We start from the raw sequence: 72,089 nt of genomic DNA, 5'->3' as shown, positions 1-72,089 counted from the left end.
ATTACGAGCGTTTCTGCTCCGGAATCGCTCGCTTACCTCACCTCGTCGCAAGATATACCGGCGATCTTTGGAGACACGCTGCGCTTTCTCGTCCTTCTAGCCGGCTCGTTTGCCTGGTGCACGGATTCGGGACATTGGGCGCGCACGATCCGCGGTTTCACACACCGATACTTGGAAGAAATCGCCTTCTTTCAGAGACACGCGACACACGTTACACTAGCTTCGTGATGAGAGATACATTGTCGTCCGCGAGTTTCGCCTCGATATCCTAGATCGGATCCTTTCTCTCCAGGATGATTTATGTGAGATTCTTTAGATAACTGAGCTGGGTACACGTGTTTAGCTGCACGGCAAATTGTCATGGAAAGAATTCGCTGGTAACTCTTTCAAATGTTATTTTCGATGTGTACAAGAAATTTTTCGATCTTTATAAAAAGTGTTTATAACTAATCGATTTAGTTTGTATATTTAAAAGATGCAATAGCGTGTGTGTGTGTGTGTGTGAAAGAATGTCACTGCACAAGTAAATTAGGTTCTATTTGTTTAGCGTGGCCATTGGAACATAAATTTGCGTGAACACAGACAATACACGGGGTCGTCGCAGTAAATTTCTTATTAAGATGGTTAAATCTACGTTACGAAGGTGCATGGAAATCCAAAGGCGATTCCTTTGAGAAAGTATAACTGCAATTTAAGTTGTGTAATATATACCGTGCAAAGCGAGTGCATAAATTCAAGCAACCAGACGACATTTGATTCAAAATTTACGAACGGTCTCGAGCAGCGCGGAACGATCCTCGCCCGAGCACTCGATCGCCATTGAACGCGTCAATCCGACCAAGCGCGAGATCTTTAAATTGCTCGCGCCGCGTAGAAAGTTGCCAATTAACTCTGACAAATAAGCGATCGCCGTTTTACATAAGGTATATATCGGGTGCGTGCTCTCCTTAACCGCAAATGGTACGTTTAAACGTTCCCTTTCACGTCCGTCGTCGATCCTTCTCTAAGAGATCAAAATAGTGGGCCCGCAGCTAACTTCAGCTGCGAAATTAATTCCGACAAATGAATGATCGCCGTTACGCGCAAGGAGGCCACGCATAATCCCGCGCGATCGAAAAATATTTCAACATTTCCTTCCACTAACTCGATCATTAGGCTCGTTATGCCGAACGTGTAATTACGTGTTCGGTATGCGGAAGAAATTGCGCGTTAATTTAATTTACGAAACGCGATTGCTCGTTTTTTTTTCCTTTCTTTCTCGCGACGCGAAAGGAAGCGTTGCGCGCGTCGATTTATTAATTTACATAATTCATGAACGCCTCGCGCCAGCCGGATTGCCAATCCGAATGTTCTGCCATAAATAAATGTTCGCGCGCGGCATAACTGGAATTCCGACAGCGAAAGATCGCGATTAAACATCACCCTAGCCGCGAATCGTTAATCTTGTGCCCGTTCCCCTGGCGAAACAAAAGCGAATCCCAACACCCAAACGAATTCTACCGTGAATTTCGCGCTACCTCGCGTTACCCCGTCGAATCGTAACGGGACGCAATTTGCTTCGCGTTGTCGCAAGACGCCCCGGCGCCTTCTTACACCAGGTCAGACACGACGATCGATTAATCGATCACGATCGCGAGCTTTCTCGACGTCGAGCAGCCACAATGGCTCACCCGCGCCACGTCGATGGATCTCGTGGCGATCGAAAGCCGCCAGCGCGGTCTACGACGATCCTTTTTAAATGTCGCGCGGAGTCGCGCGTCTCGTTCGCGCGCGTTGCGCAACACCGCCGTGCCACGACGACCTGAATAATTACAAAGGCCCGTCTAAGTACAATCGGCATTCCTAGCGACGCCTATGAGGAACACCTACGCCGCGAGTATGGCTGCGGGCCAGCGGGCCCTCGGCCCAGCACGATCTCGCGATTCGTTTCGTCCCCCGCTTTTGCTCTCGATAGGCCGTGCCGTGTGACCCAGATTCACTCGAGCGACCGCGGAGAAGCTCGAGGGAATTCCCCGCCATTAGAGCGCGGGCTCGAGCCCGATCTAACCGACAATAGAGATCCGCGAGAACGATAGCGCCGCGCACACCCTTCGCCAGCGAACGATAGTAAAACCCGCCCTTTATTTTATTTCTCGAACGGACTTTCGAAAGCCGCCGAGGCCCCCATTCTATGGAGATATACAAACGGGTACGGGGTACCCACCGGCCCCTGGTCTTCGACGGTACGGTTTCCTGGCCGCGCGTACGCGCGCGATTCAATGGCCTCTAAATCTTGCCGCTCTATGAATAATTTACGCGCGTCGCACTTTCTAATTGACAATTAGCCGCGACAAATAGCGTCATAAAGAGCGAACGCGAGCAAATGCTTTTTTTTGGGGGGAGGAGAGTGTGAGGGAGGCCGAGGCGGACGTCTGCGCGGACACAGTGCTGCGTTTCATTCGGGATGCTACCATAAATCGTTGCCTGGTGCGAAGGCGAACTTGAAAAATTGCTGATTACCACGTGCTGGTAGAAATTGTTTGGATTTACCGTGATAGATGTATCGCGGTGCTGATTTGATCGGTATGCTTGTTATACGTGAGAGAGAGAAATTCTCTCGCGCGAAAGCGACGGTTTTTTAATCTTTCAATTTTTCACTTCCATGCGTTGCAATAAGGAAATCAATAACACGGTCGCACAGATATCCTAAACTGTCCCTGGGTCAACAATAACGCGCTTAAATGCACCATTGTTCCTTAATGCGACGGGAGACGATAATTCGTCGCTCTCTCCCTCGACTGTCAAATCTACAAACTCACAAATTTGAGTCACCCCAAACGGCAACAGAGAAATCAATAACCCACTCGTGCAATCCCCTAAAACTTCCGTCCCGCCGTTCGCCCGACCATTCATCCGACGACAGACACGTCGAGAGGGAGAAAGAAAGAGATCTCATCGACATCCCCGCGTATCGAATCGCGATCTCGTGAACCAGCTAGCTCGCTGGCCGTTAGTTCTCAATCGGGCAGCCGGAGCGTGATATCATTGCGGCGTTAAGGAGTGAGTCATTTCCTATTGACATTAAGAACGGCGCGACAATCAAGCGGCGCGTTCCTTCCCGCGGAGGCAGCTCGCCTCTGCGCCCCTTTCGCCATTTTCGACGCTCCAACGTCGTTCGGTGGCCAACGACTCGACCTCGTTGCGCAATCCTTTCTAATCAAGCCGGGAGACGCTTGATGCGCGACGTTCACGCGTCGCGCACGCTCGTCTCGCCTCGTTTCAGTGGGAATCTGCAGACGGGCTGGCGTTCCGGGAACGTGGAAAGTACCCGTCCACGTCTGCGCTGCGTTTTCCTGAAACGGTGCACACGTGCGCTACGACCACGCGCGAGAGGGATGGAGACGCGCGCGAAAAGAGGAAGCCAGAGGAGGTGGAGGCTTTTTGCCGTCGATGCATAAATTCCGTCGACTCCGCGTGCACACCGTCTCATGAACCCCGGGAATCTGGGGTAAAAACGGTCGAACAGGTTTACCAAGGTTCTTCTTTGTCCGCCACCTTGTTATCATTGTGTGCTCTTCTCTCGTCTTACGCTCCACCCGAAGAGCGTGTCAACGCGCCAGCTAATTTATTGATTGCCGTTCTAGCTGGTCTCGCCTCTCCGTGAGAATTGCAGAATTTCGTTCTCATATCTCAGCCCATTGTTCGATCTCTTTAAGCGTACTGTCAATTTTCTGACGAACGTACGTTTATCTATTAAGTCGTCTACGGCGGATTCTAGCGCGTGCACAGTGTTTTATTGATACGTCGAACCACTTCATACACAGATTGTACGTGTTCGAGGTCTCTGATTACGGCATATCTGGACGGTCGATCGCGATTCGGACGAAAAGGGGATTCTCGAAACTCTAACGAGCGGTCACGCCTTGGGATTTACGCAATCGCAGAGAAATCTCGCGATTATGTAAAAATTATTTGCTTACCGAGGGATTGTCGCGCGCGGTCGAGGAACTCGGACCACTTTCGCCACGGGACGCCGAAAAGAAAAGAATATTTTCGTAGCTACGTGATCCGCGATCCGTAACCAGGCTGGATCCGTCTCACTTGGTTCGATTCCACGGAAAGAGGGAACCGTGAGCGGCCGCTTTCGCCCTCTGGTTCGCCACGGGTATCCACGAGTCGCGTCCTCCGTCCGTGTTCCGCGACGGACGCGCGGAGAATCGCGATTTTTACAGCGAAAACGAATCGGAATCCGGCAGCCGTGGCCCCGTGTCCCTCGCGATCGTTCTTGGGGGCCCCCTCGTCGAAACGCGCGCGGCCCTGACCGTGGCCCAACACCTCTTTCTTACCTCAGCGACGATTGTTTCGTACGTGACGCGAGACCAATCGTTTCTCGTCGCAGCTGCTGATACGCACCCACACCAGTCGACACCCTGGCGTGCCCGCTCGTTTTTAAGCACCGTTTAAGTCCCTTTAGACGGGCTTGTTGGTAACGTCTACATTGTCCGGCCGTTGAATGATAATTGGCGTTCACGCTGAATGTAAATTTTCAATTGGTGACGGTTATATACGTGAACCTGTTAGCGCTGTACGTACCGGGAATACTGTATCTGCGGTTTATTGTTGGAGGATCGTGCTACCAGTTTTTGTCGTGCCGTCGCTTCTTGCGGCGTAACTCGACAACGGAACTTTACCGTAACTAAATTCAAGTGCATTAAACGAGTTATCGCCGTCCCTTCTGCGCAGAAACAAGGATAATCTTTTCTTCGAGCACATCCGTTTATTGACAATTTGCAGATATTATGATACAGATAAGTTAAGACATAAATAAACTGTCTCAAGTGCGCGTCGGTTTCTAGTGTTCCTTGTAATCCACCGATATGAAGTAACGCTGTATCAATTTCGAAAGCGAACGCTCGCGCCGATTGCAGATTATTATATAACGCATAATATTTCAACGATTTGCATAGAGAGGCGTAGAGAGAGGGGGGAGCACGTAGATGATTCGCGGCTACGCGATCGGCGTAGCGAGTCTCGCGGATCCCGTGAGAAACCGTCTCGTAGCGGCACCGCGATCGTTAAAAGAACTCGGTCGGCTTTTCGTCGCGCGAATCAGACGATGAAATACAGCCGAATATCGCGAGCGCGCGATCGTGGCACCGTGAAACAACGACTCACTTTACGGCGTATCGCCTATTTATCTCGCGAATTTATCTCCTCCACTTTCCGTCAGCGTAATAACGCCGGTAATTTATGCGTCGCGAGGTGTAAGTTATATAAGAAACCGAGCCAGGGCGGTATATTTCAATTCCGGCGTTTATTTTCGCGGCCCCCGGCCGTTCGATGCGCGATTTCACGAGGCGCGTGTTTCAGCCGGGAAAACGAGCGGCTCGGGACGCGTCCGGGCGGACCGATCGTCGCCTCTTAAAGCGTTACCCACCTGCGAAACGATTCGCGTTATTTTATCATAAACGATCCGGAGCCGACGAAATCAGCTCGCGCGCCCGGTAGCAACCGGTTCAGCGCGTTGCACGCTCCTCGTCCGCGTCGTAAACGTCCGGTGGATACAGCCGAAACGCGGCCGAACTTTTAACGCCGCTGAAAGGGAGAGAGGCGCGAGGATCGTTTCGCGCGCGACGATCCTCGAACGCGTGCAACGCGCCGCGGGACGACCGAATTTTACTCCCTTTTATGAACAGAACCGGCGACCACTTATCGCCATCGCGTAAAACTGTCGGCACAGCGACACGTATAGAGAGAACTGGATCTACGGGCGTTTTGCTCGGTTTTGCTTTGGGAATCGATGGACCACGGACCTCGCGATCATTTTCTTATTTCCGCTGAACGGTTTTCTGCGGATTTTTGTTTCATTCGAGACCTTTATCTTTATCAATGCCCTCGACGATTCGTTGAGAGCCGATTCGACGGTTCCTAATGAAGTAATTGGGGAAGTCAATCGTATCTGTTCTTTCGAACGAATATTCTTCTCGGAGCAGGGGGGTGGAATATTCGATTCGAGAGGAACGAATTGGCTGGTGATTCATTATCCGTCGATACGTACACATGCGCGCGCGCCATACATTTCCCGAACTCATTTAATTCTCCATAAAGCATCTTAAACTGTATATTGGGAATCGTGCAGCGCGAAATTGATAGCAGTATCGGTTATTTATTGCTTCCTCGGTTTCGCGTCGACCACCTGCGATCTTTCCTCCCAGATGACACGTCGTAACGACTCGTTTTCGGTTTCGATCCCGCATAGGCGGATTGTCCTCCCAGGCGACAATAATGAGTCTGGCTGATTGCTTTCTAATTCATCAACCGTGCATATGCTCCACGCAGCTGCCGCGGCTCGATAAAATTCATAATGACACGGTTCTTTGGCTCAATTCGCCGGCATCGAAACAATTCCATCGGATCCGTTTTATTGGCCGCACTCCCGCGAGCCACCCCTATCCGTGACTGTACAAATATTTTCGAACGGTTGCGAGTCGCGTGACACCGCGAAACCGTGTATCCTCGTTGAGGTTCACCCCGAACGCTGATGCAATTAATTAAACGCTATCACGACGATTGAATATTGCCGTTATTACAGATTCTATTATGGTGATTTTAGGGTGGTGGAACAATGTAATCTGGCTCCGTATCGACACGTTAATTTGTACACGGATAACTGCGTTATTCATAGTACCGACTGGCCACGATTTTCGGTAATTTATTTATTTACGATCGGCTCGTTCAGGAATTCTACTCATCGTAACAGTAATTAGAAACACCGTAATTAATGTAATTTGCGGCTAGCGGTAATTTGAATCCAATTAATGAAATTCCATCGGTGACTTTTCAGCTATGAAATTTCATTCGTTACGAGAGCATACGCTCGCGCTAAAAATCGATATATCTAGAGTACCGCTGCGTTGACAGAACGTTAGAAAAATCGATCGATAGCCACGAAGAAAAAGAAACTGGTATCTTATCGATGTGCAGATACTGACAATAGTTGTAAAAAAACAGTGGCAGACTGTCGCGTTCGTTTCGATATTGACGTACCATTTAAATTCAGGTATGTTATCGTCTAATTGTATTTTCATGTACTTAATTATAAAAACTCGATACCGCGTGAAAAGTGAACTGTGGAATATAATTAAACAGAGTCGCGTTCGAAAACGTAGCAACCGCGCGAGGGCGCGCGAGATGCGAATAAAACCGATCTCATTCAGCAGTTTATTTATTCCGCGAATATTTATTTAACGCGCGCGGAATAAAAATCGTTCGTTACCCGACGCAAGATCTGCTATAAAACGCACGCGGGATCGAGCAGCGCGACCATGGTAGTTCGGTGCAATCGATTTGCGTACGCGGCGGAATGGTTAAAAGGCGCGTGTTCTCAGGCGGGGACGAGAGAGCGCCGACTCGAAGCGGAAGAAGATAAATATCGGCGTCCAACGTAGCCAGCCATTATGAATCAAACGGACAGAGGGAAGAGAAAAAGTCGGCATACCGAGGCGATGTAGTTTCTAGCTTTATCGATCAACTTTATAGCCGAAAGAAGGCATAAACCTTACTTATTACCACGCCCACGCTTTTATACGGGCTATTAACGTGCGAAGCTAATTCACATTGCGCCGTGAGCGCGCGCGCGCGAGCGCTCCGCTACGAGACCAGACCCCGAGAACGAAGAATCTGGGCCACCGGCTAAACACCGGCCAATACATAAATCGCGGCATTATCGATACCCGGAGAAAGTGTTCGATACGTACAACACGTATATTCCCTGGCGTCGATCGAGCATTACGCCATTAAAGCGACACACCGCGCCGCGACTGCTCGACCGACCCTATGCTTACGCGTCTACGTTCGTATCCGGGGAGACAAAGCCCGTGGAATCTCGGTGTGCATTAAAGCCTGGACCTAACGTAAGCTAATTAAGGCTAAATCAGTTGCTGGTGCGCGCGGGTACAAAGGCCGCGCTCTCTAAAGGGAGCAAAGTCGGTCATGGTGCACAGAGATATTAACCCCTAATTGTAGCCGATGAAATCATAATAGTAACTCGAACAGAATTTCTGGTTTTTTCTTTTGGTCGTACAGGAGGATCTTAAAATTGTTGAATACGTATCAACGATATGAGTCATCGAATGTAATTGCGAAATTACAAGGCTCGCAATCAGTACAATTAAAGGTTAATTAGACCGGACAAACGTTGATTAGTCGAGAGCAGAGTTATGATTCCGTTTGATACCGTCTTAAAGAGTCGGTTAAGAGTCAAGATACTTGCACGTATGAACGCATACACGCGCTTCCGTTGCCCTTTATTGGGATTCTTAATTATACAAGAAGGATCCAGTGCGAATTCCCGATCACCCTCTGTCCGCGAGTCAACCGCGCGCCGTATCCAGGCGACGAAATGGAAGCCCGTGAAGCACCCTGCCTAAAAAGGGGCAGATGTCGCGAGTGGATCTCGCGGAAAAGGGAAAGAGCGATTCGACTGGTAAACGGTACACTTTTCGTTTCCGATCGCGGCTAATTGCTTCGAGGGTGATTAATTTAATTGTTTTTAACTACCTGCGATAAACGTCGGCGCGGTTGAGATGGTATCGATTGTAAATCTTACCAGTGAATCGTCCGTTTGTATAGTAGCCAGGAAGCGTGAGTAATTGTTGGTCAATATCTTTTTTCACCCTGTACACGATTACTTTCTTTCATACAGTAATGCATTTTTAAACACGCGTGCAACGTTTCTAAGAATTTCGCACGCGACGCTGAGGAGGATCTCGAGGATCGACCAACAGATTCGCGTTTCTGTACGTGTCCGAGGGACAACTGGCAGAGTCTGTGGCAGGTGAAATTGCGCTTAGACTCGCCGTCTGCGAGAAAGCTACCGAACTCTTGCGTTCAACGCGTTGCACACCTGTCGCGTGCATGGAATGATACCCGTTCGATGTAATAGATTCGAAAGGGCCAAGCCATCGCTAAAACGATCTTGCTCGAGTTAAAACGCTTCAGCTGTTCGACCAGCATCGTCGATCGCTATTATTTTGCGAACGATGATGCGGCAGCATGGCGTGTCGAACCATTACAATTCGTTCCAATCTTTGTCAAGCAAATTTATCGAAGAAAATACTGTCGAATTGAAGTTTTATTTTGGTTTGAGGGGGATGAAAATGTTTCCAAGGTAATTTGGGACGTTTGGCTGATGGTATCTGGATTGTGAAAAGCTTAAAGTAGAAAGAAAATAGAAGGAAAATTCTCGTCTTAAAAAAGAATGAGATATTGGAAGCATGAATCGATCCGAAATCTGTTCCGGCGCAAGTTACGAGCGGCGTTGCTCTCCCTGCTCCATTCCGGGTCCTGGGGTTAATCCTCGAATGCCAAACATTCGTAATTCCGTCTCCGTGCGAAGCTCACTGGCTGACGCATAGCTATCTTTGGACATCTCTAAATGTGGCCCCTTATGTTACTTAAGCTACCCAAGAATCTGGTAAATTTTCTTTTATCTCCACCCTCTCAAGAACGTTCAATCGTTCCAATGCTAATTTCGTGATTCTCTCAAAGTCTGAATTCTTAACGCTTTTACCTCTTTTCCCACTTACCCTACACTTTATACCTCCGGTTCTTGCGACGATACTTTTATTTTTGCCGACCACTCCGCGGGTCACCAAACGCGGCACGCGTTCGCAAGTGAAAAAGGTCTCAACGAAGCCAGACTCAAGAACTGGATGTGTAATCGCGTCAAAGCGGATGCGAGAAGGAAATTCAGCCGGGAAACCGGAGGTATGGCGGAGCTTGCACAGGATCGAAGGCATAAATGTTGCGTTACAAACGAGCATGGGGACCCGCCTCCTCGACAGGCGCACGTTTCATGGACCGCATATTTCCTGTGTGCCGGCGCGCGAAGTAACGGGGCAAACAAGCGACGAGCCAACGAAAAAACGTCGCTGGAGGAACGGGATGGGGACCTGTTTCGAATCATTGCCCGCAATTTCTTATTCCCTCCCTAACCGCACAGAGACACCCAAGAGCCGGCCGACGGGGAGGGGTGCCGGAAGGCAGAGAAAGGCGAGAGGAAACGAGCCACGTGGATCTTAAATATACCAGCGAGCGTGCGCGGTGGGGTTGAAAAAATGGGTAACCATGATTCTTCGTGTAACGCGAAATGAAAGCGTTAAGAGGGATACGGAGGGTGTTGGTCCTCGACTCGAAATGGCTGGTCAGTTGCTATAAATAAAACAACGGCCACGCTTTACCTCCGGAATCGTTTCGGGAATCTTGTTTATTAACGCTTTACAGCCGCGCTGAATTATCGCAACGAGATCGAGTTAATAATTGAGATACAAACGCGGAGTTGGGCCAAAGTTACACAATTGCTTCCGCGAGGCTGCAGTCCATTCCCTGAACTCTCAAACGCACGTGTTATTGCACCCAATCTGAACGCTATCAATCTTGAGCACCGATTTCGCATGTGCACGGCTGAGCTCGCAATTAATATGCACCACCGCAGTAAAGAGGATTATTAAAAAGCGGGATGATGAATGATCGCAACCGGGGACGGGATAGAATTCAAGGGGTTGACATTAGTTTAGGGTTTGCTTCCCAACGACGATGGTTGCGTGTCGTGGTTAAGAGGAGAGGAGCCCCGCGGGGGGAGAAAACAGGAGGCCACGGTGAGATATTGGAGAATGATTTCATAGCTGCATTCCACGCAGAGCGAGGGAGATACCGCGATGCCCATCTGGAATAATAGAATACCATTTGCCATTGTGTTCCTTTCCGTCCCTCTTCCCATTTCCAGTGGAACTCCTCGACTCTGGTAGAGTCGAGCAAATTTTCGTTCGCATAACAAGTATTATTTACTCTCAAATTCGTTATTCCAGTTAAATTCTATTAGTACTAATTCTCGAAGCGTCGACTCTGACTTTCGCCATTTTTCATTTCCTTTCGCTCCCTTAAAACCGCCCCAGCGGCTCTCGCCCCTGTACTTTCTATCCCTCTATATATACACGCATCCGGCTAAAACGTACGAACGTAGATACAAATAGACGCGTGTGAGAGCCCAGATAAAGCTTAGCCACCTTCCTTCCCAGTGATACGGTGTACACCTACGGTGGGCACGAGCATTATGCCAGGCGGCGCGTTTTACCGTGGATTATGCAGCCCGCACACGTATGTTCGCCGCATTATGCCCGTTCGATTCCCGTGGAATCCTCGGTGTACGTCCTCGAACCCGTGTATCGTCGCGGGGACTCCTGAAAAGGCGTGCCTCCCGAAGGGAGTCCTTCGCTTTCCGAACGACGTCCACCTTCTTTCCCTCCTTCTCTATTTGCCGCTATATTCGAGGGGATACACGCGAGCGCGACGATGCACGCGCAGCATAATTTGTCGACCATTGAAATGCGTAATGACGTAAATTCACCGTCGAGAGGGAACGTGGTGAACCTAGTTCATCGCTCAACTTCCCTTCTCTCTCTCTCTCCCTCCTTCTTTTTTATTTTCACATGATTTAAAATAAATTTTGTTAGGACAAACTATCCGCTGAAAAAAATGACTATGAAAAATTGCGTACTAAAGTTATCTGGCAGTCGTTTTTAAAGAAGAATTTTCAGTATATCCGAGGGTTTCTTAGTCGCACGGATTTTTCTTTGGTAAAGAAAGTGCAACCGAGGAAAACGGCACGATTTTCCACGGTCATCCCTGGGCGCCTCGATTTCACGGACAGGTGTCCCGTGCCCTCTCAATTATTACGCGGGCAGGGTCGAAGAGGAAGGGCCAGCGTCGCTCTTTCTAGATGGGAAGTATCATAATGGATAGTCTTTTAAGATTCCAGACGTGGCCGAAACAATGAGGGATGAGCGGAGGGACCATTGTCTTGGCGCCTTGAGATCGCCTGTGTGTCGAATTCCAGGATACGCTCAGTGGCGTAGCCGATCCGTCTCGACGATAGATCCCGAGGGGATACTTTTGTCCGTCCATCCCGAAATCTAGATTAAGATCTAGGTGTTTTGCTCTACCAGTCGTTCGACACGTGTAATTTTAGGAACCGAGAGATGAAAAAAAGTTTAGGACAGTGTCGTCGGTGTTGGGCCAAAAATCGTCGACTACATCGAACTTGAAATTACGTTAATTCGTTCTATTATTTATCGTACGATCTCACAGTCTCCCCGTGTACGATCTTTTCCATGAATATTAACAAAAATTGACTCTCGTCTCACGAATATCAACTCGTTCGTGACTGACACGAACGTTCTTCACCGAACGACGCGAGCCTCTTTTGTTTCGCAATTCCTGTCGGCAACTGCGCATCCGGAAAATTTCAGCACGCGGAGGCCGAGCAGGGCGAGGAACGATTCCTCCATCAGATCGTATCTCACCGAACTCGCGCGTTCTCCACGCCAGTGCTCGCGCTCACCTGCAAGGACAGCCGATCGTTTTACAAATTAAATACGTACGCGCCCCGGGGATCGGCCGGTTAATGCATTATGCGTGGAAGATAGCGCGAAAGCCCGGTCAGGAGAGAGGCGAGAAACCGGCCGTATAAAAGAAACCCGTAGAAATCGATTCCTATTCTGGTGGCTCCCATTGTTCCAGCCGGACACCTTGACGCGCGTAAACGTTCGCTAATGGCTAATGGATCCTCTCTGCGATCTTTCACGATCGCCGCACGCACACGCGCCTTCCCGAAATCTCTCGAGTCCACCGCGGATGTGTCAATCTCTCTCTCAGGACCTAAGATCAATTAGCGCGACTCTCGTTTATATCGTCTATAATCGAAGAATCATCGCGTCGATCGCGCCTCCACGGCTATCCGTCGCCCCATATCCTTGCCAGTAGAAATAATCCATTTGACGAAGGTAGCGACGCGTTTACGCGTTCGACAGACGTCTCGAATCGCGACGCGCCCGATCGTAGTTCAAGGCAGGGTCAGCGTGGATCGCCGCGATGGATCGGTAATGAAGCGAAATGGATTCGACTCGGTCGAACGTTTCGAAACGTGTAAGAGTATGCGCGCCAGCGGGAGAGGCGGGGGCAGACAAGGCTGGTGAATTTGGCAAACACCGCTGAATAATGATGATCGATGGGCGTTAAGGATTTCACAAGCCGCGACCGTGAATCTCGAGGAATCGATTCGTGTATAGATACCCTGTTGTCGAATCGATCGCTTTCCGGGCTGGAAGTTATTAAAATATGATAATTCGTTCGAAACCTGAAAGCGAACGATGCTAGACGCACGGACACGATATACGAATGGGCTTTAGTCATTCCTGAGATGTAAAGCGGCCTTGAAAATTGCTCGACGTAGATACGATTCGATTTCAGAGTTTCCTGGTTCCTATCCCGCTTTTCTTGTTGCAAATGTAAGCACCTGCACGTTTGACTATGTACCGGGTAGTTGAACGAAATGATTTAGGAAAGCTTCGAATTCGAATGGTACCAAAAAAATGTATACTCTTTCAATCCCCTTCGTTTGTGTTTCATTATTTCCCGCGTTGAAAAATCCATCGAGATCAGATCCGCTAAATAACTGCTAGTATCAAGCTGCTTGCTTGCGATCCACCCTGTATTAATCAATGCCCTTGCGATCAATGCGGAAACACACCGGCGAAGGAATGAGCCGAGGTGCGCCGCGGAGATCGCAGCCGACGCACGAGAGGTGGTAGCCGTCTAGGAAACCGCTATCGCGAGATCGATCGTCGAAATTCGCGTAATAAATCGCCGCAATAGCGATGGATTAATTTATCATCGGCCCGCGCCTCGGGGTAATTTATTTCGAACGGTAACGTCATCGATACGGATGCATTAATAATGCCTGCAACTTTCTTCGGTCGCGGGCCCGTGTCTCGAGCAGGAGGGCCAGGCGGGAGGAGCGCGAATAATCGAAACCGGCTCGGAATATTAAAGTCAAGGACCATTAGGTGATTATACGATCCACGCCAGTGAATTATCGACACCGACGCGCGACGCTGCTCGGCTAAGCGTAAGTGTAACTTTCGGATTTGGCGTCCGCCCCGGGACTTTCCACGGAATTACCATTTCCGGATCGTCGCACCTGCCTCGACGAATGACTGCGGATCCGTTCGACCGCCGATAGACCCTCGAGAGCCGAAGAACCTGAAAACCGGCGCGCTTCAGCCCGCCGCCAACCGCGTCTCCTAATGTGTGCGCAGCGTTTCGACTGTCCCGCAGGGACCTACCTTTTTCCGTGGCCACTTGAAAATTCATTACCAAGCCATCGTTCATTTGTAAACTTTCCGCGGGACCTTCCGCCGGAGAACCGCGCGGCAATCGGGAGTCAAACGTTCCTGCGTGACTGCACTCTCGATTCGCACTCCATTCTTGTTGGACGTTACTCGTTCACGGGCGAAAATGCATTTCGATGGAACGCGGTGGTCGATTCAACGAAATTTAAAGCAAAGTGAATTGTCAATTTACTTTTCGATCCTGTTGAATTGTTCAATCGAACGCACTGCAAAGCTATAGCGGAATGTTAGCTATTCTCGACGATGAGATCCTCCGTTCCTTTAGCAAGAATCAAGGATCACTCATTCTTGGATGACGTGTCTCAAACCGCGCTGAATCAGAAAATTCGTAAAACTCATTCTACCTCGAATCATCCTCGTAACGACAAATCTATGAAGGAAAAATGTTTCAAGTGAAAACATTCGAAAAATCCACGGGATTGCAGTGGAGGATACGTATCCGCCGCGGAGAATATTCAAACGTGATTAATCGACGGGTTCGGTCGCGAAACTTGTGCGAAAATTGTTGAGGCATGAATCTGGGACCGGTGCAAACGCAAACTGACCGTTTCGCAGGTTTCCCGTAAACGGTACCCGCGTTGGCTCTAAATCGACGCGGGCGCACCTGCCCACCGGAATGTCTGCGGTTTCGACGAGTCGGAGCAGTTGCCGGTCAATCGTCGGGGCCCTCGAAACGGGCAACCGCCTTCGTCCTGTGTACACAGGATTTGGCTTTTCCAACAGCGTTTCTTTCCCCGTAGTTCCGCGGGGACCGCAAGAATAACGATCAATATTTACGAACCGCTCTCGTCTCCATGACTGGTGGTATTTATACAACCTACCGAACGGAGAGTGCCTCTTCGCCTCTTTATCTGGCCTGCATCCGTTTGATATCTTCATCTGCGGTTCCGAGCCCTTTCTTCCCCGATCGTGCGCGATCGAGCTGCCTCCGCGGCGCGAGAAAAAGAGAGAAAGAGATAACGAGGAAGAAAGTAGCCGTGGGCCAGAGATGTGTAACAAACGGATCGTGGGTCAACGATCGAAGACCTCGATCGAGGTCCCTCTGTTTGAGGACGATTTAAGGATATCGCGGTATGGAACGTGACTTGACTCTATTAAAGCCGTGGGTAACCCTAAACTCCGTTCTTCTCCCCTTCCTCGCCTTCCTTCGTTATGCGCTCTTTTTGTTTGTCGATCCTCGGCTTCTTTCTGTATGGAATGTTAATGCGTTGATTAAATAATGTTGCGGAGGGTTCAGAAAAAGAACGACGATAATTAAACAGTAATTCTATTTATTCGTTAAACAGGTTCGTGGGAAACGCTGTAAGTGGGAGCAGGGATCTTTTCGAAGATCGATGGGGAATGAATAACACTTGATTTCGCAGAAAGGCTCTTTGCTTTATTTCAACTTTCGTTGGCATACTTTTAGATTTGTTTCCTGAATGTAACGCGGTACGACGAGTACACGCACGTACGTTTCCTGACAACTTTTTTTCCACGCAAGTATGATATATGTTAACAGGCACAGCCATGTGGGACGAAACAGGCAGGCCATCGGGCATTAACGAACCACTCGAGACTTTACAGCGGATACGAACAGACGCGAGGAAACGCGATTGTTTAATCACCCGTGAGCGTAGAAAAAAAAAGACAAGCCAGTGGTTATAATCGATTCGTCGCGTATCCCTTGCCACTCGAGACGATTCTATCATTCCCAAATTGCTCCGTTCCATCACGGAACCCCGAGGAAACAGAAAAGCCTGTTTATCTAACGAGTCGCATTAACCATTCCGAATCTTTCACTACCTTAAAACGTAATCGACCATCAACACCTAAACGCACGGAAACAAACAGATGAAAGCAGGGAAGGAGGGAAGAAAAATTACGGGTCGAATGGAACGGTTCGCCGACCATAATCTATATTCCGTTCGAAGGGAAAAAATGGCCCAGGTGAAATCTACGGGATCTCCCGGATCGGGCGTGTTCCATGTCCTATATTAACGATTCATGGACTTTCTAGTGGGAGGATGCAACGCGTCCCGACGCCGTGGCGCGATAGAATTTGAAGCGTTACATTAGTCGGTCTAATGACCGACATGACTGTCCGTGGGTAGATACCGGTTCTTCGAGATGCGAGGAAGAGCCGAGGAGCGTGCTCCAGAGAGGATCGTTGCGGACGGGGGAGCAATACAGATGATGATCGTCGTGTCTGGTTCGCAAGGAGGGCGCCACGTACCTGGGCACATTCGTTGGGAATGCACGAGTACTATGCAAACCACGAGACGTACGTTTCCCTTTAGGTTTCGCGATACTCGTAGCATACGATCTGGTTTCTTTACGTTCTCTTCCATTTCTCGTTCGTGCCACCGTTTGAACAAGCCTCTCTTTCGAGAATATCATATCGTTGGAGGGATTGACGTACGCGAACCTAGACGATGACATATCTGGCAAAACACCGCGCGACGAACAGTGAACACCGACGAATAGACTCGTACCTGGAGCATTAATCTCGCAAAGTAGCAGGATTTAATACAACGAATAACCCGGCGAAGATTCAACGATCAGTAAAAACGTTTTCAGGGGAATTTAGAGCCGCGTTTATGCCCAGTTCAAAGGGAAACGATGGGAACGAGCGGAGGGGCGTCGCGGGGAGCGCGTGCCGAAATTGAAACAGGAAACGAGAGAGGACTAACGGCGATCGTAAGTCAAGAAAGCACTCTCGCTCTCTTAAAAGCCCCCGCTAGTCTAAGCGGACGGGGAAAGAAGACGGCGAGGGACGCTAATTCATAGCTGGCGAGGGACTCGAGGCGAATCGTGATCCGGACGCGCCTCCTCCGCCGCGGTCGTGCGCCTCGGTGATGCCGCGAGCTGTATGGAAATTTTCACTGACGGTAATGAGGCTTAAGGGACGGTTGTGTAATCAGCGCCGCGGTCTTTCTCACTCTTTCTCACTGGCGTCGTTGGGGAACAATGTTCCGGGTGTTCGCGCTCGGAAAATTAAATTCCACGCGAGTTTCGCAATTCCGCGGAACGTTCGCGCGGCCCTCCCGTTCCCCGCGCAGGGGCTCGCGCGCGCGCGCCATTTATCACGCCGCTTGCTTTTGTTAATGAGTGTCAAACTGTCTCTGCCGACAGGGACCGCGCCGCGACGCCGGCCGCAGCAATCCGTGAACCGTCCACGGACGCCAACGGCTGGCTGATTAAACGAAAACACTGGATCACGTTGTCGTTGAACTTTGCCTAACTCGATCATCGTGCCCCTGCACCGTTTCCATTAACTTTCTGCGGGCCCTCGACGAGATCGATGAAAAAAGAGGAGAGCCCAGGATGGTATATCGTTAATGGAAAGGGTCGGTTCATTTTTTTTTTTTTTTTACTTTCCTTCCCCCGTCCTTTTAATGACGCGATTGCTCTTGTTTTCAAGCGAAAGGAGACGTAGCACGAAGTAGGTGCGCGAGGAACTTTTGACAGATCGTTCGAGCGATTGTTCCGAGCGATAAAATGTTGTGTAAATATATGTACGTTTTATGTTACTTACGTAAATGCTAGTATTTAAACTGGGATTACCGGCAATTATTACACCATTTAACGGAATTCGTATCGGCAACGTGTAATCCCGAGGCATCGATCGCGATAAAAAGAACGTAATAATGTTCGATGGTAAGGATGTTATTACGGGCGCAATAAAAGTTTCGGTAATTGTAGCTACGTGAGAATAGAGTAACCGTTTATTGCACACGGCTGGAACACACCCCATCGCGGCGTGCGCGAGGCGATATTAAACGAGTGCGTTGTACGATAACCAAGGATTTAACCAGGAAATTACGTATCTTATCAACGCCGCCGTAATTATGCGAATTCATTTAATGGCGTTCGATCGGGTACGAGGACCCGGGCCCCGCGGGCCAGGATGCGGCACGCGATGAATAAAAGTCGCCCCGCCGCCCCGCAACGAGCCGTAATTCCTCCGCGAAAATTGCTTTTAAAAAAATCCAATTCCCCGCGCCTCGTGATTTCGCCGCGATGAAATCCGAACGAAATTCACGCCTCTCCTCTTTCGATCGAATACCCTCACGTCCACGGCCCGCGTCCGTTCTCGCGGACACCGCCACCTTCGTGTCTGGATCACTTCGCGTCCTCGAAAATCTCGCACCCTCTCTTCGGACGTCGAATTTTATTCGAATCCAACCGAACACGATATCACTTGAAACTCGCGTCTCTGAGAAATTCACGTTTCAATTTCTGATCGATCGATGACATTAGAATACGTCTCGTACGTGACTCGTGCGTACCGCGGTACAATCATGACTTGCCAGGCAATAAGTACGAATGTCGCGTGGAATCGATCGTAATACGATGCGTAACTAGGTGAAAGTCTTTCGATTCGTTTATATCCACCATATGGTTCTCGATGCACATTAGTTTCAGGCAATTCGTCTCGTTATTACAATACCAACTACGAACATGTGTAATCCTCTTATAAATTATCTTTCGATATTACTATACTATTTTACAATCATATTCGATACGATCGATCGATATAAAAGTCAATGTACCGTCGTTCACTGTCTTCCTAAAATCTATTTCATCCCCTGAAAACGTCGCGCGGAAACGTTCGAAGCGTATTTGCACCACGCGACACCACCGATGTCCATCTGAATCGCGATATTACCGCGTCGATTCGATTTTCCGCGATCACTGACCGAAGCCGCTACCCGACGACTGTTCTTCGCGAAAGACGCGGGCGTCGTCGATCTCGCGCCCCGCGTTAGAACGTCGGCGGCACTCGTCGTATCCGGCGCGGTCTCGTGCTTCGAACTGAGCTTCGAAACGGAGCAAAAGCGCGGCGCGACGCGCGAACGAGTCGGGGGAGAGCCACTCGGAAACTCGCGTCTCGCGAGCAGGCGGCGTAATACCGCGTAGCCGTGCTCCGCGTCGGGACACGTCGGCCTTACCCACGGGAGGGAACGAGGGTCCTCGGGATTCGTGTGTTTCCGTTCCTGCTCGGCGTTCCCCGACACCCCCGTTCGCCGTTCGAGTCTGCCGACGCGAGACGAACGGCCGCGACACTCCGCTCGGCCGACAGACGCGTCCGCGACACCGAACAGGAAGGTACTGTTCTCTCTGCGTTCACGGGGCTCGTCTCGACGCAGCTCTCGTGCCTCTTAACAGTCGTTCACGGTCGACCGTCGATAGAGCTCTGGTTGTAACTTACCACGCAGTCGAGTTCGAGCGAATACCACAGGAAAGCGGCAGTGTTTCTATGGTGTTTCATCGATTTATCGGATAAGCGTAGAGAGGAAGTTCGATCCGATCTCTTCGTAGAGGAGATACGTACGTTCGCGTGGTGGACAGTGAAAGAGAGAAAGAGCGTCGCTCCGTTCGGCTGGGTACGCGGACCCGTGCGAATCGCAAGTGCGTGAGAAAGTACGGGGGTGTGCTGCGGGCGAGGATACCGCTCCGTTTCGCTTCGCTTTCTTGTGCTCCTCCCCGTGAGATTCTACAGTGCGATCTTCGAAACGATCGGGGTTTCTTGCTCCTCACCGTCCTGGTGCCCGCCAGGATCGCTACGGAGGAGACTTGGTGCTTTGGTTGATCAGTGTCCCGAGGATTTTCGCGTTTCGACCCTGGTCGACTTTCATTCTTCTCACCCCGTGAGAGAATTCTCGTTCACCCGATACCACGCGTCGATCCGTGGAAAAGGGATCGTAGAGTGAGATGCCTGGCAAGTTCACGGTTCCACGGTGATTCGCGTGATCCCGTCGCCGAGCGTCGGATACTCTGCTGCTCGTGAACGACAGAGCATCGAAGAGATCGTACCGGTGTCTTCGCTTGTTACTTCGTTCTTTCGAACATCGTTTTCACCGATGCGTCAGTTTCTCGCGCGAGTCGTCGGAAGGAATCTCTTAGTGTCCGTTTGTCATCGTCTGGCACGGATCACCGCAAACTTGGACAAATGAGAGGGCTAGCAAGGTGCGCTCCAGGTGAGAGAAACACGGGGTGGACCCATGGGACGCGTATCTCGTTGGACACCGTTGGAAGCAGCCGAGCACCGGAGAAATTTCGTCGATTCTAACGGCCAGTCACCGTTCGCCACGAATCCGATCGCGGAGGAGCCGCACGATTCGTGAAGTCCACCGTCAATACTACACTCTCGATCCGTTAGACGCGAGCGGTCGAAGACACCGACCCGGAGGATCGTACAGGGTGCGCGGGTACGCTGTTCATCGGGAATCGGACGTGTCCGTGGGAACGCGTCGAGGGTAACCGAGGGAGGAGAAGGAGGATACGTGAATCGCAGCGTTTCGCGGTCCGTCGTGAGGGAACGAGAAAGAAAAGTGGAACGAGGAAGAAAAAGAAAAAGGGCAATAGGGAACCGATTCGTTTAACCCCCTGGATAGTGAAGTGTGGATGTGGTGTCCGTGCAACGGTGGTGGAAGGTGGTTGTGGACGGCAGCAACAGAGGTGCAGGTGTCGTCGTAGTTGTTCATACTTGTTTGTTTCGCCGTGGTTGTTGTTCGATTGTTGCTGTATTATCGGTGAACGGTGGTGACGCGGTGCGCGCTGCTCGTTCGTCCACGTTGTTACGATGGTTCCCACGTCTTTTGTGACTTTGGTGTTCTTCGTCTGCCTGCAAACGGTTCTACTGTCGACAGTGAGCAACGGCGCGAAGACGATCACCATGTATTGGAACACCACCAATTCCATGTAAGTGTCTCTGCCCGAATTTTCCTCCGTCGTGCGGCGGAAAATCTTTGCCACGCCACGTGACATTCTTTTTTGGACGTCGAAAAGTTTTCTCACGTAGGTGGACGCGAAATTCGTTGGGAGGGGAACGTATTACCGATGTATATAAGCGCGTACGCGCACTGGCACGCGTGCCAAAGCGTCTCGAAGCGTTGCTCGCCGGGGAATCGATTTCTCGCGGCGTCGTCGCTTTTGAGTAACGACCCTCCGCTTCCGGCGGGGCTTTTATCGCGTCGCGGGGTCGTGGTATCGCGTCTGCCAAAATTACAGGGTGCATCGGGACGTTGCGCAGGCTTTAATGCGCTCGCGGAATGGCCAGGACCGCGGGGATCGTTTCGAGCGTAGACGTCGTCCAAATCGTAGGCGATAAAACCGAAGGAAGAGCTCTGGCGAGTTCCAGCGGCCAGAAAGCACGGGAAATTGTTCTGGACGTGCCCGCGCGATCGATCAATTTCCTGTCCAACGGGGGTGCTTAAAGTTTGTCTAACTGCTTGTAAAATTCGTCACCCAGTGACAACTTCCGTCTCTTTCTTTTGTCGAGGACCAATCTTTTCCTCGAGATTGATCCTCGAAGCAGCGTCGCGATATTCGTTTTAGTGGTTTGCTCGTGTCAGAATTGGCTGCATAACAGCTCCATCACCGTGACAGGCGAAAAATGTCGAAATAGGTTAAACACCGTTTAGATGACAGTTCGTGATGATGCGGAGCTATCTGGAAATCGTGGAACAGTATTCTATCTCTTTAAATCTAATCGCGTTAGCTAATATTTCGATTGACCCAGAAAAGTGGAATCATGAATTCCGCTTAAGCAGATGTGAAAATGTCCTGGCAGATCATCGTAACAGGATATGTAATTTTTGTTAAACACGGATAATGATTATAATTGGTAGAATAAATATACCAGGCCAATAATTAAACGTCACAGATGGAGCATTTTAGAAATGAATATTCTTTACGGGTATTTGTATTCCCATCTGTCGATGGATATTTACTAAAATCGTGCTCTTTAAAGCGTAATTCCGTGCGTGGGAAGAGTTCGTAACAATCGCGTCAGTTTTCGAAAGCATCAGCTGCCATTATCCGCAACCGTGAATGAAACGTGCGCGCGAAACAATCGGCCATAAACTGTTAACTAGGACATTACTATGCGAGGAAGGGACGAAGGAGAGAGGGGGGAGAAAAAAAAATACGGCGATTCTACGCGTATGATGCTCATCAAAATTCCGCGCGACGCGTTTCGAATCGCGCGTACCCGGCGTGGTTTCACGCGAGACGTGTAAATCTGGCCGCGTAACGAGGCTCGTTACTTTATCTGTAAAAAAAATCTATAAGCGCGTTCTCCAGGGCCCCGCTTCCTGCTCCTGGATGTCGGGCGAAATCGGCGTGGCGCTCGTCAAACCGAAGCGGCAGGTCCTGATTCACCACACTGCCAATTAAATCCACATTACGTGGTTAATCTAATTTACCACGGTATTTTTCTGCCGTTTCGAGCCGCTCGACCTTCCGCGTGTGTGTCGGCGGCAAATAAAAAATCGAACGCTCGCGTCGCCTGTGAGAACCGCACGAAAATCGTGCGTCAGACGACTCGATTTCGCGTTAAAGTCGCTAAGGCTATCTCGACGACGCAGACTGTAGACGAATTGAGCTCATAACGGGCTCGTGAAGCTCTCGTTTTCTCTTGTTAGGCAAGGAAGCAGTGTCCTTATAAGCAGCTTGTTAGCCGTGCAATTTCTTTTGCACTACTGCCTGGCAATTTGCGTAGTCCGCGATACTTTTTCGCGTCCTCCATGTCGAACGCGTAAATCCACGCGATGCGTGTAGAGGAGAACACGCTCGTGATGCACGTCAACGTTATAATCGCCGCGATACCGGACGTTTTTCCTGTTCCTTTTTTTTTTTTATACCTCATTGCCTCCTATTCGACAAGCGCGAAAAACCTGCTCGACGCGTAATTTTCTCGATCGTCTGGAATTTCTTACCGATCGTTTTCTCGATCGCCATCGTTGCGTCCCGCGAGCTAATTCGGTACCAGAAAGAACGCTTGTAAAACGAAATTTTTCTCTGCCACCGTGTGTACACCACAGATGAATTCCTAAGACCTGTCGCGTATCCGACGAAAATTGCGAGAATCTCGACTAAACGATCGAAAAGGTATTCTCGATGTCGCGTCGTAAAGAATCTCGTTAAGTCACGATAGGAACGTGGCGTATGCGAAATTTTTAAAAGGGTCCATCTCGAGAGCATCGTTTTGATATCTGAGGAAAGTCCCATAACTTTTTATCCCACGTGCGTTTTGCGCGTTCGAAATGGCGCGAGCGCGCTCGCGCGCGCATTCAGGTCCTCCGTGTGGCGAACGTGTGTGCGTGGATCGCACAACGAAATCCGTGCACCCCTATTCTCCTCACTCGTATAAGGCCCCGACGTCCGGCTGACTTTGACGATCGGTTTGAAGTCGCGCATGCATTACTTACAGCCGGGGCTCGAGGTGGCCGGTGGCAGCGTGTGCGTGCCCCGTACGTGTGAGAATCCATTTCGCGCAGGAGAAGGACGTTGTCAGACTGTCTTCTTCGTGGGACGTACGGAGGGCAGTAAAAAACACGTCCCGCGCGGGGAAAAAAATGGCAAAAGGAAAGGTAACGCTTGTACAGCGGGCGAAAGATGAGTGGGGAGAGAATGGAGAGTGAATGAGAGAGGGGTAGAAAGAGAAAAATGGGAGAGAAAATACTGGAAGAAAAAAGTGTGTTCTTCTGGGACACGAGACCAACGCGCACGGAGGCTGTAAATCTTGTCCGCTTATTGGAAAATCGAAATTCGCTTTAAGGAACCGGGCGTAAAAAGGGGCGAAGGGGGAAGAGGGAAGGGAGAAAAAAGCTGTCAGCGAAGCATGAAAACCAGTGGCTCCTTGATTATCATAAATCTGTTTCCACGAGTTACAGTGGGAGGCGTATTCTCTACTGGCGGGTTAAAGCACGCAAGGAATGACGTTTACTGCCTCGTTCTGTTTTCGACGGTGGAATCTCTCTTTGTAAAGCACGTTGGTAGGCATTAAAAGCGATTGCAGCTCTCATCTCGGCCATCGTGTCGAGCGGAGCCGAATTAAAACGGCGTAATGTTCGCGTTAAATCGCCACGGAACGTTCCGATCGGAGCGATAACAGGATCTATCGAATTTTCGTTCGCCTTCTCTTAATTAAAGTGCAAAACGAAAATCGCTTAAAATGTCGTTGCGAAATCAATTACCCAAGCGACTTCGTCGAGATAATTGATTTAAAAGGAGAATTTTAAGCGATCACGATGTTGTTGGCGAAATAACGACGACAGAGGCACGATCGCGGCAGCAGATGCGGCAGCGCGCCGCTGGAGACTTCAATGCCGGACAAGAAGATCTGCCGCGGCAGATTATTGAACTCTCCACTCTCCGCGGAGCGCGCGCGCACGGCTAGACGATTCTATCGGGTTCAGGAAGGCATGGAACGGGGGTCCCCGTGCAATAACTATTTCTGGTTATCGCGCGGCTTACGGTTCCGTACTCTACTTGTTTTTGTACGCACGCGTAACACGGCCAGTCGTATTTTCGACCACGACCAACGTCGTTAATTCTCCGGCAACGAGAGACCGACGTGCTGACAAACTATCAAATTGTACCTAATATCTCATGATAACGGCAACGATATTATCGACAATTCAAAGACGATTACTCGCGTTCGCATCCCAAGTATTTATGAAACACGTCCACGAATCACGATATTTGTCACGTATCGATAAAATACGCTGCGCGAGAACAACCGAATGCGAAAGAATAGAAACGGATACGAATTGTTATTATACCGATACGCGGAATTATTTCTCATCGGATCCCCATGCATTTTGCACTTGGCGTGGTACGTACGCGTTGGTCGTTTGGGGAAAAACAGCCCTGTGCGCGAAGCTACCTACCTGTTTCACTCGTACCACCGTTATTTTTAACTCGCGCGAAAGAGTGACTCGAACGAGCAATCTCCGCGACACGAAAAAGCGGGGCCAATAAGAACTGGTTGACGCTTTACGAGCTATCTTCCGAGAAGTTGGGAAACCAGCGCCGCGAAATCCTCGCGACTGCCACTTTAACGCGGGCCCAATTATTCCGCACAGTAAGTCACGTACACCGGCAAGCACGAGTAAACTTAATGAATGGCAAGTTGGCGGACTACCAAGCGGTTGTGACACATTTTGCCGGAATCCTCGATACAGAGAGCTCTCACCCCTAAGTAATTCGTGGCTATCCGAGTTTCTCATCTTAAACATAGTAGCGACGTCAAGCGTGAAAAATTTCGTTGAATCTTCCCTAAGAGGATCTGCGTGCCCCTTGGAATCGGTTCCTGTAATATCGAATTTGAAAATATCGGGAGGAAATTGAAAGCGATCCAAATGTAATGACGTCTCGTATTAAACGCGCGATCGAGCCTTACCGATCAACCGCGCGGCTGTGTAGTTACATTTACCGCGGCATCGTTCTTGCCCGCGCGAAATAAATTGCTAATTGCACGAAAATGACGGTTTTAGCAGGTCGAGCGTTAACGATAAGCAGCTCGAAATTAGGGTGCAACGCGAGTCGTGGTGCGCCGAAAATCTTCATTTTCGACCGGTGTAGATTTCGTAAACCGTTACACTTTAGCACGGCCTCGGTACCGTTATTAAATTGCCGGTGTGTACATGCCGCGAGAAGCTCGTTTTTGAAAACCACCGGAGGTTCCTATTATCCACTCTCTCTCTCTCTTTCTCTCCCTCTCTTTCTCGCGGTAGCTCCGTTTCGTGGCGCTTTATAGCACCGAGTATTATGGCAGCATCGATTTGCAGCGGCCACAAATCAGCGGTTTCCCCGAGGAAACTAGTACCCTTCGTACCGAGGATCGAGAATTCGCTGCCCGATTCATGGAAATAACCGACGGCGGGCACGCCGTTGCCGTGTCGAATCGCGCGGAAACAAAGAAACGCCTCCGTCACGACGGGAGGAACGTGAAAAACGGGAGGGCCGCGCGCGCTACCCGTGCATTACAAAATTTGGACAAAACACGTAAAAGTTTTTTCGAAACGAAAACGCGAAACTTTAACGAGGAACACCGTGGGGCCCCTGACGCGAGAAAGAACGAACGCGGCACCGTTTAATACCGGCGGGGGGAATAAACGATGAAATAATGCCGAGGGCAAATTGCACGGAAGTCGGAATGGGGCATACACACAGCAAATAGCTCCCTCCGCGAAGTATCATTACGTACAGTGTGAAATCCCGTACATTTGCCTGAAATCATCGGTTCTCCGCTGTTCGAGGGGACGATATATTCGTTCGGGAAAATTGAAAAGGCCCTGCGAATCCGGCGGATAACGACTTACATAATCGCATGTAAATATTCTACTAGTCATTTAATGATTTCCCCCGTAGGTACGGTAAACGTCGACTCTAGAACCGTAATAATACGCGAAAATAAAAAGAGAACAATAATATTACGCATAAGTAGAGGTATGGTACGCGGGGGTAAAATAATATTATGCATAAAGGAGAGGTGTAACATTATGCATAATTCTATCATCACGGTAATCGCGAGGTAGGGGAAAAAAATAAAATGCGATACGCGATTTGGAGAAGGTATCGTCGTCAGAGCGACTGATTACGACGGCGTTAAATCGTGTTCGCCTACTACGGAGGACGTCGAGCGTCGCTTAACGGGCTGCAAATTAATTATTCATCATTAAAGGCTAACCGGCTATAGTGGCGTCACGTCAGCGCTCGCGGAGTCCGCGCGAGAAAAACGAGTCGCGGGACACGCCGTTGACGTTTACGAGTGCGCGGACAGCGCGTAAATATCTCCATGAACTTGCGGGACGCCTTCTTCCTGTTACCACGTGTTTCGCGTTCCACGACCTGCCCGGATCAAAGAGAGAGTCGCTTCTTGGCTCGTCCCAACTCTCGACAGTGTTACTCTTCCTACGTGGCTCAAACGGGGGACAAGAAAAACCGCCAAGTGGCGCCGCGAAAATCGCTGCCGCTGGAAAAGCGTAGCTACTGATTTACGCGCCTATAACTACACCTCGTGATTTACTTTTCGCGACGAGGCGAGTGTCATTTTATAACTGCCTGGCCGCCTCGACGAGGAGTTGGGATCATTGCACTTAATTAGGCAATAAACGGGGCTCGCAAAAAAAGCTGCAATCATTCGCCGCGCGTTCTTTGCCCGTGCTTGTATTCGCGTAACGTGTCGATGGTACCATTAACCCTCCGTATCGCTACGTGGCTTATGAGGGACCATCTCGAGGTGTCGTCCTCTGATTTTTATGAAACTTACGCGTCGTGTAATATTCGACGAATAACCGACCGCGTAATTACTTAAATTTTGAATAGAGTTCCAAACTCGATTCTTGAGATTCAAATTGCAAGAGAAAGCAGTGCAACCGATTACAACTTTTTCCATCGCGTGGTACAAAATTCTGGTCGCGAGGAATTAATCTACCGGCGAGTTACGTCGATAATCCCTCGACAGTATCTTCCTATATCGAGGAGGAACCATAAGAGGGAGGAATATTCCGTTTTCTTCGTCGTTAGCGTTTACCTGCGAAGCAACTCGTACACGTGAAAAAGTTCCTCTTTCTCTTCGTACATACACACATGCACACACGCTCTTTCTCTCTCTCTCTCTCTCTCTCCCTGTCTCTTCTCCCTTTCATGTTTCTGGATAAGCTCGAGTACAGAAAGACAGAGAGAAGGAAAGAGAAAGAGGGGCTGCTCGAGAAGGCACGTTTATCTCCAGCATAGTCTGGCGGCTGGCAATAAATCCCGGCGTTATCAGTATTAAATATCTTCCGTAAAAAATCCGCAAAGAGGCCGAGAAACAAAAGATCATTATTAGCGTAAGCACGCGTGTACATCATTACTCGGTGTGTCCCGTGCAACCAGCGCACTCTCTCTCTCTCTCTCTCTCTCTCTCTCTCTCTCTCTCTCTCTCCCTTTCTCTCTCGTCTCCAGCTTCCTGGCTACGGCAACAATACACGGTGCCTTACACTCGAGAGTCGCCAGGCGTAAGGGAAAAAAAAGCGTACTTAGGTATATATACGTCGGGGCGTTACGAGCTACGAGGACCGCGTTACGGTTAATTAAGCGCGAACGGAGGCCTCTGGCGAGGCCAATAGTTACGGATCGCCCTGGAAACTGGAAACCAGACGCGTCGGGAGAACACGTCCAAAGTGAATGGGAGAACGGCGCCGGTGAAAAGGGCGGGCCCCCGGTGAAATCGTCAGAAAAGTGTCCTTTCCGAACGGCAGCTGTTTCCTGTTACTAAAACCCCTCGGAGGCTTCCTTTCTCTCCGTCTGGTCCACGGCGAACGAGGAAGGGCACCCTCGCCTAACCTTCCCCTCTTAACCCCCCCGACTAAACCCCCCGGAACGTTGCGGTTAGGACTTACATGCGATTACGCGTGTTCTCACAGGGCACCACGTATGACACCGTGATCCATAAAACGCGCGCGTTCCACTGGAATTTATGCCCCGCCTAATTCCTCGTAGCGGCTCGTTATACCACTGCAGATGGACGATGGATGGGTTACCGGAGGGACGTACGGAAAATGGGAGGGAAAATTGTATTAGGGTGAATTTCACGGTCTCCTAAACTTTTAGTGGGAAACGCATGCGTGGGGTGGAAAAAATAATGGTTGAAATCGTCGGAGTTGAGTGGGTTGTTACGGTTAAGAATTTTCTTTCCCGCGGTTCGAAGGATTCCCTACGATTGTAGACTATCGAGCGAAAATTTTTACAGACGTACGCAGGTATTACCGTTCCCAGCAGTTTTAAACCGACTTGCATACATTTCGCTTACTCAACCCGCGCATAAGGCCTGCAATTTACTTATGACACCGTAATCTAATCGAACTATCACACGCCCAGTGCGCACCCGGAATCAATTTCCCCGCCTATGGAAATTAATGTTTACCCAACACGAGTTGCCAGTAGGGGAACGGTTCGAAGGGGGAGCGATGCTCGTATATCAGACTTACAAAGTAATCGCGTATTGTACGTCGACAGATAGCCGTCATCTACCGCGCACCGTGAACGATATTTCGCGTTACCCACGCATTCCATTTTTCCTGGACGCATCCCCCCGTGGCTGGCGCGCTCGTCAGTCGATGGCGCGTCGCGAATCGTTCGCGTTCGGATAGGTTTCGTCCCCTAAAGGGCGAAACGGATCGGTCCCTGCAGGAATTTCCACGGCACAGCAGGTGGTACCGCGTCGCTCGCGGTTACTGTCCGTACCAAAGAAAAAGTGTATCGTCGTTTGATTGTAGACGGCGCTGCTTAATGATCATTATTACGGCAATTAATTCGCGCCTACGTGTATATACACTGTGGGACGCGTTATCCGTGGTCAGCACGCGATTCCATCCGCGGAGGAACGTCATTAATAGCTGCTCGGATATCGCTATACACTTAAAATAATTGCGGGCCCGAGCGCGGCTTGTATGCACACACTGGCGATTTCCACGCGCGTGCACGAGTATGGGTTGCGTGCGGACGAGCGTCGTTTTTGTTCGCCGTAGGTGTGCGCCGCGCGATGGAATAATAATTTCATTCCCACGGAATGAATCCGCGGGCGAAGGCGTCCCGACGTTGCCCCAATTAGCTGGTAATCGACGCCTTCGATGCTTTTTTGTCTCTGACAGGGGTAGGTACTGTGCAGTCCCGCGGTTTCCCGGGAATTTTGACGCGTTTTAATGGCGCTTGCTTGTATCGGGTCAATTATCGATCGTAATTGACGGAGTGTTAGGCTCGATGACGAAAACACTGTTGCCTGCTCGCGGAACAAACACGTTTCGCGAGCTCCACGCTACGTTCGAGGATGTATTTTAAAATACTTTAACGATCTTCGGTTGTAACTTCGGTAGGAATGATGGATACGTTGGATCCAGGTAACAAGACCGCTTTTCGTTTAGTCCATTTTCATTTCAACCCAACGGTTCTCTTTTTCCAAACGCAACAAAACGCATTCGAATCTTCCATTGGAACGCTGCTCGTGTATACGTGTACACTAATTTATTCGCGAAGCAGACATCGTCTAAACACAAATTGAATCAGTTATTAAAGTCGCGATCGAAGCTGGAGAACTTATTAGACGAGTGGTTAAAAGATCCACAGATAATTACTAAATTATTTCCATAACGATGGATGATGTATCAACCTTGATGAATTGGCTTAATCTTACAAAAGTATGCAAAAAAGAATCGTTCTCTCACTCTGGTGTACAAAACCATCGTATCGAATCGATACTGAAGGCTCACCGCAAAGTCGCGAATCAATCTGACGAAAAGAAGAAACTCGACAGTGTGTCCACCATGTCAGGGCGAGGGTAATGACGTCAACCACGCCCTTTCTTGCCAGCCGTGACGGTTCTTGCGTCCCAAAAGAAAACCTCCTCTCGAGTCTACCTTTTCGCGCGACATTGTTGCGGATCACCGCGAGACCCGGGTGGCTCTCGACAGAATGTCAATTTCCGCCCCGTCACACCCGGAAGCGTGTCGTCGAGCCACGGATGGTTTCCGTGGCTGTCGAATAAAGAGAAAGAGGCGTAGATCGCGTAGCGACGCGTGCTCGTTCGCGTGTTGCGTAGGTGAATAAGGGAGAGTAAAGGGATACGCGCGCGGCGAGTGCGCATATAAGTGCACGTTTCGTCCGCGAAACCGTGCAGGAGATTGCACCTCGAGGTCCTGCGGTGTGCGTTCCATGAAGAGACGCCGGACGCGTCGGTAGGAAGGTGGAGGAATGGCGGAGGCGAGGAGAAGGAGCGAACACGAACGGGAGAGGAACTGCCCCTCGGTCCCTTCCTCGACGTATCCTCGCTCGCTCGTCCTCATTTGTCTCCTCGGTTTTCGAGCCACCGGCCAAAACTGCTCCGTGCCTTCCTTTCGGCTTGTTTCGCCCGAGCTCTCTCCGTCTACGTCGCCCCGTCCTCCTCTGCCTCGCCACCAGTCCACCCCTTTCCCTCGTCTTTTTTTTTCGTCCTTTTTCTCTTTACGCCATCTCGCTTCCAATCCATCGCACGGTGCTGCGATCCTGAAAGGGCTCGCGGCTCCATCAGCACGAAAGGAGCGGGAGTAGGAACAGCAGCGAGGCTTTTTCGAATCGAATCCCTCATTGTCGACTCGGTAATTCGAGGAGGATCGAAATAACCCATTATCCCGTAATGAGCGATGCATTCACGTACGCGGGGGGATGTACGTGGCGCCAGGAACCGTGTGCGTGAGTATTTTCCTGCGTGCACGCGGTCAAGCCCACCCGGTGATGGTACATTTGCGTAGCCATCGCTCGAGACAGCGTTCGCCAGGACCGTTGCGCGTGAACTTGTTGGATTTTACGACAAAGTTTCGTAAGACGCGTGCCACGAGATCTCTCTCGAGTTCCATTTTCCTCCTGGACGCTAATAATACAGCCGAATGATCGTTTCTATCGCGCTCGAAAGTAATTTGCTGGAGACCTAATTATTCACGAGGACAACGTCAGAGAGCCTCTTCGTGTACGATCGAACGATCACGGATATAACTCCGTGACGGATTCCTCTTACCTTGATCCGTTTAATGTTACAACAGGTCATAGGCAGCACTTATTGCGGGTTAAATGTGGATATGAATGTCTATTTATATCGTCCTGGCTTGCTGGTTCTTTTATAGACTTCGCGGAAGGGGAATGTACACGGCACAGATACGAATAGAGCTCGACGCAAACGCTGATCGATAGTTAGAGACTAGATATTCTAATCTTTGTTAGGATTTCTAGTCGGTTTACTCGTACGGTATCTCCGCAAGACTCCGCGAGTGTACGCAGTCCAATATCTCTTCCAGTTCATTTAAAGAGTTCTTTGTCGCGAGACAACCAGCTGTCCTGGTTACGCTAATCTCGCCCTCAACCGTCTCGCAAACTACCCCAGTTTCCCTCCAAGTACCCGGGTGGCTTAGCGTCAGCGTTAGTCTTATTAGCGAGACGCGAGTTACACGTTTCTTCGAACGTTCCCCTCGCACGATCGACTTCCGTGGATGAACTCTCTCCGTCGATCCCCCGTCGCGTTAAGACCACTGTCGCAACGGATACGCTTGAAACTCGCATCGCGTACTCCCGCACACCCCTAGACGTCTTCAAAGTTACTCTCTACGCTCTATAGAATCCCTGATCCCAGTTACGCGGAGAATAAAGCGCGTTAAGTCGAGCGAGCGACGCGCTGGAAGCCACGGAGAGAGAGAAAGACCTGGGGTGATCCCCGAAGTGGCCGGAGCGGCTCGAAAGGTCTTCGAACCTCGAAGAGGAGCTCGCAGCAGTGCGTTCCTTAACGATACAGCCGGCGCCATCTCTGGGAACGAACGGAAACCACCGGCCCGCTCGTTTACGACTCTTTCAAGGACCCGGTTGCACTAAATCCTTGCTACTCGAGAGAGAACGTTGTACACGCTTCTCTCCGCTGCTGGCGTTCACCGCTGTTCCGCCTCCGAGTCCTCGACATACCTTCGATGAACGGTACGACTTTCGCGTTACCGGCCGGTAACCGCGTAATGAAGTAATCATCCCCCCCCCCGTTATCGGTCCTCATTAATCGATCCACCGAGAGGAGCGGTGGACCACGGTGTATACCTTTCCGACCAACGCTGCGCCCAAAACGATCGATCGATTATATCTCGCCGGGTGTTTTCGGAACTTTTCCTCCGAGCAACGGGATCGTTGAGGAAAACAGGATTCTGGTCTCTTCTTTCTTTTTTTTTTTTTTTTTTTGTTGAGTGCAGGCGCTGACGGAGGAGTACGAGGATACTGTTATTTGTTAACGAAGGATCCATATCTGGATCGTGGGTAGCGTTCTTGATGACATGCAGCTTTCGGTTGACGAGATTCGTAAATGGTAGGTCGCATGTACTTCTCGCGAGGTAATAAGGAAGGAATCTTTAAGAACGCGATCGATTTTGTACGAAATCTTCCGGCTGTTTATTCACAAATCGTACCCGTGTACGATAAAATGGGCAAGTAAACGAGCAAGTTATTCGGGAAAGGATATTTCAGACGTAATGGAAGGCAACGCAAAGAATGTTCTTTGTCGAAGAATTTTCGACCGTTAAATAGTTAATTAATTCAGGCAACGAGATACCCGGCAACCGGACTAAAATTCTCAAAGTGAAATCGAATACGACAAAAGATAGCATCGCGAAATTTTAATAAGATTTCTCGTGATTCAGCCGGGATTCGAAATACTCGAAATCCCGATTCCAGGGATCCAGCGAATCGTTCCTCGCCTATCAGCGTCAACGTGTTCCTAGACCGTTGTTTGCCCCTTCGAAAAATGTACATCGTCCCTCACGATCCCAGAAAACAATCAGAAAATTCTTCCTCCGCGGCTTGTTCGTACTTTGTACGCCACTCTCTAATCTCATCAGCGAGCATCGCGTTTCCCGGAGTTTCTTTACCCCGACCATTGTTCCAGCGGCCTCCCGCCGTCCATTCTAATCATCGCGTTAGATTCCATATTCCCTTATCTGTTCCCCGACAAGACAAAGAAATCTAACAGAGTTATCTGACGAGGTACACAAAACCGGTATACAGTATGTACGTCCACGGTCGTGTTGCACGGATCCGCGCTAATGGCGCGGTCCCCAGGGACACAAGATTCACATGGGCACACCCTAAACAGCCAGAATTTTCCTGCTAATGGACCGAAAATCGTGTTGACACGAGTTCCCGTTTATTTGCGGCGACGCAGCCGGTTAGGGCTCGGCACGATCTTACTAGAGGCGCCGTGCGCCAGGAGAATTATTTGCAAACGGACTAATCACGCGTTTCTAAGATCCTATGTTCACACTACGGGTAAAGACAATGGAAATACCTGGGCTGAAAGGTATTGTCTCAGCGGTGGCTGTCTTTGCCCACTTATCTCGGCAAACAATCCGCCTAAAAATGTGTTTGCCTCCGCGGCCGTCTGAAAATTTTCGGTGCCCGCGTGCACCGGGCGGGCGCCATGTGCTACGAGCTGGAACGATCAGCGATCGCGGATCTAAGGAATCTACTAGCGTAATACGATAGGCGGTTTTAAAACAAAGACGTAGAAACCTAGGATACAGCAACATAACACCTGGACCAGGCTACCTGCTGCCGGGTTTCTCCGCCCGCCGTTTTGTAGAGGCTCCTTTTTACACGCGTTCAACCTATTCACGTACCACACCGACGCGCTGCCCTCTGTTATTCCTTTCCGAGAATCCGACGGGGTCGACGGGGTTGTTCGTTGAATATCGGGACGACTATCTTGTATCAATTTATTTGACGTTAACAAACCAGGATTGACGAATAAATAGTTCTGCCGCGATTGTGGCATACCCCGAACGAACGAGCTCCGATTGTGATGCATTTCTCGCTAATGACGTCAGGCTAACGAACGACCGCTTTTGTGAGGAGAAGCGCGGGGACCGTGTGTAAAGGTTATATTCCGTGGCGCGGCCGAAGCCCACTCGTCGACGGCCCCCGGGAAGAGGTTTAACGCAATTCAATGGGGTATAACAAATTCCACGATTCGAAGTCAGAAAAAGGGATCGCCTCGAAACGGAGCCTCTACCTGGGATCCGTGGGCCTCTCTCCTGTGTCGAACCGTTTCCCTGCCCCGGAGAGATCCTCCTTCATACATATCTACACATATATTTTTTTTAATTTCGGAGTTTCACCCGACAGAAGAGGATTAATGTGTGCTCCGAAGCAACGAAACCGTGACGCAGAAGGAGCGAACGAACCAGGGGAAGAAAGCAAGAAAGAAAGAGAGAGAGAGAGAGAGAGAGAAAGAGATCGAAGCGAACGAGTATCCTGAAACACCCCATTCCGTCCACCCCAGGTTGCCAGGTTCCTCGAAGCAGGAATGCCATAATCTAGATAACCGAGCATAATAGAATACCTGGACCTGGACTGGTTGCTTTCTACCTCGTTGCACCTTCACCTTTTTTTCTCCCTACCCGGTGCCAGCTCGTATCTCCCTGGCTCCTCTTCGCTGTGCTCCTCCCTCTCTCTTATTCGTGGCTTGCTCTCCCGTCCTCCTCGTCTCTTCTGCTTCGTGTTCCCTTCGTATCGCATCTGGCCGAGCTTTTCCAACACGATCGTCAACGATGACGCGCGGGGCCGTACACGCGAGATGCCTCCCTTTTCCTCCGTCTGCCCGTTCTGCTTCTCTTCCCGAATGACACGAGGACCAAGAGCGGAGGAGGAGGCATTCCTCGTGCTCGACAAGAGACGAGGAATGCCGAAACAGACGCGGTGGACGAAACAGCGACCCTCGTACCGCGTCCTGCAGCTAGGACACGTGTTTTCCAGCGGATCCTCGACCACCGAAACAAGGAAAAGTCCTGTCGGGCACAGACCCACCGAGCTACGATCGTATCGGATTTCTCCGTTGGATCGGAAGCCCGAACCTGACCGCTATTCCACGTATACGCACACACGCGCATCCTAGAGGAGAAATTTCGTGAATGTCCTGATGAGAACTCGACGGGCACCCAGTCCTCGTTATTTCTTCCCCTGTTAACGGTTCGACGATAATTCAACGTCCGTGCCGTCGTGGGATTGGACCCCGCGGTGGCACGCAGCTTTCGACCAAACTTCTTCTCTCCTTTTGTGTCCGAAAGTTACGATCGCGCAAGGATCCTCCGCACGATATAATCTATCCGTGAACCGTTAACGGTATCCGTGTATTTATTTGCAAACATTCCGATGCTATTAATTCGTAAATTATCGAGCGAAAGGCTTCCGTATGCGATTGTTATTTGTTAATACGGATTAGTGGAGCGATCGAGCGATCGCGCGGAATAATTTGAAGGGCTTAGGGGGCAATGGGATTACGCCACAAATATGAACAATATGAAGTAAATTGAGTTTAAGGTTGTTCTGTCGTTGAATCGTTCCGCCTGACGAGAAATTGCTTTAATCGCTTCCGACGGAAAACGCGGAACGGTCCATCCAGGTTATAAAAGCTTTTATTGTATATTGCAGCTGCTGTCAGTTGTTTGCATGCAAATACCATGCCGTTTCCGATTTGTCTATTGGCGGACGCCGTACAATGGGTTTATAAAAAATAGTACTAGATATATATTGTCTTTGAATTCTCGGTGGAGTGCGTTTCAACATCTTTTTGCTTTACCATCGGTTTCATATCCGAGGAATTTATTGCTTTTTAATTTCCACGGAGGCAACACAATTTGCTGGCCATTATCGCATCTCTTACACGAGCTGTAGTAACTCGATTCTTAAAAACACGTTACTAATTGATTCGTTATCGCCCCTCGTTCGTTCCACGAACTAAAAAAGCCTTACACGTAATCTCGTTTTGAAATGTACCACCTACGCGTTGCTATTCAGACGCGAGCTTCGAAAGTGACTGCGACACTCGCAGTAAACCGCGCTACGCATGATTACCGATGGACGTAGCCTATAAATACGCTGCGAATAGCTGCGCGTACTTTTTACTCGATCATTATGACGATATAATAGGTGTGTACCTACGTGTATCTGCAAGCAAAACATTGTTCGAAGGTAACGGATACACCGTTTCGCTCCGAAATACGTACACGTATTCCATCGCAACTTAACGATAACCAGGTCTCGCCTTTGTACGGTTGCAAGTTCGCTTCTCACGTGGCCCTCAGCGATCGCGACGATTCGCTGAAATTAGTCTCACGATAGAGACGAGCGAGTCTAAAATCCTTTCTACGACGGGGAAACGTGATTTGCCGTTCGATTATCCGCGAGTAGGCTCCGTTCACAAACTCTTGGGAACATCCCGTGGCTAAAGCGGCGGGGCAGCCGGAGGAATCGATTCGACACCGCTCGCCGCGCACTATTAACGAACCGTTCACGAACAAGCCTGGCATTCACAGAATTTTAATTCGTATCCGAGCACGCCGGATACGAACGGATACAGCAGCATTCCGGGATTGTGTCTACACGGTGGAAGGCGTCGTGCAGCGATCGTTTGCCTTTACGTTTATGTCGCCGTTACGAAATCTCGGTTCCAATTGTCCTTCCAGCAGGCCGATACGGATCGTTGCCCCGCGACTCTTTATCTAGATGGATCTCGACTTGCCTCTACCATTGCTCGAAACCACCAAGTCTGGCTAGGAGGTCAGAGCTCTCTGTCTCGTTTCGATCCCCCTTCCCTCCGTCTCCCCGCCGTTCCTCGCTCCGTTTCCGTCGCAGGATCATCGACGAGAGTACGAAGGGTTAATTAAACGCTCTCGCGAAGGACAGTCGCTCGTAACGACGATCGATCGTGGTCAGCAGCGTCTGCAAACGCGGACCAGGGATCGAGGATAGAGTTACTAGCTCCAGAACGTATAGCTGGCAACGCGCTACCAGAAATCACGAGCAGACGATAAGCATTCGCGTTATTTCCCTTCCGGTTATGCTGATAAAGCGATCCGGCGAGTGGTAGCCGGCAGTGACATTGATATAGGGAACGAAGCTGGTACGATCGGTGAGCAGGGAGGTTTGACTCGCACCTGGGACTCCGCGCGCGTGTTCCTCCATGGGAAACCTGTTCGTTTTGACGCTAGTTTTAGCCGCGCGTTGCATATGTCGCACGGCCGGAACGAACTTCTTGACGATGAAGGACGGGTTCCGTGGCCTATCGAGGCGTGTTACGGGAACGCCACGGGGAATGCCTGCGATGGGGCTGCTGGATCGTCCGCCAGCTCCAGATGCCTGTTTCTGAGAATGTTTTTTAATGGAGTGACTCATGCAGTTGGTAGAATGGAATGGTTTTATTTGCTCCTGCTGGAATTAAAGAAACTCGATAGCCAGAGATTCGAGCGGTCGCGATTTTCGTTCTGAAAATCCTGGCGTTTCACCGTGAATTATTAGAGGCACCGGCTCAGTAATTTGGATGGCCCAGAAATTTTGCACGGTACTACACGTGCATCCAAATTAACGCAACGTGTAATACAATACATATCGAAGTAATTTCTTCGCGCGTTAATTTGAAACAATCGCCAGACAAGATTTCAAAGTCTGCTGAATGTTTACGCGTAATGAAAGCGTTATTTACGCGGGGAGTAATTTCGATTCTTTTCTTCCTTTTTCTCTGTGAAGCGTCGCGTAAATTTTCCATATGCAAATGTCGAGGCTGACGATGATCCTTGATTCGGCAAAACGCTCATGAACTGCGCGTAGTATTCCATAGACACGCGGGGGTACGGTACGTGACTCGCGTAATTAAGCGCGAAACACGACGATGCGCCTGGGCGGGCGTTATGTGGGACAGAATATTTCGGATTTCACGCATCGAATCGTATTTTCCACCGGGAGAACGCGATGAAAGTAATTCCTGGTTTTGCGCAATGCAATTTTAACGCACACCGTAGGTAACAGTCCCACCTAAATAAAATGTTTCGAAGTAATCGGATAGCTTTCGTTTAATTGTTATGCTCAGCCATGCCCGTCGCTACTCCAATCGCATCACCGTATTATTGTTATCATATCATTATTCATCCCCGTTATTATACGCAAAATACGAAATAGCATCGAACACATTAGCGGTCGTTACGACGCCGTAATGAATTACCTGCGCCACCCTTTTTACGCTCCAAGTAATTACACCGTCCGCGCATTTGCGATTGCATTATTTGGCGAATATTATATTTGAAATAATTTCAGCCAAAAGTCGGAGATTTCGAAGAAAATGCTGTCTCTGTTCTTGGATACCTTCTTTTGGTACTTGCACGATGTTCTCGGTACGTTTGATGATTGCTACAGATTGCTCGCGATTATATCCAAACCCAGTCGCAGTTTAACACTATGTTACACTGTTTCTTAAAACAACTGCGTTCATGCTTGTACGAAGGCTTACGTGAACATTGGAAACTTTTTCTAAAGTAAACACAACGATTTCGTAACCGTTTCGAAAGCGCGTTCTGCTCGCACAAGACGAATTCTTTAACAGAATTTCCAGCCGATAATCACTCGTTGCGCAACTGAGAAATTCACCTTTGAATATTTCCATATAGTTATAGTCGTACATTTTCGCTCCTCGCTTCGCTACATTTTAAATGAAATAAATCGAAACGGAGAACGGAAACGCGTTTAACACGCGCGCAAACGCGCTGTCCGATCACGAGGAGTCCACGAACCGGAAAGATCAGGCTGGCTCACGCCTCGACATTAATTCCTCCTCGATTTTCTTCATTTAGAGCAGGAGGCGCGTTAAAGGGGGTCCGCTTGGAGCGTGACGAGAGAGAGACGGGGGCGAGTTACGCTCTCGCGAAGCCGGAACGGTTCCCTTCGGGGCGATCGTGGATCGTTATCGCGTGGAAGAGTAGTCCTCCCTCTCGGGCTTGGGCCTGGCAAAAAGCGTAAAAGGAGCAGGCCGACTCCAGATGCGCGATCATTTGTAATATTTAATTATGACCGAGTCCGCGGGGAAGATTGTGTCGCTACTTCAGATCGAGGGGAGGGTTGCTTTTTTTTTATCTGTTGCCCGCTTCCTTCCATCCCGTCGTCAACCTCGTTTCTTCACCCGTTGTTTAAATCGTGGCAAACGACGAATAACTAAATACTGACGATCGCCAGTACTTTCATTGATCACTGCTAAATAAATACTGTCGCCAACACTTTATAGAATTGGGAGATTGATCATAAGTATTACTATAATACCAGTGTTCTTCGCTGCTATCTCATCGCACAAATAAATTGGACGCGCACGTCTGAAGAAATTTTGGAAAGCCTCGAAACTAAATACTGGGTGGAAAGTATCGCACCTTTCTGAAGTTTCACTCTGTACCCCCAATTCGGGGTTATAAAAATGTATTGATCGCACGAAACTAGATATGGTATCTATAACGGCAACGACAACAGCCACGAGTGTTAAAAAGCCCGGGATCAAGCCACGAGTGGTCCATAATACCGAGGAAATTGTCGGGTTTGCACGTTGCAAAATGCGAAACGGCGTCATTTCCCAGCGGCATTCTTCTAAAATTATCGATAACTTATCGACAATTGACTGTAATTCTCCATCATACGTGGACGTTACCCGATGACGAAAAATCTCATCGTCTTCCTCTCGCGTGTTCGCGCGTATTCGCCTTCCCTCCTTCGTCCTCCGCAGCTTTTAACTCGATACGCCGATCGTACATAGTTGCATTTTTTCACCGACGATGCGTTCCTACCCTCGGGATAATAAAGTCGTATCGCGTTCCTTCGCCTCCTCCTCTTCGTCCTTCCATGGCCGTCCCGTCGATCTTCTTATTAAACGATTCCTGAACGCGCAAGGATAATGGAAAGCAAGTACTTTCCGCGATTTAAAGAAACAACGTCGTACGGCGTATGGTGTAATTTCTAGGAATTACCGTAACGACTCTAAGCTCGTCGAAAGGTCTCCTCGCGTTCACCTCAATTTCAATTTTTACAGATACTCTGTCTCATTCGCATAAGACGTTACTCTTTCAGGTCCAGGGTATCCCCCTCGCAGAGATATTCCAGCGTACAATTCGCGCCTTCTTCTCCATTTTAGTTAAGTTATAACCTGCGTTGGATGTATCATTCACGTCCCAATTACAGAACACTTTACAAGATACGCGTCAGCCTCGATAAAAACGTTCATGCTCATTTAAACGTCGTTCTGTTACGAAAATCCCTGCCCTGGCTGTCGTCGAGGCGTTCCACCGCTCCAACGACCCGCCAAAAACATCGTCGCGTTGCGTGCCAAAAGCACGACGCGGCTTAATGCGATTTTGATGTACGATCGCAGGAGAGGTTCCACGGAAGCTTACTGAAAAAACAGCGGAACGTGTGCATACGCCGCGGGAGAAGTGGCAAAAATCCTCTTTTCCGCGCGGTCACGCGCTCGCGCCTGCTTTCGTGCGTGCTCGAGGACTTGGTTCCGGAGCGTGGCGTTTGTCATCCTCTCGTCCGCCTCTATTCCACGATTTCCTCCCTCCTCCACCCTGCGAAGATCCGCCGGTGCGTGTGTTTGCTTCCGCACCAGGCGCCCCAAAAGATCGACTCGAGTACTTGCGGAACGACTTATGTCCGCGTTTCGTGAATGGGACACCGGTCCTGGGGATTTGTGCAACGCTCAATGGAGGTTAAACGCGGCCGCCCCCTCGCGTACAATGCGTCGGACGAAAGTTCCGGGACGATCCCGGCTTTCGTCGACTTTCGACGGCCCACTGGGCCAAATAACGAGAAGTGCGTTCGAGCACAGCGCAAACAGCACGCATTGAGACGTTGCAGTCCACTCGAGAGGAAGGTCTTGCTTTTGGTGACTGTGTCTCGAGATGGAGGACAAACGCGTCGATTAACAGCGGAGACCCTGGTGATGAGTTTGAATGGGGTATTTTGTTAAGGGAACGGTGAGGGGTTGTCGAGATGTTCGGTCAGTTTGATTTCGAAAGCATAACTGGAAGATTCTGGATTATATTTACGCATGCGACAGACGAGTGTGGTTAGATAATTCTTTTGAAGTGAGAGTGATTCAGAAGTATGACTTCTTTCTCGTACCAGCTCCATTATCATCGGCATATTTTTCTAACACTTTGGCGTTGACGATGACAGCTTTAAGGTGCTAGATGTAAGGATACAAAGTTAGACCTATAGATTTCGTGCTTGCGTAGAATACACAAATCTGAAACTTCACGTTTCACACGTCAGAATGAAAATATTCGAGACATTCGTACACAGCAGTAAATTAGCGAGCCAACGGACCCAATCGTCTCATTCTCTGGGAAACAATTTTTTTCAATTCGATCACTCGATCCCAGCTATTTTCATTATCGTTAAACCTACCTGAGGCAACGCCATCAGCATCGTCCACGCGATGCCACCCGCCCCATCGAACTCCCCCTCGAACGGGAAGAAACTTTCCTCACGGCGACGCGTTTTCCTTTGAATTTCTTAAAACATATAGCCGCGCACACTACGCCCGCGTACCGTATGATCAGCCGAAATATTCATGAATATATTTCGTATATTACATGTATCCCGAAATTCGAAAGATGTTATTACGCCCGGGACCCGGCATTCTTCGTACGCAAGGCCGAGAACGGAGATGCGAGGACGGTCTTTGGTAGGAGCGAGCCTTCCAGTGAAAGAAAGAGGGAGAAAGAGAGGTGGATGTGCGTACCGTGTTGTACCACGAAGAAAATGTGCCACGTAATGCGCCGCGGGGCCGAAACGAGGATGACCAGAACGCGGAGAAGCGGCGAAGGGTGAAAGAGGGGAGAGAAGGCAGAGGCAGATGCGAGAGTCCAGAAAAAGAAGCAGCTGCACCCTGTGCACCCAACTATCCTCTCTCTTTCACTCGACTCCCGCGTTCTGGATTCTATGCGTTATACGCCCCTCCCGTTCGCCGCCAAAACGCCTTCTGCACTCTCCTTTCATCGGGAGGAAGTGATACGCGTTATGAAATACCACGACGCGCACTACTACCCCTCTGCTTTCTTGCGCCGCACCGGATCGTGCGCTCCGTTTTCGAATGGCTGCGTGAAATCGGTGAATCGGCTGGGCGCCGTGAAATCTCGAATTCGCATCCTTTAGAAATTGGACACGGACGACTTTCAGAAAGCTTTGTCCGAACGGAACTGAAGTGGCAAAAACGAATAGGGTAAACTTCCTTTTATAACGGAAGGGTCAACATCGCTGTTGAAAGTTTCCACGGTTTTTGTGCCACCTCACAGTTCGTGGTATCCTACCGTCCTTAAATCTGTTACTCTAGAAATCGCTTCTACCCTTTGTTTAAACAAAAAGTACGTCCAAGAAAGCGTACTTTCGAGGACGAGGAGGATCGCAAACACTTCCCAGCAATTTGATATTCATTCGCATCGCGTTCGCGATAGCACGTCGAACATAAAGGAGCCATTCCGAACGGGAATATAAAAATACAAGCTTCCAAGGTGGCCAAATATGTACATGGCACGATTCTGCACCGTTTAGTTATTCGTGTACACAGGAAGTCGACGCATCGCGCGCAAACCCGCAAGATACCCGTTGCGCTTTCGAGTTTCACCAAAAGGAGCAACCTGGCGCAGGGGATCTCGAAATTGCGCGCTCCACCTTTTCACTTTGATAAGAACGTATCTCGGATCCGTAATCTCACGGGCGCGCGCTGGCTTATGCTATATTTCTTGTCGAACGTTATCAAATACGCCGAAGGATAACTGGCTTCCGAGAAGGAACAATCTGCCGATGCACGATAAGCTTGTTAGTCCCGAGCGATGTGTTCCCTCTTCGTGTTCGTTCCCCTACCCGCCCCTCGTCCCACTCTCGCTTCTCTGTTCATCGTCAAGCTACACTGAATCATAACTGACACCGAATTAAAAGCAAAGTCCCCTTTCTCTCTCCCTCTGTTCGTCCCTGGCCACCCTCTCCTCCTCTCACTCTGTCTCTCTCGGCCTACAGACCCGCGTCCCCCGCCTCCTCTCGCCCGTTCATCGCCGGTAATTACGAACACGATGTTTATAAAAGGTGTTGCAATAAAGTTAAATTGGCCTGTCTTTGTCGATGGACGACGCGCATCGAGTTCGTTAAACATTTACAATTTGTCAGCGGGTCCGCGCCGCGAGTAGTATAGGGACGCGAGCCGCAAGTAGTATAGGTATACGTGCCTGTAAGTAGTATAGGTATGCGGCGCGACGTTCCTGCCGATCCTGGCCGTTCGGAAATTTAGAAACACGGCCCGGGGAAGCGTGTCACGGCAATATCAAATTACCCTCGTTACGAGCCGCGACCCGGGCCCCGATTAACTTGTCGTGAGTTGGTATGTAAACGAGGCGACGACAGGAAAGCGAAGGCTTGACGAGTTTAACCCTTTTCTTATTCCCGATACTGGCTGTGTTGATACTTCCCCGACGTATATCGCCATTTCGCAATATATGCACGATATTTTCAATCGAAACTAAATTGAAACAAGAACGAACGGAGTGTATTACAGTTTAAACGAGCAAGTCGATGAGAACGGCGATTCACGTTGTTCCTTTTGGCTTCAATTTTGTCGAGGCAACCGCGTTGTCCGACCACAATGAACCGTGTATTTTCGCCCTAACAAGGGTCATCGGTGGACTGGAATATCTATGGGGGTCGTTGGTCACCTGGAATATCTAGAAATCTCCTGGTCAGATACTCATCAAGTTGTCGTAACTAATTAAACCCACACTTCTGAGCGGTACCTGGCGGAACGTACAAATTTTCCCGGATACCAACGACACCAGTCGACGTTTCGTTCGACCAGTCGATGAAGCAGGTGCCAAATCTGCGCCCGTTTAATTAGCACGACTCGTTTCCCCGAGACCGTCCGAAATTACGCGTTCGTGCACCATCTTCGAAGAAAATAGACGAGTGACACAACAGAGGTGGACGAAGCGAGAGGGGGGAGAGAGAAAAGGGAGAGGGAGTGTAGAGCACCGGTTATCGAAGGTTCAATCTTCGGGCCATGGGGCCGGTCACTATATGGGATTCTGGGGATACGGGGGAGGTAATCGATTACCATGGGACCGATCTTTCCTCCTCCTTCTTCCCTTTTCTCTCGTTTCCTTTTTTCCCCCCTTCATCTACCTCCCGCGCTCCCTCCGTCTCACTCTCCCTTTCTCTCGCCACCCCCTCTCTATTACTCTCGCCGGTCTCCTACCCCGGCCTCTCTCGAACCGACGCCAAAATTTATACCTGGCGGCTGCTACGGAGATGCACCCTCGTCTGAATGGAGGCAGGGCATTCAACGGCGCCGCGAACTGTGAAACGAAAAATATATGGTTTCCAAAAGAACAGCCGTAGGTCGATCCTCGAAGGCGGAGGATGAACGGCAGCGAAAGAGAAAGGGAGACACACTCGACTGGAGAAAAGAAACCGTTCGGAAAGGTTTTTGGGGATGGAGGAGACGATGCGAGAAGGTGCGGAGAGAGAACAAGGTGGCGAGAAAGACCACGGGGCCGTGAGTGTCCTGGCTAGACCACTACGAGGGGGAGAATCGGATTCTTTGAATTTTCGAGACCCGCAAGATTGATGCCGGAGAACGTTTCTCAGATGTCGGTGACCGTGCTGGGCGGTATTGTCGACAGACAGTTGGACGTCTAATGACGAACGATGGGGGCTGCTTGTCGATTATTATATCGATGATCTCCGGGACCCGGGATTTGAAAAAGTATCGATGGTTTGATCGCTGCTGACACTGTTCATTAGTTTTTCTTGATGCGACTTCGGCTCCCTTCGAACCGATACAATGTTACGATTAAAGTGTGTGGTAGGTTGCTCCAATATGGAGATGTTTCCTCTAATAATAATGGAAGCGGTATCATGTCTCTTACGGCGATACCATTTATATCGCGCGACACGATGCACGGATGTATATTTTAACAAGTTACCGAACCTTGTTTCGATATGAAATGTCTTGATTAATCTAGTCGAACAACAGTGAGGAGCAAAAAGCCTGAAAGAACGTCTGATTCGCTTTTCGACTTAAGAAATGGATTTGCATATTATTCGTTTTGAAATCACGAGCATGAGCGTAGAAGTGAAGCAACGAGGAATGGCTAGAAGGGAAGGAGATATAATAGAAGAAACCGAGACGCGTATATACACAAGTCCACCACATAAAAATTCTGGTCGGAGGTACGCATGTACACGCGGTCCTGCTCTGAAACTAGTTTTCGAGCAGAAGCTTACAAAGCCTAGAACGATCCTCTGGTGATCATTACCGTCTCTAATCCCCCATTCATAGACATTAAACTGTTACGCCACGGCGGCCGCCGGGGCGCCCGAAAAGCACTCGGCTCGGAAACACTCGACAAAAAAACCCCGAGCGACCAAGTACCCCGCGAACTATTAACCCTCTAGGCAACAATGCTGAGCAAACAAAACGCTGCACTTCTGTCCGCAATAATTTTCTTTTTATCCCTTGCCTGCCTCTGGTATCTGGCTCACAATGGGAGAACCTTTCCCGGCTGCGTCGAACGGATCCAGATCGAGCGTGCACCGTGACGACCCTCTCGTAGACGCGCTTTCTGTGTCGCCGCCACCCTAAACCGTGTATATTCACAATCAAGTGGGCCATTATTTGCTAAAAACTCGACCAGGACCGGGTCGACCACGAGCGAGTCGAGAGGGGAGAGCCACCGGGAAAATCGTCGAAGATAAAAAAGGGGGACGTGGAAAGACATCAGGTATACGCGTATCTAGATACGGCGGCCTGGATCCACGATTATACCGGCAAGTCGACGTGGCATCTTCTTCTTCTTCTTCTTCTACTTCATCTATTGCTCTTCAGGTATACGTGACCTTCCCCTGAACGGGTCCTCGGGACTAAAGAGCAAAAGAAGCCGGTGCTCTTGGTGTCTCGGACAAGGGCAAAGCGAGATGATGGTGGCTTGTGCAAGCGCGCGGAGTCTCTCCTGCGTATAGTATACACGCACCGTTAGGCCCCATTTGTCTAGAACATCAGGATTTATGCCGAGGTTACTCCGCCCTTGGGCCTTCGAGAGTTCCACCGATTTACTTTTATGGCCCCGGCACTACCAGCAGCCGGCGACGAGGAAGCGGGAGAAAGTCTTGCTTGCCCGCGCGGTGATGCGCCTCCGTGAAGGTTGCGCAAGGGAAAATGTTACGGGGAACGCGCGACGAAACCGCTGGCTGCCTCTGTGGGGGCAGGAACGAGTTGTGAAACACGTTAGAACGGATGAGGACGACGCGTGCAAGAAATTGTATCACGAACGCCCTACCGTGATTCAGCATCGCGAGTCTTGTAATTCAACGATCAAGACCGAAGACGGGGGTCGTTCCTGCGGACTTCATCGTCTTCGAACCTCGTACGCGATTAAATCCTCCGGTCCCTTAACAGCAGATTTCCCATTTCACGGTGACGCTAATCTCCTCCCCGGGCTTTTCTTCTTGGTTTCATTTAGCCGGGCCACTGACGCGCCTCAGACCTCAAGATAAATACGCATCATCCGAACAAAGATCGAATACCATCGCGAGCACGAAATCCCTGCACCGTTGGTCTCCATTTGTCTATTAACGACGGGATTCATGCGAACGTAACCCCGCCCTGAACCCTAGCCCGTGGGTCTAGCTATTCACGTCGACGGCTTAAGTGTCCGTGCGCGCGTCGAGAAGAAGCGTACGAGACAGAGAGGGACGACGTAGAAGAAAGGAAGGTTCCTCAAGGCTGATTTCTACGGCACTTGCCGCTCGCGTGTATCGGCACGGACATTTTCTTCTGCCGCGTTCTTAGGCGAAATAGAGCCCCTCCCATCTCTGCGGATGGTATCCGGGCTATCCGTGGGACCTTTGTCCCCGAAAGGACACCGCACGTGGTGCGGCCAGGTAATGGTACCGGCTGGCCACGACCGTGTCTCTCGTTGCGGCGACCTCGCTGGTAAAGTCACGTGCGGAAAGCAGTAAAGGTAAAAGTCGTCGGGTGCGCGGAGTTTCAACGAGGGCCTAAGGTCTCCGTGTTTACCCGACTGCTTAGCACGTCGTAAAGGGATGACGAGTCTATTTCCTCGAAACGAATGGCGAGAGGACACACACGGGGTAACGGGCGCGGAGGGATTGATGTATGTGCAGAGGACTTGTCGAAGAAATCTTGGAGTTGTTGACAGAGTATGTAAGAAGGACGGAGACCGGGACAACGAGGTGGATGATAAAGAGGCGGCGAGAGGAAGGTGGTAGAGGGAAGAGACGAAAAGGCGGACAGCGTGTACGGGGGGAGAGGGAAAAAAAAAGTTATCTGCCGCAAAGAGAAGGATCTGGCGCGGTCGAAGAGTAAACGATAATGACGACTTCCTGATTCGTCGCTTCGCTCCGCAGACGAGCCAAGGAATTCGTGTACGAACCCCTCGAACACATGCCGTTCGCATACAGTCTGTTTGTTTACACGTCCGCGATGCTGTACGCATGGGGTGCGCAGGCACGAGAAATCGACACTCAACAGACGCGAAGACCGCGCGGTCCAAGCCAAATCGGTTGGACAGTCCGCCATGGGAATCCTCTCCCTGTATATACAGGGGGGAACTTAATGCGGCTCGAAATTTCGATAATGACGACCCGAATGTTATCGTGTTAAGTGGAAACGTGGGACACCGTGGAAACGACGATAATGAATAGCTTCCTGCTTAAGCCAGATCGCGCGGCGGTGCGCTTTGAGATTCCGTGAACGCCGAAACTCCGGAGTCTGGTCTAGTGGTGCTGTGTTTGCAAACGCTTGGAAGCAAACCTTCCCCGTGAAACTGAAACAAACAGCAGCCAAGTAGATCCAAATTACTACTCTCTTTCGCGTTCCTAATAACTTCGAAAGGAGAAGCTCCGAGAACTTTTGCTCGTACACGCACTGACGTATCTAAAACTTCTCGAGCATCTAATAACCGCGATTGTCTGGCAACGTGAGTACGAATCCCGTAAAAAACCCGGCAAGCCAAAATAATATACACAGATGGCGACTTTCGCGCGAATTCCCAAGGCAGACTACACGTTCGCGCGCTTCGTTTTCCCATACGGAGGAACAGAATGCAGCTTGTTGCTCTCGAGGATTTCTCACCGATGTCTAGAGATGCAAACAGGCAAGAAGAAGAAGAAGAAGAAGGGGCCTACCCCGGTGGGAGGAGGGAAGGTATCCATCGTACCCGGCGACTAGGAAAGGGGTCGGGGCTGGGTGATTTTCCGCGAGTCACGCGAATTCGTGACTGAATCCCGGGAATCTCCGGCGATGTGTCACGCTGGTGTGAAACGTCACGGCACTAGGAAGTGACCCCGAACTGTCGCCGGGCCCGCGGGCGTACCTGTGCACGACAATGTCCATAAACAATGGGGAGCTATCTCGGGGATATCAACACGATGGCCTGCCCGTGGATTCTGACCCGGGAACGGGGCCCTGACCCCGAACGTGCACCGGGACACGGGTTATCTTCCATATCGGCCGGGACAGAAATGTCTCAATGCGCGATGCGGATCTTTGTCGAAGGTGCAAATACCGTCCGACCGCTCTGTCTCTGTCAAGGAAGTCCGCTGGCGGACGAAGCTACGTTGCATCGCGGGGACCCGTGAACGGGGACCGCCGCGCGGAACAGATTAATAATAAGGATCGTGGAATCGTGCTGGGAAGATAACGTGATGGATGCTTAGCTGTTTTGTTTAGACGACGAGGCAATAATGGGGTCGGATGGTCGTCAGAATCGGGGCTCCGTTTCGGAGCGACCCTGGAAGGTTGTATAGGACCAGGTTGATAACCATCGAGGTGGATTGTAATTATTATTCTATTTAACGTTACGCGAGGGAAATGGATAAATGTACACACGTTAAACGCGATCGTAAACTTTCGAACACGCGATTGAAACATTCCTATATGGTCGGGGTAACATCGTATTAGCTTGATTTTTCTCTTTTTCGTTTTTATCGAACATCTATCTACGTATTCGTGGACAGTTGAATAAAATGAAGGAGAGGACGCCGAGATTACAGGAATATTTCCCGTGTACGCGCACTGCTACCTGGAAGATATCGAAACGAAGTATCAGTGCCGTAACTTCGGGGCCAAAACTGTTCCCGACGTGGCGTTTCCCCGTCGTAGGAACAAACATTTCCATAATCGTAAACCTTTCATCGGCTCCCTCGTACACAGCCGCTGGTATCAGCTATAAAACTGAAGAAGCAATAACGTAGCAAGGTCAGGCCGCAAGTTCCACGTTTTCTTTCCGAAACTCGAGCGCTAATATACCGAACGGTACTTCACCGGCGAGAGTGGATCCGTCTAATCGACGTTCGAGATCGCCGTAAACTTGGCGATCGTAAAATTAAATCGTCGTTAAATGTCGCTGGGTGTTGCTCGATTTCTCGTTGCTTTCACAAGGATGACAACGGGTCCACGAGAAAAGCAAAACAAAAAAAAGAGAAAAAGCGCTGAAACCCGTTCAAACGGTACAATCTACCAGCCGCAACCAAAATTTTGAATCTTCTCAGCTATCTCTCAACCCTATGACTTTAAATTTCGAATTCTATTACAATATTCCCTTGGTGGATCTGAAAGAATGAAGATCCAAAAGATTCCAATCTCCAAGTCTCCACACTCGAAGCTATAATGCGATTCAAACACGTGATCGTACGGGGAAGCTTCCGTGCTCGAGAGATAAAAATTATTCACGTCACGAAGTTCAGCACATAATCTATCAATTTTCGAAGAACCACGGGTCCTCGGGAAAGAGAAATGTACCCGGACGACGACGTTTATAGGCTATTCAGGTGGCTCGTATCCCGTGGAAAAGTATTCGAAAAACTAATGGCAGCCAAAGGTGAAGCGGCAGCGAGCGCTAATTGGTAGTTAAAATTAATTAACGAGTCGACGATACGCACGACTCTATTAGCCGCGCGTCTTTACGTCGGCAACGTGCGTATCGTTCACCGTTGGCATTAACCGGGTTCGCTCGTTGCGCGAGGGTTCAAAGGGTGAAAACTCCGCGGCCGCTTTCGACACATTCGGGACAGCGCGGCTGATAAATCTCCGGCGAGCCAGCCAGCACGGAACTCCGAAAGCACGCGCGTCGTCGGGACGCCTGGGACCACGTGGTTTCCAACGGCCACGGCTTGCACGACTATTTTCTTTCGACGGACGAGCATTTGATCTCCGATCGGAGCAGACACTCCCCTACTTACGCCGTTAGTCCAATTACAAAGGAGTGGCGTGCCACTGCACATAAATTACACGTGCTCCGGAACAATCTGAATTGGTATCGAGCCGGGCACGGTTTAACTCACGATGTTACTCCGTATTTGTACACCGATCGAATTAATAGGCGAATCATAGCTTAGGCTACGGGATTTTTATTCAAAGGGGTTAGTTTATACGCTTTCTAAAGCAGGAACGCTGCGACTTTGGTATCCTTCAGTCTTCCGCTGTATCGTTCGGTTCAATTACTGTCTATTTTAAGACGATGAAATGATTTTATCATCAATGACATAAAGTAGTTTAGAAACTTCCTCGAGCATTTATCTATGGACATTCTCTGGTACCTGTGTAGTATTCAGAAATAATCAGAGCGCCCAATTAACCCTTACGTTAAGCTACGAGAAGTTCCGACTCTACCGAAGCTAGTGAAGTTCTGGCAAACCAAAGTCGACGCAAATAATAGCAAGCCAGCATTATCTCAACCACCTGGCTGTGCCTGAAACGTTGAATCCCACATATTCAGCTTTCGAGCGAAGGAAACCATTATACTGAACATCTCAACCCTTTCGCCCGGGCGGTATGCGGTCGACCCACACCGTCGGCCACGATAAATTCATATTAAAACAGACACGGTAAAAAAGGAAAAAGGCCCGTCGTTACCGTCACCTGTTCCGAGGGAATTCAGGCAGACAAGAGAGGAGATCGTGTCGCGGCTTTCGACGCGCTTGATAAATCGACGGTACGGAGTCGGAAACCCCGAAAACACGTGCGCGGACGTGGCTGCGGTATAACGTCCTGGCGGACTATTTCTTTCAACGGCGGCCCTCTGATCTCCGGTCGGCTCTGACACTCCGTCTAGCCACTTTAGTGCCTCCATTCCACGCCTCGCGAGGGAGGTGGAACGGCGTGAGCCGTTTGTACGCTGTGCACGGCTTTTAATAGGACGCAACGGTCGTGGTACGCGTGGATCGATGAACTTTCGGTAGAAGCCACGCCGCGCCACGGCCACGACGACGAGGATCGTGTGTTGTCTGGTTCCTGCAGCCAAACGATCGACTGTTGGCCCGCGAGTTCCGACCTCGAATAGACTTGTGAATTCGTCGCCTTCGCTTTTCGCCCCTCGAGCCCTCGTCTACCAGCGTCCTCGAACTGTCTACCATTCGAGTTGCACGTGGCGCGTAATTCGATTTCGACCGCTTCAGGGGACATGGATCGTGGCGTGGATGTTGATATTGTTGGTTTAAGCGTTTCTTCGCTGACCATTATTTTTTCCAATTACAAATTTATCAACGTCCTAACTCTTCGAATCGCTCGCCGTTCGAATTCCACGTGGCGTTTAACTCGATTCGGAGCTTGGAGCGTTCGAAGGATTAAGATCGTAGCGTGGATGTTGAAATCGCTCACTTGGTTGTTCTTCTTTTTTTAGAAACGGAAATGGTAGTAATTCTGCTGGCTATTTCGAAGTATTAGGTGGTTTTTAGAGCAGGACTGTTAACATCGAGCAAGTCTCGAGGGCGAGGAATCCTCTGTGACGTCTTCGAGAGCCGGGGAACGTCGTAAATTTCCTAAATGCTCTCGTCGACGATAATCACTTTGTCCCCTCTTTTGAATTCATAAAGCTTGCGGTATATTTTTCCTCAGAGATTTATCTTCGCGAAACATCGCCGATGTTTTAACGACCAGCCGATTGATGGAGCTGTATTTTAGCTGGGCTTTTTAATTCTTCGTGCTGCCGCTCCTTTGAACTCCGTGACGTGTCTGATCGAAATACAAGCGGGTCTATCGAATCCATTCTAACACCTCCACGCGATATGAGCAACCCTTCTCTTCACGACATTGAAATCATTTCTTTTTTTTTTTTTTTTTGAGCTTGTTAGGTGAAAATAAATTCGTAGACGCATCATCCCCTATTTACTGTAATAACCGATACGACTTCGACCACTTAAATTAGCGAGCTTTTGGAACAAATGGAAGATCCATCGTTCTAAACGATGAAAAATTAGTTTCTTAGTCCAAGTAATCTCAAAGCAACAACTGGCAAAAAAAGAAGCCTCCATCCCACACGGAAATTTCGGGTGGATTTAAGCCTCGAGCCAGACGAAATCGACCGTAGATTCGATCGTTCCGGTAAATGAAAACCGCACGTTTCAACCGCAAACCTCAAGGGTCCGCAGGATTTTTCAAGAAAAGAATAGAGGACAATCCACGTCGTTTTCCCTTCGAAGGTCGGGATGTCCAACCCTCGGGTGTCCACGGTTCTCTCGAGGAGCGCCTGAATCGGCTGACCGCGCGAAAATCTCTTGGCAAAACACTCGATCCAGAATGGTTCAATGGAGGAACCAACGATGAAATCCAGACAAATTATTGGCGCTAACAGGTCCCGTATCCGCAATCATTCGGCCCTTTACGGAGCAGACTCGCGTCGGGACAGAATCTCGCCCCGAGGGAGAAATTACCCCGGGCGCCTCGTTAACTTTCGTTTCGTCTTCTTCCGCGCTCCACTTGCACGTGAGCCATTCCTTGGTCCCGCTTTTTCCGCGCTCATAAATTCGTCGAATTATCAGCGGCGCGGAAAAGCTCAAGGTGGAACAGAGTAATTAAAGAGCACGAAACCCTCAGTAATATCTTTTCGTTTCAATTTCTATTATCCGTGCGAATATTCTTGAATCACTGCGAGGTAAATTTCAAATCGAAAAGATATCTCTGAATTCTGGTATCACAATATATCAGCATCATCATCTCTGAATACATAATTAAGAACACTTTTAGCACCGAGTTGTTCGTCGTTTCCGAATAAAATCGCTGAAAATATCGCTGAACGACGGGAGTAGATGAAAGCGAACGTCGTAAAAAGTACAATGCGAAAAGTGCAGGAAGTGTGACAGCAGGAAGCGATGCCAATTATCCGGGTTACGAGAATAGATCGAAAACGAGGCGAAATCAGTCGCTTGGGATATCGTGGCGGATGCCGCGGGAGGAAGAATACGATAAATATTTGAAGTTAACTAATAATAACGCCGGCACAGTCCTAATGGCAGTGAGAGACGAAAAGACGCCGCCGACGACGACGACCACGACCGACCGTGGAGGACCGCGCGTCGTCTACAAGAGAGAGTATCACCCCGCACGGTTTTACATAACGCATTAATGTCGTGCATTAAATGGGCCGACTGCGCTGGACCATCTTGCAGGAAGTTATTATAAATACGGCACGAGGTCGTGGTATCCGTCACGGTACTGATGGCCACGGGAATGCAACCCTGCGGTACTCTTTTTATAAATAATTTAAAAGTTCAAGGGGGCCCGCGCCGCGCCACCGAACCGGGACCAGGTTTCGGCAAAAATGCCTGTCGCCCCCATGTGTTAGAAATAGATTGACGGAATCGAGTGTACACGGCGGTCGCTTTTATAGTTTCACTGCCTGACATGGGTTACATCGCCGGCTGAGACGTACACACTCGGAAGCCGTCTTATTAATTTTGGATTCTTCTGCGCTGAGTGAATTCTCGAGTTTGTAACGTTGTGTACCGACTGCACTCCGCAGCAATCGCAACGATCGCACTAGGGGTTGAGTAGAAACGTTCTGCGAGTAACAATCTTGCTCGAGCCGCTTGTACGTACTTATATTGCAAACATGTCGAAAGGGTAGCTATCTCTATTAAATCAATATCGTCGGTATGTAAACATTTTTTAAGTGGCTACATATGTTAACTTTATCTACTCGCTGTTTTAACCGCGCGTCAGGTTTAAAATGTTGAAGCATTGCGCGTTTAATCTCTGTCTCGTAATCCTTAAACGACCCCCTTTCCTCTGATTTCTTTGCTGGATCTCAGTTTTCCTCCAGAAAGACTATTTAAAAGAATTCGTTGGTCCGCGGCAACGGTTAAGCCCAGGATGATTTAAGAGGACTGTTTTAAATCTACGAAGACGCGGCTACGCTTTATAAGGCATTAAACGATGATTTCGAAGTAGCAACCAGGGACTGAATTGGGGAAATCAGCTCGGTTTAGGAGTACTCGTGTTCATTCGGACTCGTTAAATCCACGCTCGTAAAAACGACGACAATAAACGCTGCCCTTAGTCTCGTGACCGTTTTACGTCGATTTTGAACACGACACCGAAGACCGGCGGCGGGTTGCCAGCTCCAAAAGAACAAAGGCTCGGGAGTGCGTGTGTGTTTGCCCGCGATGCAAAAATAAAATCACCCGAGGGATACCAATTATGGGGTACACTTGATGTCGCGGAGACAAGCAGGTGCAAACAGAAGAACCGGCATGTAATATCTTCTGAAAAATGCGATCGATGGCCTCTCTGTGCTCCGCAGTCCATTACGTCCTCTCGTTCCCAAGAATTCACGAGAAAAATTACCATCCGCCAGTTTTAGCAATCCTGTACACGTTGAAGCTTGAAGATCCGAGACTTTCTTCTGTCAAGAACGAAGCACACCGACGCTAGAACAAATACCCGAGATGAAATTTGTCTCGACACGTGTCCCACTCATCTCACGTGTCGCAATACAAATCTGAATGTCTATGAAGCCGTTTAGTCACGGCGGTGTCCTGATACGCTACCGTGACCAATCCACGAATTATCATAGTTACGGAAACAGAGTCGAGGACCCTTTCAGTGGTCCCTCCCGACCGATGAGGAGGAAAATAAAAAGGCGAAAAGGAGCCGGCGGGAAAGAAATCGAGAATCGTTTTAACGAAGCATTGGCTCTTTTAAATAATTCATAGCCGTCCCTCAGTCACGCCGTAAATTTTCAATACTAATTCCAGTCGGACATTACACACCGCGATCCCCGTCTGCGGCGAAATAGAAAAGAGGGGAAAAATATGCATTATACGGGCACAATGCTTGTCTAAGGAATGAACATGATGAATGAAAGAGTCAAACGATGGTCCCGAAGCCGGTAACGTCCAAGGATCCATCAGTGCGGTCGTTTTGCTTTCTCCCCTGTGTTACCCCTCTCTCGCTCCATCTCCATCCCTTTCCCCTTTCTGCCCTCCCCGGTCGCCCTCTTTGACGCAGTCGCCAGCTTTGATATTCCTGCCAGAATATCCCACTTATAGTTAGTGCATAAGCCTCCGTTTCTCTACTCAGTCCCTCTCTCGTCCCTCTTCCTTTTTTTCTCTCCCCGTGTCCTTTCGCGCTCGCATCCCATTTCTTCCCTGTTCACGCGCGTTTCCAGATTTTCCTACCGCCGCCCCGCCCTCCGTCTCTCGTCCCAACACACGCGACCACGGTTTCCCCTTTCTCACCGACTCTTTGTCCCGTCTCCTACGAAAGCACCGGCGGTTGAACGCTTTGAAATTCGTTCCTCCGCGCGTTGGCTCTCGCGAGAATGTCGCGTGTTCGCGGTGCCCTCCCTTTACGCGAAGAAACGCAGGTCGAAGATCGATGGTTCGGGGTTCCGCTCGCGAGAAGAGCGTGCCGTTTACAAGCTGACGTGATTCCTCGCGGTTTGCGTTGCTTCCTGCCGCTCCATTCAGGAATTCCTCGGTACCGTGAACCCGGAGGAATGGTGGTAATTACTGCCGCAAGAATCTTGCGTATTTCACGTGGTTGAAATAACTTTTAAGAGTCCCTGGTTAATATTTCCTTCTTCTTTTTTTTTTTTCTCCTTCCTCCCTGTAATAAGGTACGATTGCGTGCGCGAAGGATGGAGAGTGACGACGGAGCTCGATCTGTAAGAGGTTTGACAAGGCCGGAAAGAAATATCGACGATGACGTTCGCCGACTATGTTTAGCGAACCGTGTCGATCGAAGGAAAGGGGTGACGTATAAAATTGGCTTGGCCGAACGGTCGAGAGAAATTTCCAGGGGTCCCGAAACGATGGAGGTCCTCGATCGGAACACGCCCACTTTTTCGCTGTTCCAATTAGGCGGGAACCCTTGCGCGCGTTTTATTTGGTAGTTGATTGGTGTCGAGCGGACAGTAGTGGGAATTAATGAAGACGGTTAAGGGGTAGGATATGCCGAACAGTTATTGGCCCTCGAATAATTTCGCCGACGCTCGCGGATTTTACTGCCGTTTAGCCGTCCGAGCAATTAACACCGCCGACACGATCGACTAGACCGGCAACAACGGATACGCGGATACGGTTATTATGCGATCGATACGGAAATTACGAACGAAGGGCGCGAATAGAGAGGGGGCTGCGGAATACTTGCTCGAAAACGAAAAAATATTGCAATTTAACTTTCCGAGGAAAGCCTGTCGAGACTTTGGTACTCTGGACTTTATCGTAAGGAATATTCGTCTCGAGAAGGAAGTAAAAGAAATACCTCAGATTTGGAAAGTGTTTCGACGACTTAAAAATCAGGCTTAGTCCCGTCTATGGTATAAAGTCCTCGGATATAAAGATACGGAACGCAGATTGCGAATAAAAATGGTATACGAGATAGGCGTACGATTTTATCGCCGATTAACGAAGGTAATAGGTGTATCGGTATTAGCACTCGATAGAGAATGCGGAGGAAAGAGCGAGGATGACTCGATAACGACGTTTAAACGACTCGTACACGGTGTTATCGTCTGTATCGTGTAGACGAAAAACTTGCCTCTAAGTAAGCCCTCGATATTCACAGACGCACAGGTTTCAGGTTCGAAGGGGTCACTCGGAGGCACCCCATACATATTCATGCCGAGTATTTACCTAAGGCCAGAAAAGAACTGTTAAGAACCGAGTCAACGTATCGCATTAATACGAGGGTCCTCAGAGATCCTACGAATACGTAGGTATATGCAAATGACACCGTTCCCGCCGGGGAAACCTTTAAATCACACATCGAGGCTACCAATAACACACGTCGGCGTAATACAAGACAGCCTTTATGCTCGTTCCACCAGGCAAAGAGTAGCAAAGACGCTCGGTCCGCGAGTTTAAAAGGATCGCGTTCTAAGTACCGTAACATGCAATAACAGTCTTTCGTCGGGCATAATTCGATCCAGGATTAAAATAACAAATAGAGCAGCGCAATGTGTGTTGCGCGTCGCAATGGCTGTACATTGTTACCCATGCCGTTGCGTGTTTTTACAGGGACGAGGTTTGTTAATCGCTCGCGAGGAACTTGGCCTTGGTTCGCTGTTAGACTTCTCGAATACGATATCGATATCTCGCTTAGAATTGGCATCTTTTTCTTCGAGAAACGCATAGCATTTGCTCGTACTATTTATGTTCGTCACGATACGTGGTGTACGGATATAAAATGTAGGACGAGTGATAGCTAAACGAATACCTGAAGAGCAGCTCAACGTCTCCCATTCCGTGCAACGTCATACCAAATCATTCGAATTTGCATTTTATTATCCTCAACTGAAGAATTAAAAACAGGAATAAAAAAAGTAAAATATCTGAGATCAACGTTCATACGAAAAATCTTTTACGGAATTACACAATCACTGACGAGAGGAAGAGAGAGAGAGAGAAAGATACGCGAACAAATTACAGTGACGGGATTTCAGAGATCACGGTTATTCAAATTTCTCTCCTTCCCCGTCGTGCTCCCCTTATCTTCGTTCGTTTTTACGGAACAGAGAAACTTGTCGGGTAAGAAAAAGGAAGGAGAGAAACGGGCGATACAAAAGCGAATATTTTTCTCCTTCAAAACGAAAACTCTGGCAAATTTATATATCACAATTCACCGCGCATCGCCGCCATTAACGCGTCGACGACCGGGTAACATGACGGCTATGGTACATCAACCTCCGCGAGGAAACCGAGCTGCCCGCTCGAAAATACCAAAAGGGGCCACGCCGTGCTTTTATCGCGAGTAATTCGGGCCACGATCGTACGTATACGGTGTCTAATAAATTCGTGAATGGCCGGGCACCGACTGAAATGTCCTATACACCCACGCGTAACGCACACGAGCCGTTCTCCTCTTCTTTCTATGGGCTCCCCAACGATGGTCGTGCGTGCTCGCGCGCGCACGTTGGTGCCTGTCGCTCCGAAGGTTGTTGGCGTTGGTTGCGCGCTTAGGGTGGGTATACACACCGTGCCGACGAACCGACATGGGGGCAAGGAGAGAGAGCGGATATTATCGCCAAACGTTAATTTGGTCGAGGCCCGGCCTACCTTCCAATTTTCGAGCCCTTACACGCCCACTTACGAGATTGTCCGTTAATGCTCCGAAACGTCGGGTCGCGTTTTCGACGCCCGCGTTTTACCGCCACGAAGAACTCCACCGGCTCCACGTACCAACGTACCACGGCCAACGGCCACGTCTTGCAGTCCCGTCGAGGTTGTAAAGCCTCTTAGCGTTACGTTGGAGACATATGCCTTGGGAGGGTGGCCACGCGTGTATATTACTCGTCAGAGCAAAATAGGGTTGAAAGAACGCGGAAAGTTTTAGACTCGAGGGGGTAGTAGGTCCGCAGGTGTCAGAATTCAAAGTGCTTGAAATGTACGTAGGCGGGCTAGGATCTTAAATCGCGTGTCTTTTAATATAGTACGATAGACTTTCAGAGAGCGGAGATCCGGAGGTGAAAATTCGCGGCTCGTTTCACTCGTACAATGCAATTGATTCGACAAACCTGAGAACAACGTGAACATTTGATTGAATGGTAATTTACACTGTTTACTTTGCTTTCGATTTCGCTGGTGCGACTCCATTGTTGTGCCGAAGCGATACGTGTACTTCGGTCACGAGACAGAGACGTATGACTAGACGACTTCGGTGGAAGGTTCAGACAGTATTTAATTACCATTGATTAATTAAAGAGAAAGTAGAAGTATTCAGGGGAAGAGAGTCCACCCACATGTTTAACTGCAATAATGTTCCCGCTATCGCGTTCTATTATGTCTGGAGTGTGTACCGACTCTCGGGAACGCTATACAGACTCCGATGTTAGCGCGGGAAGGGCGCTTACGTGAAACAGAGAGTAGTAACGTGGTAAAATTAAATCAAGCATCGCGAAAAGGAACGACACGGCCGATTGGCCGCTAAGATAGCAGAGCGGGACCGTATTTCAGCTCTGCCTTAACATTCCCGCGTGGACGCGCGCATCACAGACGCCCGCGCCTAATTTATGTAACACAGAACAAATATACTCGTGGCCGCGTACCGTGCGTACGTAGAACACCGTGGCCGGGGCAAAAGAAAATAAATACGGGAACGGAACAAGTGGAGCGTCCGCGAGGAGGCAAGAAAATAGTTCGCGCGGCGATTCGTAGACCCGAAATAGGGCGGTGTGAACAGCAGGAGACTTTACTGTGCACCGTGGAGTAGAGGAGACGTGTGTACCGGCGTGTGTGAGCGTCGTTGGAAAGAACCGGTTATATAGGAACCGTCCTCCACCTTCTCCAACTTCTTCTTCTTCTTCTTCTTCGGCTTCTTCTGCCCGTTCTTCTCCGTCTTCTTCATCTTCTTCTTCATCCTTCCCTTTCTACTCATTCGCCGACCTTTCGTTCCATCCTCACCGAGTATCCAGCGAGCCCTGCTACATAATACAAACTTTGTCAGCGTGTGCGTGCAGACACGTACGCGCAGAGGCTCGTACGTACACTTACGTGGGGTCCCGACACCATGGGCGTCTGCCTATCTGACATTGGGTGCCTACGAGGGCGAGTCCGCGTCCTCTCTTTCTTTTTTTCTTCCCTTTCTTGACCTGGCTACCGACGGACCCGGGGGAATTTCGTACACACTCCTCCCGTTGGCCCTCCGGTAGCGGTGGAATTTCGCGTGTAGCTTTCACGGACAGCGCCGTTTCCCGAGCGTACGACACACGCGGAAACGACACGGAAACGACTATTGTGCCCCCATGCCAGCCGGCGGATATCCCGCGGCGAAGGAAACATCGCTGAGTGAAACGTGACTGTTAATATATTTAATCGCGCCGATGATATCTGGGAATTATTAATTTTTCACGTGATGCGTTTCGAGCGGCGCCCCCGACGAAAGCGTCGGAAATACAAATGACTCTTTCGAAGCCCCGAGCATTGTTGCTCCGAGCTACGCTCAATGTTCGCCGTTCACTCGTTTATTCGACATCCTGTTAATATGCATACGATTAAGGTTGTTTGAAATTATTCTAGTTGGTAACGATCGATGTTCTCTGTTGCAGATTTCGAATAGACAACACGGACCACATAATAGACGTGAACAAGAACAACGCGGCGTTCGAGTACGATCAAGTGAACATAATATGTCCTGTGTACCAGCCAGGAACATATGACGAGGAGGCGGAGAAGTATATTATTTACAACGTAAGTGCACGCGCTTCGTATCGAGTTGTAATGCAAAGAATCTTGCTCCGAACGTTAATGAAAAAAAGAAGCTTGTCACGAGCTCGAACGTATTCCTTGGTACAGAATAGCTGGCACGATAGATAAATCGAGTTACAGGGACTGTCCGCCCATTATGCGAAATAAAAAATTGTCAAAGGGCGTTCCGTGTTGTTTAGACAGCTGTTGCTACTCGAAACTCGTTCGTTAACTCGCTGGTATCGGACCCCCAAGAACGACTTCCGCTTCGTAGCCAACTTTTGACAGCGCGTTTGCCCATCGAGGGGTTGCTCAGACTGCCGCGCCACCCCATATTTAAAAATATTCATAACAGAACGTCATTGTTATCATTCTCGACTTAACGAAACCCGTTCGATTGAACGCAGATCATTCGAGTAACAGAAAGAAGTCTCGTAAATCAAATCGTTGCTAGGATCACGAAAAATTCACCTTCCCCTGCTTTTATCGGAGATTTCGATCGCCAAAGCAGCAAGCACCACGAATCACCGCGAAGATCTAATCACTGTCTCGATATCCTTCCCTCCTAGCATTGTCTCGATAGCGTTCGAACTCAACAATAGGTATTTTCTCCCTTTCAACCGTGTCTGGGGGGGACGACCCGATCGAGAACTAAAAATTACTTATTTCTATCTCTCTCTCTCTCTCTCTCTCTCTATTTTCCCCCTGTTTGTGTTACATTTGTATTACATAATAGAAAATCTAAAAGAAGGACTTCCACAGTAGTCAATCAAAGATTAGTAATTGTTCACGAGCAATCGCCGTACGCGTGTGCCCGCAAAAATACAGTGAATACGTTCGAGGAGGGAAATCGTACGTGGCAAACGGGAAGTGTCGCAAATCGATTCGTGTCGGAGGTTTATAGCCACCGTGTGTCACACAGGTGTCCAAGGAGGAGTACGAGACATGTCGGATAACGAATCCGAGTCCCCGGGTGATAGCGGTTTGCGACAAACCGTACAAGACCATGTACTTCACGATCACCTTTAGGCCGTTCACACCGCAGCCTGGAGGGCTAGAGTTCCTGCCGGGCCGCGATTACTACTTCATCAGCACATCGTCCAAGGAGGACCTCCACAAACGCATCGGTGGACGGTGCACCAGTAACAACATGAAGGTGGTCTTCAAGGTGTGCTGCGGCAACGACGCTGACTCCTCGTCGTCGTCATCAACGTCGCGCAACAACTGTGAGTACTCGTACCTTTCGACTTACGTACGGCGTTTAAAATCAATCCGACCGTATTTGGCGAACGGGGTACCGTACATCGCCCTACAGAGTCGATTCGTTCGTAAATACAAATAACGGCGGGTGTATTTGTCTTTAAATGAATGTTAAATTTCCGGTTACCTCTCGCGCGGAAAAGAACCTAGGGTGAGAGGAAACAGAAAGGGTGAAAAAAGGAGGAGCGTTCACGCTACGGCCCTCTGTTTACGGCCGTCCCTAAACTTTCCACGTTGGGGACCCATTCTTAAATCGTCGCCACGGACAAAAAGGACTCCGTCTCTACCGCAAGGAGTCATTTCGCGTGTACGGCCCTTATTGTAATGGGACCGATTATCATAATCCGAAATTATAGACGTTGTCTACGTCCTCCGCGCCGCCTTTTCATTTCGCGTGTAAATCACGTTTAAAGTCTTCACGGTTTCGCATCACCGCGCAGGTGACCGCTCTCCGTTCAAGCGCAACACGGGGATGAAATGAATCGAAGAAGAGCCGCGTCATAAATTCATTATCCCCTAATCAGTTGGAAAAAGGAAGGTCTCTCTTAACGACAGACGGTCTACGCCGATTCCTTGATCTTCCCCAGTGGAATAACAGACCATCCCTCTCCCTCTCTTCTTTCTGTTTCTCGCCTGGTACCAGCGGCCTGGCGGCTTGGCTCTACTCCTCCCCTCTTAAATAATCCCTATCAATTATAATTCTTACTCGTGCACCATTTGTTGCGGTTAGGGGACCAACGCTGTCCCAGAGCACAATAAATTCCACTATTTCATTCTAGGCCCGGTCTCGCTCCGCTCTCCCTAATTCGTTTCAACCGCCTCCCCCGACACCTCCTCCGCCTCCTTTTCTGCCCGCTGCCACCGCGGCCCAACACTCGCCAGAGACGATTCATGCCCCGTAATGACTAGCTATTTCGCTGGCCAAGAACTCTGAACTCTTTCTTCCTCTCTCTCTGTCCCTCCTTCTCACCGTTACTCTCCCTGCGTGCACGGGTTCGCATCCGAGATTCCACGGGACTGCGCCGCGGCCTCGAAATCCCTCGGTCTTGTACATCGCGGGGCCAGAAACGCGAGCCAGCTCGTGTACCCGTGCGCCACGATCGCTATCACCGGCCACGAACCGCGAGAAATGTTAATCTCGCGGAAAATTTCAGACGAGCTACCACTTCTTCTTGGTCGCGCCGCGGCCAAGGTATGCGGCGCAAAGACGTTTACGTCGGCAATTAGCCGGCGAAAATGCGAAACTAATCTTCGACTTTATTTCGCGTAGTTCGTTCGCCTCCTGCTCGTGAGTTTCGTTCGGAAATGTTTGTCGTTCCTCGTGGTTAACCCCGTGACACTGTCAGACATTCGTTTTACTGGCAGAGCCAAACAATTACAATAGCCATTTTCCTATTAAGAAGAACTCGGTGATTCGTTGCTTTGGTGAACCTTAAAAGCAACGTAGCCTCGGAGCGATGGTTCCTATCGCTGTAACAAAGTTTATCGTCAATGAGTTAACACGCTTTCCCTTTCTCTTCCGTTTTACTATCAAGAGTTGATAGGTTTTAAAAGCCGAACTTTGATCGCAGATAAATAAACCCGAACCGTGAAATAAATTTCAACTTACTAACACTCGCGAAACAAAATGCAGCTGTTTTAAACGTTTTACGCGAGTGTCACGCGGAAATTCGCGTTTCCATCGGTTTTTGCCCCCATCCCCGCGAGTACGACGAATGCCTCCTATCAAGTTTTTACGACGCCGCATTTACGGTTATAACTGTAACGGTTAGTACGCACAATTCTATTATTACGTACGGCCGTCACGGGCGTATGATCGGCGGAACGATTAAATAAAATTTAACGGTCGCAATCATAACCGCAACTATATTCCGATTCGGTAGCCGTTTTAAAATACCCAACAACCAACCAGCACACGCCCGCGGTTCTACACGGACGCATAGGCGATTGAAATCGGCGGCCGATTCACCGGACGCTCGTCCCCGTTTACGAGCAATCGTCGCGACACGATCCTCCCGCGGTTCTCCCGGTGAAAATTACGCGGGGGCCGCGAATCGACCGCGGCAGCGAGTTAAAATCGAAACGCGGTGCCCGCCGCGGCGTTATCCTAAATCATCCGGGTGGAAAACGGCCGGCGAACCGCGCGATGTTCCGCGCGTAACAACAGTAATCGAGACAGGCTGAAAATTGCGCGCGGACGGGGTGGAAAAATCGCGGCTAGAGATTACACGCTAGAATTCAATAGCCGCGCGGTAGTCGTACCTCTAGCTCTCGCGGCGGTAACGAAAAAGCGGTCGCGGCCGGATGGAAAAAGCCGCGACGCGGTAACGTAAGAACCACGCAGGACGAGAAAATGTTAATGTCGGCCTTATGTCTTTTATAGCCGTTGCCGTGACCAGCAGCACCGTGCCAAGCAGCAGCTCGACCAGCACCGCAGTTTTGGGTGGAGGAGCCGCTGGTCTGCCACCCCCGAGCGTCATCCAGCCTGGAGCGCCATCCTACCCAGGGGGCAGCATTCATCAGCGTCCACCGGCCACGGCGGCGCCGACCCGGCCCCCTCTGGACATCTACCCGCAACAGCCTCCGATTCACAATGGACCGCCGTCCTCCACGCCGCCCAAGACCTCGAACAACCAGAAGAAGACGAACAGTACGTATACAACACACCGCCCCATCGCCTCTCTCTTGCCACCTGCTCTCTTTGCCGCGAAACGAGTTTCTCGATGCTCCTCGCGACCATTATCTCGGCCAATGATTCTTGCATCCCTTTCTTTCCTTTTTTTCCCTTCTCTTTTTCTTTCTCTTTATTTCACTCCCTATCTCTCCTCGGACGTCTACTTTTACGTCGATTTCGTCCTTTTCCCGCCGGTTTTGTTTTCGCCACGGGAAATTTCCGTGATCGAAATTAATCGCCGGTGGGACGGGTCTTGTTTGTCGGCCGTCGCGAATTAGATCGCCCCACCAAGTGTCTATTTATACATGCCTAACACTCGTTGTCGAGCGACTGTTCTATAGCCAATGATTGTCTCGCGTTTTCCCACTCGTTGTTTCCACTGCTCGAATTAATCGTCCCGGAGAAAGGCATTCCTCATTAGTCGACGCGAATTAGATTATATCCGAGGTGTCCATCATCGTCTAGCTTAATTACGAGAAAGTGTACCCGGGGAAATTCGAGTCGAATGAACGACGCAGATATGAAAAGTGTCTCGCGATCGTTGGATTCCTCTGGACGGCCTAGCTCAGCTCGCGTAGCTCGGTTAAGGTATCGTCCCCTTAATCGTCCCTGACTTTTTACTCGACTGATAATTATCACTTTGTATCGGAATTACTGTTGCATAAAATTAAGATAAACCACTGGGTCCTCGATGACTTTAGTGCTCGTTATCGTTGCGCGGATCGTTTCGCTGCGGTACGAAAGAATTAGTGTAATTGGTATTTCTCCCTTTTCGAGAAGAGGAAACGCGCTCGCGAGGCCACGGTCACACGGGATCGTACCTTTTTCAAACGCGACGGCTTAGACGCGAATGCAAAACCGATAGAGAAGCCTCGCCGACATGGTACGGTCATTAAATTACCGTTATGCAGCGGAACGCGACGGTCCATTGCGTGCCAAACAATCATTTTACGTAATTCATTCGGCCTTATCGTTCGGTCGCATTAAGTCGGATAAAGTAAATAACGAGCAAATAAATTTTAATGAGGTTTAAAATTATATCGTGCCCGGTCGTCTTTGCCTCGTTCTACTTATTACGGGCCGCCCGATGTCCCGTATAAATTATATCGAAAAGAGTGATTATTAAAGCCCGCGTCGGGCCGGCCGCACGTGAAACTTTCGAGGCGACACGCCTCGCGCACGATCGCATCGTCCGGCTCCGAAACGCGATCTTTCTTTTACGCTTAGGACGGACGATCTACGTCCACCGCCCACTTTTAAGTAGAATGAGAAGGGTGGCCATTTAGCAGATCGATTATCGCGGCGAACGGAAGACATTACTCGGTGAATTTCAAATAGGAAAACGTTCGACGGATCAGGGGACACCTTTCGGGCTTGATACGCGCGCCAGATGGAGAACAATCAAACGCGGTGTATTCGAATCGACTATGTTTCTCGACGGCCATCTGTTCGCCGATGTTTCGCCCTTTTTCTGTCATCGTTCGACTGCTGGGTGTTTATGCAAATTCGTACGTAGGTTAACGAAAATGGAGCTCGAGTGAAAATTTATTTCATCCTCTGAACGTTAGAATGTAGTTAAAAAAAAAAAAAAAAATGCCGGTGGTTAGGTATCCTGAACTACTCGGTGCGTTCGACACTTATCTGAGCGCGCACGACACTGTCCATAAGTATCTGTGCAGCTCTAAACACTTTTGCATATTGAAATGTTTCACGATATGCATAAATATCCGCAATTTAGTTTCCACCTACGATAATTTGACTTGAAAATGCGAGGCGAATACGCGCGCATTTGCATTTCGCCGATAGCCAGGCGGCGTTCGAGGCGCGACAAGGAATTCGTGTTCCGGAGGTGTCGATTTGAAATTATTCGAGGCGGACCGTTCTCCGCCTTCGTTCGTAATAACGATTCGTATTTCTCGATGGTATCGAACTCGTCGCCCGAAATCCCGCCGGCGCGTATCACCGAAATTTACATTGTCGTTCATTGGCGAACGATACAGATACGTCCTGTTGCGACTCGGCGACGCGTTTCGTTTCGAGCACAGAGGAAAGTTCACGGCGAACTACTCGGCTATCAACCTGGATCTGGATGGAAGTTGAGGGCTTCCGCTCCAATATCGCGGCGTTCGCCAGGTTCCGTAATGAAGCAACTTTTTCTGCGAGACTCCTGGAAGTTTCGTAACGCGTCCGAATAGGAGAAACGCGCTGGGATGCTCTCGATCCTCTTTCCTGATTATTAAAAATAACACGATTGTTTTTAGGAACGTAGCAATAAGCAGATAGAAACGAAACTAAATCCAATAAGGCAGCCGGCCGGAAGTTCGAAAGATTTCTAACTGTGAACCAACAAATAGAAACTCGAAATACGCGAGATCATTGGTTATAAATCATTATTGGGGAAACAGTCTTGGTCTACTAATTTCTTTATAGGCGTTTCCTGTATTGTTTATTTTTTAGCGATACAGTCGCTAAAAAATTGATAGATATAAAATAATCAAACTTGCGATCGTAGGTAGTTAAACTTCCTGGTTATCAGACTAATCTTGATAGCCAATTAAGTCGTCGATGATTACCCCTTTTCTTACATCCAAGATTTAATCGTTGCAACAATTATCGTCTAGAAATAACGAATGTTTTCTGTGCCAACAGAGGAATATTCGGACCACCCGAACGAAGTGGTGAAGAACGAAGAGCTGAGCTACAAAGGGGCGGGTTCAAGCCTGGTTCAAGATCGGTACAGCCGGCTGGTGGTGGTGCTGACGGGAAGCTTGTTGATCAGCGCGATCCTGCCGCAATTATTACGGTGAAGCGACAACGCTAACGACGAGAACGTATATCCCATACGTCGAAACCCCTTTTTCTGTGATTATCCTACGTTTAATTAATTTCTTGAGGCACGCGTACGCGGCCGCCCCTCGATCGTGAGAAAGAAAAAAAAAACTAAAATAAAACGCGCACGATTTATGGTCGGACTGCCTCGAGAGAGAAAGAGAACGAGAAATTTCAATCGGGATGGGAAGAATGAAAGACAAAAACGGAATAACAACGGTGAAAACTAAAAAAAAAAATATAAAAAAAAAACAATTGAGCGGAAACGAAAGATGATGCAGAAGTGTTGAGAAGAGCGAAGAGCTGACAAAATGAAAACAGAAAAAATGAGAAAAGGGAAACGTAAAACACGTCGAGAGAAGAGAGACGCACGACACACGAGCAGCAACGCCATATTGAAACTATTCGAAATCGAAGAACGAAGACGTAGGTAGTAAGATTACAAAGACGAAGTAAGACGTAACGAGGAGAAACGCTACTACTAGACACTATTATAGTATGCCCACTATTATCACTACTATAAATGGTAGTCGTATTGGTTGTCCTTCTTATCATTACGCTAATTCTAGGTATTTATTCGAAATACGAGGTGAAAAAGAATGATGTCGTGGAAACAGCGTGCTAACTATCCTCCAGCGAGGCACGCGGTACACAATGAAAATATACGTCCGTTAGAGAAGATCGAGAATAATTATTTCTCTTGAATATCACGTGCACAAGCTCGCGTGCGAAAGCTTCGATTGCGTTGCGCGATTAAACCACGACGTTGATCAACGAACGGTCCTTTGTCGCGTGTCCTTTGTCAACTTTTCTATTTAATAATCGCGCGATGATCGTGTCGAGTCGAACGTTTACGTTGAGAACAAATTCAGTAGTTTGATTTAAATGAACTTGCCATTTTTATTTAACGTGTATCGCGTACTCGCCATTCGTTTTCCTCCCTTGTTTCACCGAGGATCGCGTCCGATACTGGTCACGATCGGTTACGATCGACTCGTATTCAACGATTAATGGCGGTCAGCTGCGACGATCGAGTCGAGAATTCATCGAAGGGCAGCGTCCTGGCGGAGGATCGTTCGAGCCGCGTTAGGGGCTCGCGAGCAGGATAATTAGCACGCGTGTAAATAAATTCCTAATGAATATGTACAAGTGGCTCTTGCCTCGGGGCAAGGGGATTTAAGAGAGTGCCGTATACTAGGTAAAATCTTATATATGACACACGGAAGAGTGCGAAGAAACACAGCGTGATTGAAGAATGGCCGAGTGCGAGATAGAATGTTACGTGTGCGTGGCTGCGTTGCGAGATGGCGTCTATGCACGACCATGAACGCAGGAGGAATACGCCCGTCGGATAACCCCGAGTGTCGCAAAACTGTCTTAAATGGTGGCGACGAACTTTCGTAAGTTCCGGCCGCGGTTCTCGCAACCGTGACACTTTCGCGCGAAGAGGCGTCGCCGACGAAGGGATCCGAGACTCCTCGCCCCGATCGAGTTCGTCGCGGGCCAAAGAACGGGCGAGCGAACGAAAGTATGCTGGGTAACGTGCGTGAAAGGGTAAAAGATTGATCGCGGTGCGACAGACGCGAAGAGATGAATGAGTTGTATAATATTGTATCATACCGGAACTCTATCTATAAATCTGTATTATATTTATTATCCGCTATCATTACGCTACGAATAATCACACTCGATATTCTATATTTACTAGTAAAAAAAAAATATCAAATTTAATAGCGAATAAATTGCGTGTTTGGCGGGGTAACGGAAAGAAAAAAACGACACGACGCGAGCAAAACGATGAATCCACCACCCCCTGTCATCATCGGATCCGCCGTTTGTTGTACTCTTCTTTTTCTTTTCTCCATTTTTTTTTCTTTTTTTTTTTTTTGTTTTTTTCCTTTAGTTTCCCCCGCGCGTTGTACCGTTCGAAGGTGTCGAAAGTGGGCGCTTGAATGCGCGCTCGCGCGACAATCAGTCGACCGTGCGATCGTCGATTTCGTTTGTATCGTCGTCCCTCGTACCTATCGCATTGGTCCCTTCAGTTGTCCCTACCACCACTTCCTTTTCGACGTTTCTTTCTTTTTTTTTTTCTATAATTTGTAATTTATTGTACACCGCCACGCAGACTTCGTTTCGATACGCGCACGCAGGTCGCGTTTATTTGTAAAACGTACGAGATTACACGTATACATGCACAGTGGTAACGATCTCCGCGATCCCCGCTCTGATCTGTCGCGTACACCGAATACACACATGTACTGCCATCTGCCAACTGCCATCCTCGCAACACGTTCGAGCTCCGTTCACCGAATCGCGATCGTTGCCGATTTTCTTCGCGAACGCCCGTTCACGTATATAGACACCTGTACGCGTTGTTTCTCCACGTAATCGTAAGCCGATGTTACGCGCGATCGCGAGCACGGGTCCAGGTTTCTGTCGTACACACGCTATTTCGCCATAGTCATGGAAATCGATTAAATCGCGCGGTGCATTTCACGCGGGTGCACGCGCCACTGACTTTGCCAGCTTTGAGCGAATCGAGAATCGGGGGTTGCGCGGGACAAATACGCGGCCGATCCCGTTTTCGATCAACGATCTCGATGCGAACGTAAACGCGCAGCACTGCCACTAAGCGTTACGCGCGTATTCGTTCTCGATGGTACGCAAAATTATCGTTTCGCGGTACACACGCACCGGACACAACAGATTCTCTCGCGTCGACGCATCACGTTCGACACGATCGATCGATGGACAGCAATGTAACCGTAAACTTGGACTTGTCAACGGACCCGTGATCGTCACTGTGAACGGAGCTTACACGAGGCGCGCGTAATTGTTTTCCGCGCGCGTTGAAACGCGCGCCCAGTGGCCGGGGGAGCGTTCGTACGCGAAAGGAAGAGACAACAACGAGAGAGAGCGAGTCGATCGCCTCGCGTTTTGGCCACCGGGAAACAGTTTCGACCTGACGGCGATTAGAGTAACGAATTATTGTAAATACGAATATGCGGAGAGAATATTAGGTATTGCATAAGGCAGAGCGAGAGAGTGCGTGAAAGTGAATGGTAGAGCGAGAATGCGAGAAAGCGTATGCCCCCGATTCCGAATCGTAGATAATAAAGAGGATACGTATTCCGAAGGCTGCTCGAATTGACTGACACGTTTTCATCGTTCATTGATGGTTCATCGTCCTTGATCCATAACGCTGCTAAAACCAAGGTGGAAACCGATGACACCGCGATCAGCCATGGAATATCGAAGGGAACGGCGGAAATGAGAAATTGCGTGTATAATGTTATCCATTACAGTATTGTAAGCCTAAGTATTACATGCCTCCGATCCACGTCTGTTTGTCTGTCTGTCCGTTCGTCTGTCTACAGTTTGTACTTTTTACCCATGTGTTAACCGCAATAGTAATTTCGTACACGTACGAGCGATCGATGAGGAGAGAAGGCAGTTCGCGACCGATACCCGTTCCACGATTCTTAGCATATATATTATATATAAATATATATACATACATCATATAGATTCACATGATAATTTCCGTTTCGTTACTATAGCTACTACTCGACGAAGTCTCTTTTAGTTTCTCTCTAGTCGTTTTCGTTCACACATACATAACATTACATACCATTACGAGCATGCATCGTACACGTGGAATTGTTCAAGAGCCGCTGATCAACCCGCAAATCGAAACCCAAAGACAATCACCTGCACCATTGAAAACGGCGTCTCACGGACGCCCTCAGCGTAGATCAGACACTTATATCATAGCCTCACGATGATCCTTTAGATTGCGTGGTTCGTTTACCCTAGCCCTCTCACCACCGTTTCCATCCCCTGTCTCACAACGCTAGAGCTAACTTAACACACACGACTGTACAAAATGTTTTCTCGCACGTACAAGAAGTTCGCTTTGCGGGTCTCAGGGGACACGTCGACACGATACTGCATCCGTACTACCATGATACTGAATCGCAACACGTATACGTTCGCGAAGGGGCGCAGATGTAAAAGCGCGTTCGATCCGGCGATCCATGAGACTAGTTTGCGCAGACGACGAATCGTGGATGTATCGATAGGACTGCCATGTGGCGGCGAATTTATCGATCGACTCTCCGATAGCGAATTAATCAGAGCCAGCGAGGATGTCCCGCGAAACAATTAAAACATAAATGCAATAGCAATGCAGCAAAGTTTTACGCATAGATCCGATGTGAATGGTACTCATTCTTACGGACGATAGGTGAATACAGTAATAACAATAATATAGACTCGAACTATCGATAGAAAATAGACAAGGTCACTCACTGCAATTTATTTTTTATTTTTCTTCCATTCCTTCATTTAATTTCTCTGTCTTCCTCTCTCTCTCTCTCTCTCTCTCTCTCTCTCTCTCTCTCTCTTCTCTTTCTCTTTCTCTTCTGTTTCGATCAAACCCGTTCCATCCATCCGCCATACCCGTCACCAAACGAATCACCACGTGAAACGCTGTTCCTCGCCAATTA

The 72,089-nt window shown here is 49.4% G+C and overlaps 1 protein-coding gene across 1 annotated transcript; it reads left to right on the top strand.

The window, feature by feature from the left end:
- Positions 1 to 20,072: 20,072 nt before the first annotated feature.
- Positions 20,073 to 67,677, top strand: Ephrin (ephrin). The gene is made up of 5 exons (XM_076904617.1): positions 20,073 to 20,915; positions 60,680 to 60,821; positions 61,741 to 62,044; positions 64,462 to 64,728; positions 67,402 to 67,677. Exons 1-5 carry the CDS (start codon positions 20,797 to 20,799, stop codon positions 67,557 to 67,559), a joined length of 990 nt encoding a protein of 329 aa, XP_076760732.1. The 5' UTR covers positions 20,073 to 20,796; the 3' UTR covers positions 67,560 to 67,677.
- The last annotated feature ends 4,412 nt before the right edge of the window (positions 67,678 to 72,089 follow it).

This window comes from Xylocopa sonorina, chromosome 11 (assembly GCF_050948175.1).
Source record: "Xylocopa sonorina isolate GNS202 chromosome 11, iyXylSono1_principal, whole genome shotgun sequence".
Taxonomy (NCBI): domain Eukaryota; kingdom Metazoa; phylum Arthropoda; class Insecta; order Hymenoptera; family Apidae; genus Xylocopa; species Xylocopa sonorina.
The sequence above is the reverse complement of the archived record's forward strand: the minus strand, read 5'-3'. Positions and strand labels throughout refer to the sequence as shown.

What these genes read in the sequence shown, in the direction of transcription:
- Ephrin (XM_076904617.1), top strand. Translation starts at nt 20,797, where the DNA reads ATGGTTCCCACGTCTTTTGTGACTTTGGTGTTCTTCGTCTGCCTGCAA. An exon ending in TGGAACACCACCAATTCCAT is followed by an intron (nt 20,916 to 60,679) that starts GTAAGTGTCTCT and finishes TCTCTGTTGCAG; the next exon opens with ATTTCGAATAGACAACACGG. An exon ending in CAACCAGAAGAAGACGAACA is followed by an intron (nt 64,729 to 67,401) that starts GTACGTATACAA and finishes CTGTGCCAACAG; the next exon opens with AGGAATATTCGGACCACCCG.